This window comes from Sceloporus occidentalis, unplaced genomic scaffold (genome assembly GCF_023333645.1).
Source record: "Sceloporus occidentalis isolate IW3139 unplaced genomic scaffold, rSceOcc1.0.p SCAF_1, whole genome shotgun sequence".
Classification (NCBI taxonomy): domain Eukaryota; kingdom Metazoa; phylum Chordata; class Lepidosauria; order Squamata; family Phrynosomatidae; genus Sceloporus; species Sceloporus occidentalis.
In genome coordinates, this window is record NW_028316981.1 from 142,513,061 (window position 1) to 142,585,149 (window position 72,089).

The window sequence follows — 72,089 nt, forward strand, 5'->3', positions numbered from 1 at the left end:
TGGGCCATGACCCCCCCCCCCCTTGTGGCTGGAAGTCCCGCCCGGCGGCCCCCCTGATGGGTTAGGAGGCGAGGAAAGGGTGAGACTTCTGGCCGCCTACAAGCCCCAGCAGCCTTTGTGGCCGGATGTCCCGCCCCTTCCCGGCCTCCCAACCAATCAGGGAGGCTGCGGCCGGAAGAAGGGGTGGGACTTCCTGGCACAAAAGCCGCTGGAATCTCCGCCTCCTCCTCCTCCTCTTCCTCACCCCTCCTTCTCCTCCTCCAGTACTGGCCAGGCCTCCTCTGGCCTGCCACCACTGCCATTGCATGGGGCTTCTGCCTCTGCTGAAATAACAGTGGTGGCGGCGGCCCCGCACGGTGGCAGCATTTGCGTGGAGGAGAAGGAGAGAGGCAGTGGTAGTGCTGGTGGCAGCAGCAGCAGCCTTGTGTGATGGTGATGGTGGCCATGAGGAGGAGGAGGCATCCCCAGTCCTGTGCTATGGCAGCGGAGATGGCAGCCGCTGTGTGGAGGAGGAGGAGGAGGGGAGGAGGAGGAGGAGGAGGAGGAGGCGGAAGTTCCAGCCCCACATGATGGCAGCAGTGGTGGCGGCTGTGTGGAGGAGGAGGAGAAGAGGAGTCAGTCTCAGCCCTGCGTGACGGGAGTGATGGCGGTGGTGACTGCCACCACGTGAAAGAAGAAGAGGAGGAGGCGGCGGCGGCAGGCCAGAGGAGGCCTGGTCGCTTGGAGGAGGAGGAGGAGAAGGAGGAGGAGGGGGGAGTGCCAACCTGGTGACCCCCGAGAATCGGTTGATCGACCTCCAAAGGGTCCGCCACCCCCAGGTTGGGGACTCTTGATCTAAAGGATGAAGCAATAGAAAACAATGTCAAAATACGTACAAAATTCCAGCAAGCATGTTTGTGGTCATACTAAAGGCTGTATGGATGAGTGAACAGAGTGAGGTCAGTGCTTCCAGGACAGATTACACTCTTGCCTATCACCAGCGGATGGTTCCTTTTTAGAATAATGAGTTAAAGAACAATACTTACATTGACCCGTGGATAAGTCGGCTCAGGTTTTTTGGGTTAATTTTTTGACTAAAATTTCTAGACTTATACATGAGTATATACAGTAAGTCATCCAAATGTGTGCCTCCCAACACACCTGTGTGTGCATGTGCCTTCATATCAATTGTTGATTTATGGTGAGCCCACAAATTTCATAGGGTTTTTGACAGTCTGCCATCCAGATACAAACCAGGGCTGACCCTGCTTAGGTTCTAGGATCTAACAGGCTCTGGTGCCTTTAGGGTATTTAAGCCTCCCAGCATATGTACATACCCCAATCAAAATGATGAACCTTCACTAATAACCTTCATGAAATGACTATATTTTATATTTAGAACATGGTTGCTAGCATCTCATTTAAACTTCCCTTCCTGTAATTTGATTCTCCCTGTGTGCAAAAAAAGTTGCTTTTAACAAGGGAGGGAGGAAGAGAAGGATATAAATGATCACAGGATCCATTATCAACTTGTTACAACAGAAGGCTGTATATATATAGGCACTACCAGCAGATGTACTGACCTCTTTCTTAGATGCTATAGTGGGCCCTTGGTATCTGATGGGGTTTGGTTCCAGGGCCACCTGTGGATACCAAAATCTGTGGATACTCAAGTCCCATTAAATACAATGGCATAGTAAAATGGACTTCCCTGTGGCTACTATTCCTCAAAGCTTGGAAATGTTCTTGTTTTGGACAATAGCTTCCAGAATCCCCTCTCCCCAGCCAGTGTAACTAGTTTGGCTTAGAGAGAATTTGTTTTTGATGCCCAAAAAAGTGTTCAGGCATGGACTAATTTGGGCTGTGGCCACTACCTGTAAGAATGGGATAGTTACCTTACCCCCAGTTTGAAAAGCTCAATTTGTCTTCTCCATCCACAGGCACAAGTTAAAAGAAAGACCTTCCCTTGATGGCATTTACTCCTAAGTAAAACTTCAGTGGAGGCTGATGGTCTCCATGTCAGCTTTAGCTTTTTAGACTTCAAAGGAGCTATTCAGTGCATTGAGCCTATTTGGGACATGGGATTCAGCATTTTGGATAGCTCTTTTGCAGATTGGTTGAAAGCCTGGAGTGGATTCACCACTCCTATTGACACAGAAGGTGTTACCTGCCATTGATAGGAATGTCTAAAGCAAGGTTGCCTAGGTTGCAGACAAGCAATAGACCGAAGAGATCTCTAACTCCAATCCTTTTAGCAGCTATTGTGCATTCATCACTCTAAGAGCTCAAGGTCACACAAGGAGATGTCAGTGCAGCAGAGGAGTGAAGCTTTCTTTTCACAAAGAGCCATCTCCTGCAATGCCTCCTCCTGAAGCATCTCTGAGCCAGTTGCTTCATTCTGAGAAGCAGACAGAACCTCCTCCAAAAGAATCTGCTACAGATGGTAGCATCCAGCTTTTGGGGCCAATCCTGCTGCTGGTGGTCCCTGTTAAGGCTGAGCTGGTGCAGTCCCACCTGTCTCAGTAGGCAGAGCAGCCGGGAGAGGGTGCAGAATATTAAGAGGATTGCTCTGTGCCTTGATGCATGAGCTTCTCTAGGTGACTGGAAAGCAAAAGCAGGAATGGAAACAAGGGGCTTGACACCAGCGCTAGAGATCCGGCTCCTTGATTAGTTTTAAAATCCAACCTGCTGGGGCCATAAAGCAGGGGAAAAGGAGGAGGGAAAACCCATGGCAGCAACTGAAAGAGGATTTTTCTAATTGCCAGAGAAAGGAGGGGAAATGTGCTAAAAATCTCATTAGGAAATGAATAATTAACAATCAGACAGAAAATTGCTTTGATGAGGCAGGGTGGGGTGGGGTGGAGGGTGCTGTCAATACTGTCATCACAATTCCCCCATGTCAAGTATAGCCAGCTTGCCTACCATCTTGGTATTTGCCACAGAAAAGGTCCCTGTGACCCACAGCTTTTGTTACTTTCTTTTCTGGCATACAATCCTCATAATTTTCTCTTCTGTTACCCAGCCAGTCCCTGTACCAAAAGCTGTGCTTATCTTCAGAGCACTGTCTGCCAGTATTGTTGGCTAGATCAGATACCACTCCTTTAGGCCATGCTAGACTATCAACATTATATTATACTGAACAGTATGAATGTGGCACTCTGAATGGGAATGAATGTGACCTGATTTCATAAAATCATAGAATCATAGAGTTGGAAGAGACCACAAGAGCCATCCAGTCCAACTCCTTGCCATGTAGGAACTGACAATCAAAGAATCCCTGACAGATGGCTACCCAGCCTCTGTTTAAAGACCTCCAAAGAAGGAGACTCAACCAGACTCTGAGGGAATGTGTTCCACTGTCGAACAGCTCTTACTGTCAGGAAGTTCCTCCTAATGTTTAGGTGGAATCTCGTTTTCTGTAGCTTGTATCCATTGTTCCTGGTCCTCTGGAGTAGCAGAAAACAAGCTTGCTCCATTCTCAGTATGACATCTCTTCGTGAAAACAATTGAAGATGTAATCAACTGTAAATTATATGGGTTGGAAGTCTAAGAGCTTTTTTGTTTTTACAAAATGTATGTTTAACACTGGTGGCAGGTGGTTGGGGTGGTGGTGTCTTGGATCAGTTTTTTTCTTTTCTCCCTTTTCTTTTCTTTTTTCTGTTTTAATATATGGATATAGTTTCACTAATATTGTTAGTTAACAGTTTGTTTATTCATTAATAAAAACATTTAAAACAAATATGATATCTCTTCAAATATTTAAACAATGCTATCATATCACCTCTTAACCTTCTCTTCTCCAGGTGAAACATACTCAGCTCTCTAAGTTAATTCTCATATGGCATGGTTTCCAGGTAGCAAAATGGTTTCACCATTTTGGTTGCCCTCCTCTGGACATGCTCCAGCTTGCATCCTTTTTTATTGTGGTGCCCAGAACTGGACAAAGTATTCCAGGTGAGGCCTGACCAAAGCAGAGTAGAGTGGCACTGTTACTTCTCTTGATCTAGACACTATATTTCTGTTGATGCAGCCTAGAATGGCATTGGCCTTTTTAGCTGCCATATCACATTGTTTACTCATGTTTAACTTGTTGTCTACTAGGATGCCTAGATCCCTTTCACACATAGTCTCATTAAGCTAAGTGCTCCCATACTATATCTATGCATTTCATTTTCCCACCCTAACTGCAGTACCTTACATTTCTCATTTCTTGTTTTGACCCTTTCCTTTGGGGTATTAGCTGCTCCTCCTAATTTGGTGGCATCTGTAAATTTGATAAGCATGCCCCCTATTCTTTCATCAAAGCTGTTGATAGAGATGTTGAAAAGCATATAATGTTGACAGAACCCTGTAGCACCCCACTGATCACTCCTTTCCAGGATGAATAGGAGCCATTGCTGAGCACCCTTTGGGTTCAGCTGGTCAACCAATTACAAATCCATTTAATAGTTGCTTTGTCCAGCTCACATTTTACTAGCTTGTTTACTAGCTTGGGGGAAGGTTCTCAGATGTCTGTACTTCCCTTCTTCTTTTTCTTTTTCCCTTGTCTTGTCTCAGGGAGCAGGGGAGAGAGCCCTCAACAACATTCCTCTCTGCCAGAGCCAGTTCTTGTTATCTGAGGCAAAGAACAATATGGCACCTTCTCCGTTCTGTGTAGGAGGCCAACTGCACTGACAACTGAACTGCATGGGCAAGGGGACTAGGCATACCCTCCAACTGTCCTGATTTAGCAGTGAGTGTTCCAATTAATCTCTTTCCACTCTTTCACCTGCTTTTAAAATATCACAGTTTCTCTCTCCTCCTCCCACTCTCCCCATTTTTCCTCATCTTACTTCAATTGCTGCAAACTGAGTTCACAGTGCAAAAATAGTATGCATTGATTTAGCTCTGTGAGTAGAGGAAAAGGTGAAGTGAGTTGGGGAGGAGATGATGGGGCAGAATTCTCCTTTCCCAGTAGGTTCAGGCAAGAGCAAACTGCTGCAGCCCCTCCTAGCTTGTGTGTTCTTCCTCATTAATTACTGTTACCACATTTCACATGTGTCCTAGTTTTAAACTGTGAAATGTTGGATTGTGAGATAAGGTCTTGTCACCTTCAGGTCTGATGGTTTCTTTTTATCTGTATTGCTAAAATGTTTTAAATTGTTTTAAAACATTTGAACTGTTTTACATTTGAAGGTGATTTTGACTATAACCTCCCCTGCTGATACTGATCCACTGAAACAGCTCTGAGTTAAAAGTATTAAAATAAAATAAAATGTTTAGGCCATTCTGTTTTCTAAGAAGAACCTAGTTGAGGTTCTGTATCAACCTATGGGAGCCTAAAGCTGTTAGGAGTAACTCTGTTCCATCTCCCTCTCCCTCTCCGTGTGTGTGCTATCTACTTTCCTGTCACCTGGGCACCCCCTCCCTAGCCAGGTGAGAGCCGAGGTGGCCAGGAGATTAATTGAGCTGGCTGCACAAAGATGATGCCCTCCTAGACCTCCAGGGGACTCCCAGGAAAATGCTTTCTTCTCTAAACACATGGATGCAGCTGCTGGCTGGCTGGCTGCTCCCTGCCTTCTCAAGCTGCTAAATGGCCAAGGAGGTGGTGTTCAGGTGACATGGTATGCCTTTGCAGACAAAAGTGCTGTTTTCCTTTCTGCAGGGATCATAAAAGAACCTATGCTGGTATAATTTGACAATATGCTTGCATATATTACTGACAGGATTCAGTCCTGAGTTAATAAACAATCCACAACTTAAGTGGAGTAAAGTGTAACTACCAATAGACTGTAAGTAAAAAGGTGAAAGTGCTTAATGGCAGCAATTGTCAGAGTGCTATTTTGCCATGGAACTAGTGGAACAAGAGATTTTTGAAATGTCCCCTACCAATAGCAAGCAAGCAAGTATATTTCTTATCGCTTACCACACACACTGAACCACAATTCTCTCAAAATGCTTCTTGCCTTTAAATAACAAGGAGGTAAAAAGAGAATAACTTTTCCTATGTGTGCATCAAGTTCCTGGTAGTGCTGGGAATGAGTTTGGGACAGGCAAAGACCAAAAAGGACAGCATGACTTCTGATCACTTTTCAAACATGAAAACGTAAGTGCTCTATAAGCATAGGCAACCTGGTACCATTCAGATGTTTGGGACTTCAGTACACTGATCATTGGCTTTACTAGCTGAATGTATGGAAACTGGTCCCAAATTCTGGTGGTGCAGATTGGGATTTGGAAATGGGGAATGTGGATCTGGATTCTTACTACATTTGTAATCTGTCACATATATTTGAAGTCTGTGTTTGTGTCACTGGGAAGGCCTCTCTATGTGATTCCTAGCAGAACAAACCTATTACAAAAGGCTTACAGGATGCTGAAGTTGAGGTTTCTGTCAAGCAAACAAGATTCTACTGTTGCTGTAATCACAGTTTACTTTAGCTGAACATACTGTTTGCTAGAAAGCAATTGTTCTAGATTTTTTTCTTTCTTTCATGCAGAGGACATTGTGAAGAAGCTAAAACCCATTCTTGGGTCATGCACTGATCTAAAGTGTATTTGGAGAAAGATAACATGAAATGGATTTAGTCACATAAAATTATTATTTCAGCTAGTTAAAAAACGGAGGGCTTTTCCATTACATCCTTGATGTTATATATAAAAATGTTGGTCAGCAAAAAACATCACTTCACCTTCTTGCTCAAGAAGACCATCCTTCCCATTTACTTAGTAGCCTTTGGTGACACCTGGAATTGTTTTCTGCACTTAACACACAGTCTAATCTAATTTAGTCTGTATCACTTACCCTGCAACCAATCTTAAGACAATTACAAATTGCAAACTGTGGGGCTTTTTCATCATGATCAGAAACATCTTTCTCTCTTGCTGAATTTTTTTTCTTTTGGTGCTTTAACAACCAGCCTGAAGATGTTCCAGTTGGGTCAACTTGTGATCTGAGGGGTGCATGTGTGTGAGTGCCTCACCCTGAAATGCTGAGTGCATTTTCCCCCATGCTCAAAATATGAGCTGCTGGTGTTCAGTGTCTTCTGACATTTACATTCAAGAATGTGCTACACACAGGATGAATTGTGTGGCAACAATAAAATGCTGCATTTTTCTTTATCTGAGGGGAGAGACCCCCTCATTTATATATCAGTAGTAGACCAGAAGGGGGAAACACCTCTCATTCAGGTCCACGCTAAGGTCCTCAGAAGCTCCCTGTGGAAGTTTCTGGGGAAGGCTTTTGGTCAGAGCACAGCATAGTAACACACAGAAATGGTTAACCACCAGCCACCTTGTTCCCAACATGGCAAGAACAGTTATCCTCCCTGGGAAAGTGTGTACTTGGAGCTTCTTTGAATCAGTTAATGGATTCAAAAGTGGCCATTTTGTTGTCCACTGCATGTCTCTGCCCTCAGCTATTTTTGCAGCTCCCACATTATTGCTGCCTTTGCCAGTGGTACTAAATTTGTGATATCAGTGACAAAAAAAGGGAGAGCTTGTTGGAGTGCTTGTGTGACCAGCAGTCTACATCTCCAGTTCGCCTGGATCAAACCCCAAAGAGGCACACTGAGCTTATGTTGGCTGGAGAAAACCTTCTCCCACACCGAGACGCAGCAAACAAAACGAGACGCTGAGCTCTCGGCCAGAGGCACTTTAATCTTCGTTCCGCTGTTTACAAATCAGCACTCACATAGACAGAATCTCATGCCTATACAACGTACGACACCCCCACTGGACACTGGAACTCTTCCCTTATATATATTTGCCATCTCCAGGCATTTAGTCCAGCCTCTTCCCATGTGGCATGACTTTGCACTTTCTGCCACTTGATGACCTCATGTCCTGCCATGATTGCATCATTCCCCATTGCCTCATCTGGGTCTAGATGTTTGGTCATCATGGCTTTCTATCACCCATAGTAACCCTGGGCCCAAACAGACAGGCCAAAATAAAGCTGCTTCAGGTCACTTTGGAGTTATGCTGTTTAAATGCTGCATGAATCCTAAGAGGCTGGAAACCACACCAAAGCCACGCTCCAGTCCCAAGGACTAGAGCTCAGCTTTGGTGCAGCTTCTGGCCTCTTAAAATGTGTGTGTTGTTTAAACAGCATACCTCCAAAGTGACCCGAAGCAGCTTTATTTTGGCTTGTCTGTTCAGGCCCCCTGTTACCTTTGTCTCACATCTGTACATTTTCCAGGATACCTGAATCCTGACAGAGTTATATTGCCCTTAGATTTGCAACTGTGCTGGTGAATGGTGGTGCCACCACAGTAACATACCCTTTCTGGAAAAAAAAGGCATGGCTGCTTTGAAACAGGGCAAAATGCACCTTGTTTTGAAGCTGGGTGATTAGTGCTTGTGGAAGCCTTGTGGAAATGTGGAATTCCCTTCTGCTTATATGCAATAGTTGTTAAGGATTTTTCACCCCTTTTCGGTAATGAATTTTGGCAATTGGGCAGCAGACTGTATACATCCCTCAGTGGACTGTGGGTGGTGATGGCAGCAGTGCTATAAGTCACATCTTCCCAGAGGTCCCCACTTCTTGAGTTGACTCCTGCAAGGTCATATGAGAACTGGCCACAGTTGTTTTGGCAACTCTTGGGAGCCTTCAGCCACCATGTCCACTCCATGTTAGCTGCTCATGGAACTGTACTCTGAAAACAAAACAAAAACAAAACAACCGTTTACCAAGCTCTGCCTCATACCTGTAATTTAAATATGTTATCTGAAAGCTGACCCATGTACTGTATTCCAGATGAGGTTACATTCTGGTGGCAGAAATATGGGGACTTGTTTAGTGTCATCTTTTGAAATGAAATCCTTTGAACAAAGAAAGCAAAGCTTTACTTGAATCACCCCAAGTCTCTGTCAGGATGCCTGAGAGTCAGTACATATGTCCTCCTTTCTGAAGGAAATCCCTTGGCGGAAGAAGAGCTCATTGCCTTAGAACTTTGACCATGAGTCTTGGTTAATAATTATCTAAGGGGACACACCACTCAGACCTCTGACCATTAGGTAATACCACCCAATTTAGCTTCTATTGACTTTTCGCTTAGCATGCTTTCTAAAAATCAATCCCTAGCTTTACTAATAAAGGGACAGCTGGGTTTTCCTTTACTTCTGTTCTTTGCCTTACAAGAGACCCTTTGTGTTGCAAACTGTGTTAAAGACAGACATGCCTTACTGCTAATTTTCCTATTTTCAAAGGGCACTCTATAGTTTCTTCCTCACAGCATGCTTCTGTGTTACCTGAGGAGCTTCACATGCCAAGCACAAACCAAATCAAGTCTGCCAGGACCACCCCCCTTTCCTGTTAAGAATGAAACTATCTACAAGAAAACAAAGGCAGTCTCAACATCATCATGCCCAAGAGCATCTATTGTCTTCCGGTAAAACAACACCAGCATTAATAGGTAACACAGCTGACTGAATTTGGCTGTAATAGACTGAATATTTGAATTTCATTCAGACAGAATTGTTCCCCCAGATGAAAATGGAAAGGGCCAAATTAGACATACCATTAGAAATACGTCATTGCATTTAGTAAGTCTAGTTTTAAAAATGTAAATAGCAGTCAACGTAGGGAAGAAGCTGAGCATTATTGATACCTACGGAGGAAGAGAGTTTATGAAAATTGCAGCAGGCTTGAAGCCAAAATTTAGCTGTAAAGTCAAAGGCTTTCATGGCCGGCATCCATAGTTTTTTGTGGGTTTTTTGGGCTATGTGGCCATGTTCTAGCAGAGTTTCTTCCTGACGTTTCGCCAGCATCTGTGGCTGGCATCTTCAGAGAATGCTTGCCTGGAAAAAGTTGGGTGTATATATACTGTGTGAGCCTGGGAATGCAGGAGTGATTTGCATGTGTATTGTTCTGTGTTGGTGGCTGGCCTCAGCCTGGGAGGCTAATGCAAAAGAGGATTAATGTCTGCTAATTGGTGATCATTATCTGCTGGGAAAGCCCCTGACTGAGTGGTTTCCCATTTGCATTTGCTGAGCCACATAGCCTGAAAAACCCACAAAACCCCCCACAGTTTAGCCTCCACCTGCCAGCTGCAGACTTGAAGAAAAAGCATGGCCACTGGACTTACTTGGTGAGCTGCGTTGCCTCCGGGAGGCCACACCACCCTTCGTGCCCCAGCATTCTTTGCAGGCCTTTCCATTGGTGGCTGTGGGGCTGTGGGAGGGACTTCTGCTCTGGAGGGGCCCCTCTAGGAGGCGAGAGGACCTCTCTGTGGTCGCTCCTTCCGGTCCTCCAGGCAGCTGATTCGTCGGCTGTCTGAAGGGGGCGGGGCTGCCTTCTTCCGGCCCCTCCTCTGATGTGGGCCTATTTAAGGCCACGTGGCCCGGCACTCAGGGCCATTTTAGCTTGGCTCTTGCCCCCTGGAGTTGGTGCTTTGCTTGTCACAATTTTGGGGCAGCAGCATAGGTAATGGATCTGGTAGGCATGGTTTCCATGGCTGTGGAGCACTGGATTGGGAGTCCTTTGGGACCCGGGTACGCTGAGGGCATACGTTGTGGCCATTGCAGGGGCCACAGTGTCACAGTGTCACCCGGTGACTAGGGGCTTCTGGGGAAACATGCGATTGAACAGTTGCATGTTCCTGAGCCCCTAGGTCATCCCGAGGCCTGGCCGTGTCCAGGCAGTTTCGGTCATCGATCAACCAGGGGGTTGTTCAATATTCCAGATCCTGACTTCATGCTTTGGGCCAACCCTACATTGTTTGCTGTTGGTTAAATAAAATTGTGGCCTTTCCTCCATCACTGGCTATTGTTTTATTATGGCAGAGCCCCTCCAAGGCAATATCTCTTCTAGAGGTCTTGTTTCCTTGAAAGGAGGAATTTCCCACAGTAGTACCAATGGAGAATTTCTTTCGAGTACAAAGAACACCTTGGAGGACATATTTTCCTCAGGATTGCTTCTGGGTCAGAAAAAGCCTCCCCCACGTTTGTTGTAATGCCAAGAATGGTCACTTCCCTCCCCAGCCAATGCTATTTGCATTTTTAGAACACCAGACATAAAATGCAGACCCATTATGTTAGATACATAGTATGCATTGTGAGCCTTAATTTATTTCCTACTTCCACGTAAATGTGCATTGCCAAGGGATTTTAATTTTTTTTTGCCACACTGACTTCGACTTATGGCGACCCTATGAATGAGAGACCTCCAAGTCACCCTGTTATCATTAACCTACTCAGATCTTGCAAACTGAGGGCCATGGCTTCCTTGATTGAATCCATACACCTGTAATGCAGTCTTCTTCTTTTCCCACTTCATTCACTTTTGTAAGCATTAGTGTATTTTCTAGTGAGTCCTGTCTTCTCATGATATGGGCAAAGTACAACATTTTTTCTAGTGACAGTTCAGTCTTAATTTGCTCTCGAACCCATTTATTTATTTATCTTTTTTTTGATATTTCATGGTATCTGCAGAACTCTGCTTTTTCTAAAAGCTATTTCTATATCTCCTCGTGAATCTCCTCCCCATTACAAATGGCCTAAGAGATACAAGCCAAGATCCTATAGACTTTAGCATAGTGTTAATATATGTCAGCATAGTTAGCTGTGCAATTGAATGTGAAATAGGCACCAGAGTCTTAAATTCACCCTCCGTACAGGCAAAAATGAGAGAGGGCTGTGGCTGTGTGCTTGTTGAAAGATTGGCCGCACTGACTACACTTAAGCAACATTTGAAAAAGCACAAGAATAGTGAAGGGTAAGGGATGGTGGGACTTCCAAAACATCTGGAAGGCCAAATGTTCCTCACTCTTGTATTATAAAATCCTCTGTGCTGAACTTTTTGTTATTATTTTCTGGCAAACTGCTGTCAATTTATGGTGGCCCCATGAATGATAGACCTCCGAGAACCCTGGTTATCAACTGCTCTGCAAATATCTTGCAGACTCATGGTCCTGGTTTTGTTGATTGAGTATATCCACCTCAAGTTGTCTTTTTATCTATCACAGGGACTCTGTAACAGCAATCATAAAAAAAGTCTGGGGGCAGATGAGGACTGACTTTATTTTGAAGGCTTTTTTTTAAATTTTGAAGGCCATAAAACCCAGATTTTTCAGAGTCTTAGCTTCCTTTTTTAAGATAAGATAAAATAGAATAAAAGAAAGTTTTTTAGAGGGTAGTCCTTCTTGGCTGCAAAAGCTGGTTGTAAAGTATTTGGGCAATCATGCCTGGCTAAATATCCAACAGTGACTTCAACAAGAGTTTAGGGGTATGCACAACTACAAACATTGGATTGGACCTTGATTTGGTGATTTGGAAAACAGCATGATTTGCCTTGAATGATTTGAAGGCTGCCTGATTCACTTTAATCTGTATCATAGGGGCTTGACAGACCGCCCCGAAAGGATGGACTGGAGCCGCCCATTTTTACTCCTGGTGGAGGCTGCACCAACCAAACACTGCAGCCTCTGTCAGGGCTAAAAAGAACCAACTGAAAGCATGTTCTTTTTAGTCTGTGTGGCAGGTGCCAGGAGTGTGCCAATGGCGCACTCCTGCGCAGCAATGATGCACGTGTGGTGCCATTACATTTAGATACTGTGCCACTCTTGCATCATCATGGTGGCCCCCATATGGATGGGGTCATGCCATGATGAAATCACCGCCAAGCGGTAGGGCTCATGAGCATGCGGTCGCTCCGCCATCCTGAGCCCTAAAATCAGGCCCAGACCACCGCTTTCCAGCAGTCTGTATTAGACCTTTATTCAGAAATCTGAAGTATCATGCTTCCCATTGTCTACAGCTGGAAAATCAATGAATGGCTAGAACATTTTCCACCTTGTTTGGCAGGCTGGGATAAAGCTTTGCTGATATGTCAGCTGCTTTTGACAGAATTAAGTTTGCCAAATCTTAATAGATGCAAAGATTTTTGACTAGGGTGCATTTATGTCCCCTTCCCCCAAGCAACAACTCTTTCATTTCTTAAAACATATGGATGTAAGTTACAGACACAGTTATCCTTGATCAGGCATGGATGAAGTATGCCCAGTTTCATATCAAACAGTGCAGGGAATTTTGTGCAATGGCCCAAAACCCCCACAAAAACTAAAAAAGCAACCTATACAGTTTGGATGCCCCTATGATACAGATTAAAGTGAATCTGGCAGCCTTCAAATCATTCAAGACAAATCATGCTGTTTTCCAAATCACCAAATCAGGGTCCAATCCAATGTTTATAGTTGTGCCCCCTTTTTGTAAAGGTACAATCCCCCCTATATTTTTAGGGGCAAAGGTAATAGAAACGTACACTGTAGTGGTGGTTTTAGCTCAGAAGTCTATAATATTTCAGAAGAATAAGTGCCAAGGCTAAGAATTTACAATGAATGAAAAACAGTGTAAGGCAAAAAAGTATAATATGGCATAGGATGATGGATGTGTAGCAGAAAGGCTTCAACATCCAGTGGTTTCCAAGCAACCACCTGATGCTAGAACATTCAAGGTCCCACAGAATCCATCAAAATTCTTTTAATGTTTCCATTCCCAGGAGAGATAGATAACAAAAGAGCACCAAACAATGAAACAATCCCCGCATAGATTACAACTAAATTAAGATTATGTGCATGTGTGTTGTGCACCTTCAGCTCATTTCTGATTTATGATGACCCTAAGGCGACCCTATCATGGGATTTTCTTGTCAAGATTTAACCAAATGAAGTTTGCCATTGTCTTCCTCTGAGGCTGAGAGTATGTGAAAGTCTTTGGTTTCACATCACCCAGTGGGTTTCCATGTCTGAGACAGGATTGATCTCCCAGTGTCCTTGTCCAACACTCAAACCATTACAGCACACTAGCCAGCACCCTTAACTAGTGATTCTTAAACAATGAAGGGGGAAAATGTTTGCTGGATGGCAAAATATAGAAGTAGAGTTGGGAATCAAATCCCTGGTCTCCAAAGTTATAATCCAACACTCAAACCACTGTGTGATATTGGCTCAATCTCTGCCTCAATCTCCAGACTTCTAAGAATGGAAGAGGGTTTGAATCTAGACTGGGTCTGAGTCTTGCTTAGATTCAAATACCTGAATCTATATGAATCAACCCAGTGCAGTACTCGATGTTGGATTCAGCTGAAACTGTGATGCAAAACCCTACAGGAATGTGAGTATGTGTGTGTGTATATGTGTGTGTATTTGTGTGTTTTTGTGTTCATGTGAGTAGACTAAATGCTGCCCGCTGTGGGAATATATATCTCTCTATATATAATGTAAATAGATGGCAGAATGAACATTTTCTTGACATGGGTTTGATTCCCTTGTAGCACAGAATCCAGACAAAAGCCCCTCAGCCCCTCCTGAAATACTCTTTCTTGTAATAGCTGGTTTGACCGCTGTATTTAATGGCTGGAGAAGATGATAGCATCGTCTTATCAGAATGCAGCAGCATCAAGGTCATTTAAAAAACCTTGGATGACCAAGAAACAGAGATGGGAGGGGCAGAGAGAGATCAAGCTCTTGGGATGTTTTCTTCTTCTTCCCAGCCTTTCAAAACTCTGAATCAATATCAAAGACCAGCCAGCCAGACAAAATATGCTCCTGACTTAATTTGTCAGTGAGATTTTGCTCTACGAAATAATGCCACCTCCCTGCCCTCCCCACCATTGTTCTTTTTTCCTTCTTCCTTCCTTCCTTCCTTCTCAGGCGCTTGGTCCTTCTGCTGCCAGTGCCAGCCACTGCAAGTTAAAGAGTCACCCTCAGCTGCTTGGAAACCAGCCATATGTTTAACATGGTTTATTGTCAAGCTGTGGAAGCCAGAAGGGCTGTTTACAAAAGGGTACTCAGTCATATCTGTGTTTACATATACAAGGACAGACATACTTTTATTATGCATAATTATACTCTCCTTAATGTAGTTGCATAGATTATTTTTTTCTTTCGAGGGAAGAAGAGATGCATGGCACACAAGAGGGGAAAGGAGACCACTCTTTAGTTAGGCATTAATATTAGCTTTTAAAAACTATTATGTGTATTGGGTGTATTTTTGTGTGTATAATGTGTGTGTGTCTGTGAATGACTCACACACCCATAAATATTTTTCTTCCTATTACTATGAGAGCCTGCATTAGCAAAGCAGCCGCTTGGCTGAGGAAATCTAGAGTCATTATAATCACCATTAAATCAGAATATATGAATGCTTAGGGCTCCATTATAGCAAAACCTCGACATCTACTGATAGATGAGAGTGGTAACCTAGTATCTGTGTGTCAATTGGATAATTACTACCACAAAATGCTTAACTGTAGTATACCCTCCAACTGTCCTCATTTGGCAAAGAGAGTCCTGATCAGTCCTCTGTTGTCCCACTTTTTCAGCTGCTTTTAAAATGTTCCTGGTTCTCTCCTCCTCATACTTCCCTGCTTTGTCCCCAGCTTATTTCAATGATGCAAACTGAGTTCAAAGTGCAACACTAGTTTGCGCTCAGTTAACTCAGCAGGGAAGGGGGGATAAGAGAGGAGAGGAAGGGTGGAATCTTGCCTTTCTCAGGAGGCTCAGGCAAAAATAAACTGTTGCATCTTCTCCTAGCGTGCATGTTTTCCTCATTCATAACCTTTGCTATTTTGACAACACTCTGATGTTGCTTGACCACTCTGTGTCCCAGCTTTTATCTATGAGATGTTGGAGGCTCTGCTATAACACTCTGGACGGCTTTCAGTGCTGGGCCTGCACCCAACCTGACTGGGCCACTAATCAGGAATCAGAGTTATGGCTGAAGCTTGGTCTGAGATGAAGCACCTTCCTCCTTTTCTATTTACCCCTTTTGCTAGTGCTTTTCTAGGCCTTGCAGTCACTAAGGAGGACCCCTCATTTCCTGCCTGCTGGGTCAGGATGCTTTTTTGTTTCTCTTTTCTATGCTTGGGGTTTCATGGCAGAACCCAGTCACATAAAGTGCCTTTTTGCTGCACAGTGTTCAAGGACTCCTTTACCTTTTTGGTATCTATGTCAATACTCCTGTTCTCTCAGAGCACCAACAGACACCAGCTATTCACCATCAAAGACATGCCTAGAGGCAGGCGTAAAACTCTTTTTCCCTGTACTCTTCATTCCGTATCAGCAATCAGCAACAATTCACACTTAATCTGAACCACATGCCATAGAAGCTATCAATATAATTTTACATCTCTGTCCCAAACTGGTGGCTTTTGAAATGGTAGCACCAATACAGTGGCTACTGCTTCCTGTAATGTGACCTTTACTTGAATGGCAGCAAGTTTTAATAAAGTAAAAGAAAGTAGGAGAAGAAATTCAGTGACAGCAGCTTCCATACAACAGCTGCCCCAACCACAGCTTGAGACAGTAGTTCAGGAAGATACCTGCCCTGTAGCATATTGAGAATAATGGTTAATCCAACCCTACCCTTCATTCACCTCTAGTTTGATTTGTGAAGGCACTATATACAAGACTATTTTTTCCATCTAACTCAGTAGCAGGAGATTATCACATAGGAATTTCACACTGGGATAGATGTGGATTGTAACTGTCTGGAAAGGATCTTACTGCATGGCTGAGAGCCTGGGCAGTAGGCAGGCCATATCCAACCCGGACATCTCCACCAGCTTTTAATAAATGGGATTCTCCTGTTCTTGAAAAGCTACCAGAGAAGCCCAGGTTGCATACAGGCCGTCTACTGCCTGGCTCCTAGCCATGCAATAAGATTGTTCCAGGTGTGGCTTTCCTGTGTGATAAACTCCTCTGTACTTGGAAAAGTTACATTTTTGGATGGCAGCTCCCACAATCCTCCTGCCAGCATGGTCAATGGCTAGGTTGATGGTAGGATTCTGGAAACTATAGTAAAAAAGCCTCCAAACTATTCCCAAGTTATACTATTGCCCTCTCCCTGTCTGGCAGTGGCTCTCCAGCATCTTGGGGAGAGATTTTATGTCAAATCCAGGTCCAGGTTATAAACTGGGCAATTGCTCCAGGCTCCTCATTGGCTAGGGGCCCAGAGCTGAAGTGAAAAAGTGTCATTTGCTTCCTCTTCCTCCCAAATTTCCCAATCCCTAGTACTTGACCTATAACTTTACATGGCAATTCTGAGCTCTGGGTAGTGGTAATGAAAGGGAAGCTATCAATGTCACTGCCTGGGAGGCTCCTTTCCCTTTCTTGCTGCTTGCTGCTCATAATTTTCTCACTGGAGGATTTGGCCTTGAATGCCTTGCCATGTCCCAGCTCTTCCCTCCTCCCAGTATTTACTTTGTAGTCACTTCTCCTCTCAGTCCTCCCTTCCTCCAGTACCACCTTCCTCCCTTCCTGACCTCCATTTGTCTTCTTGTCCTTCCTCTGATGCCCAACAACCTTCTTCTCACACCTTTCATCCCCTCTAGTCCCCCTGCTTTGCTCAAAGGTCTCTCCTGCTTCTAACCTCCCTTCCATTCTTCTTGCTTCTCCCTCTTTAACCTCACCCTGTTCTTTTTCTATATGTTTTTTGTAAAGATGCAAACCAACAGGTATTGGCATTATTCTTATGGACCAACTAGACTGCTTTTGTTTTCTTATGAATTCACTTATCCAGCTATGTCTTTGAATTAGACCAGACTGAGCTTATCCAGGCTAAGCTCAGTCTGATCTAATTCAAAGACATAGCCGTGTTAGTCTGGAAAATCAGTATGAAAAGGGATCTTGCAGCACCTTTGAGACTAAGGCCCTGTGCACACCAGCCTTAAAGGCTGAGTTGGGGGTGGAGTCAGAGCATAGCGTCTACACGATGTACACCCCAGCTCTGCCCCAAAGCAGTGTGATGCTGCGCACTGCACTGCACAGTGTCACAATGCTCCTCTGGTGCTACGTCTGGATGATGCAATGCTGAAGGAGTGCTGTAAAGCCGCAGTGCTGTAACTATGGCACCCTTTCCAGGACATAAAAGGGAGCCCCTTTTTGTGGCTCCTTTTCATGCCCTGGAAAGGCCAGAATGGGGCTGCAGTGTGCGGTTGCCGTGGCCCTGATCTGGCTGTCAAAGGGGCAGCTGGAGGCTACACCTTCAGGGCTGTGTGCACAGCCCCTAACTGAAGGAAAGAAGCTGGTAGCATGAGCTTTCATAGACTCAAGCCTACTTTCTCATCTAGGTTGCCACAGTTCAATGTTGAAAGCACCCTCCTCAGCATTATAGCACTCCACACACAGCCCAAGCTGCTCAGAGCTATTTGTGATCTTGACAGACTTCATTTTATAAATCTCCAGTCTGGAGAAGCTTTCACAAGACCATTTTCTTTTCACACACCTAACAATAACAGAGAAAATTAAGAACAGAATAAAATAAATAAATAAATTTACATCTCTGGTTATACTGAAATCGAAACCACATTGAGCAACGTTTACTATCTAATGTGGTGGTTGCAATTGGTTGTGGTAATGGTGACAGCAGTGAATCTAGGAACTTGAGGGAAGCAGGAGTGTGACAGTGGATACAGAATTTCACATTCATGATCTGGTTGAATAAGGCTGTTTCCTTAGATCAGCTTTCCCCAATCTGACACTTTCAAAATGTAGTGTTCTACAGCTTCCAGTACCACTGACCATGTAGGTGCTGCATGACAGGTGCTGCAGACCAATATATCTGGAAGGCACAAAGCTGGAAAAGCCTGGCAAAGGTATTTAACACTGAGAGACTTGGTGAAGGAAGCCAAAAGCCAAAGAATGATAATTCAAGTGTCAATAACTCGCCCCCTGCAGTTCTGTACTTCACCTTGCTAAAGTACAGACATGCAACTACTTGGGATGAAAGTGACATGATGCTATTGGCATTGTGAAGACAACAGCTTAACTCAGCCCCAACAAGTCCACATAACCCACAGCCAGATGAATGAGCTGGGTGGCAACAGAAAGAGGGGTTCTTCAGGTAGAGGGCCCCAGAAGTGCTGTGTCAGGAAGTCAGGAAGTCAAGTGAAAGCCTGAACAATATTCTTCAAAGGCACAACAGGGTTGAACCCAGTTTCATTCTCTGTAGGGCAGAGAAGTGTAGAGCTAGAAAGGAGAAGAGCAGCCCATCAGGACTGAGAACAGTTTACTCATGAACACTTCTGCACAGAAGTATGTAGGTACACACATTTGCACCCCCCCCCTTTCTTAGCACTGGCCAGTGATGGAGTGAGTGTCCCCTTGGCTATCCACTATGGGACTGTATCTACTGAGGCCTGTTCATCTGCCAATGCCTTGGACTATGTTCCATCAGGTCCTTCAGACACATACTGCAACACATATATATGTGCCTGAACAACATTTCAAGAAGGAGCATCTTTGCTTCTGGAGAAATAGGGGCTGCAGTTTCCCATGGATTGATTCAGAAAAATAAGTATCATTTCTGGTAGGCAAGGACAATTAGAGAACATGTTCTTGAGTGATCTGCTATACCAAAGGAGATGAGTTGCAAAAGTATGCTGTCCTGCTGTAAAAAGGTGAGCATCCATCTATAGATCCACAGATCTCCACTCTTCTTCTGACAGCTTTCTGGAAAGGCAGAAGATGCCCCTGGGAAACAATAATATCTGCATGAAGTTTGTTCTTCTTCTTAAGCAGCAAACCCTTCTTCTCTTCTGTGGAAATGTGTTCATCCTCAAAACTTAAGCTGAGGTGGGAAATTGACAGAGTTAATAGAAAGACATGAAAAGACAGGTTGGGATTGAACTTCCCTTTTTCAATGAACAAAGTGCATTAGAAATTGATTTTCTCCCCCCTGTTTGCTATGGTTTCTTTTCTCCCTCTGGTGCTGAGAAGAAAGGCTTTGCATCAAGATGAGCTCCTCCAAAGAGAGAGTGCAATTTGCTGAATGCATTTATTATTATTACAAGCATCTGAAAACTGTTCGCAATCACACTGTATTTTATTTTCTGATTTTTGAAAAAAAAGAAGAAAGGAAAAGGGGAAAAGGTAGAAGGACAGGAAAAGAAAACTGTCCTATGCAGGGTGGTTGAGGAGAACTAATCAATTCTCATAGCTAATGTCAACCGATGACCCATAATTCATCATCTGGAATCTCATATGGCTTCTGAGACCCAGAGGAAGAAATGGAGTAGGTTGCTAGGAATGATAGGCTCACTACATAACTGGTTTGAGACCATCTTGTCAGTCTCTCTGACTTTTTTATTTTTATTTTGAGGAAGACAGTGAAAGGAACTGCTTCCAGGTTGGAAAACAGTCAGATCAAACTAGGAGGAACAAAAATCTTGGCTCCCTGTAGATAGTTGGAAAGTGAGAATGAATGATGATGATGATGGATCTTTGGGGATGGGGAAGAAGGGAAAGGAAGGGAGAAATGAAAACAGTTCAATCCTATTTCCCCATGGATCCATGTTGAATTTCATGTGCATTGCTCAGACCAAAATCCAGCCTCTTATAGGATAAAAAGAGCACAAAACACTGTTCAAAGTTTCCCCCCAGGCACTGGAAGCTGTTTGAAGAGCTCAAATTTTATTTTGAAATTAGAGCTGGATTCTGATCTCAATGACTGCACTGAGAATCCGGAGATGATTTATGGAAACCAGCAGAGTTAATTAACCTGTTCCTCTTCATCATCCTTCCAACATAATTCAGAGCTTAGAAAAGGTACAGTTTGGGGGGCGGGGTACAGTTCCCAGAATCTTCCACATCCATCAGGGTTTGTGGCTATGTAGGCAGGATAATTCTGGGATCTGTAACCCAAAAAGAACCTCTCTGTGCCCTGGAATAAATGGAGAGCACAGTCAGTCTTAACTGAGTCTTCCTTAACTGAGGCAGCTGTTTATTTTGCAGCTGCCAGCCGAATTGGTACTGAGAATTTAATCTCAAGGGATGCTCTGGCAGATTTTAATTCTTCTGAGTACCAGCAGTTAGGGATGGTCAAATCTGTCTAAATCTGGTCTGTGTCACCTTCACATGTATTCAATCACAAATCCATTCTGTCCAACATCAGTCTGTTATTTTTTGAAAAACAAATCATGAAAATTTGCATTTATATTTGTTTGCAATTTTCTCCAAGATATGCAATTTTGCATATCACATTCCCTAATGTATGGTTTTTTTCTATTCAGTTATTGAGCTGAAAGATGTGTTACATTTGAGAAGTGCTGGATCCAATGGATACATGTTCTGATCTTCATGTTACATCAAAGAATTGGGCCAAAATTGGGCCAGCCTCCCTCTAGCATGCTTTATTACACAAGCCTGCAAGGGAAAAACGTTTTTCAATATTGTAGCTGTTTTAAAATGTATTTTTGTGTCCTGAATTTGAAAAACACAAAAAATTGTCATACCACACACAGTACTTTCACAAATTCAATATTTTTTATCAATTCATTTTTTACTCATCTCTGATTAAGTGCAGACATTGATGTTCCAGTGCAATTTCTTTTAATGCTTTTGAACTGATTTATGTGTTTGAACAGCAAATTAAAGTTTTTGAAAGGCTAACCCCTTTCTTACTCTTTGCAGGATCATTTCATTCAGTCACATATTACAACACAGAAACCTCAAAACAAATTGTGAAAAAACTGCATGTGATGGGACAAATCTAAGGCCACTTTTAGATTTAGAACATCAAAATTCCTATAAAACGAGCATACATTTCTTTAAAAAAGTTTCAGTGACCTCAATTTCATGAGCCTGTGTTATCTCACACATATTTTGGTCCCAGTTGCCAGATTTCATATATGATCCCAAGACGACAGCTTGGCAATAATTGTTTGTTTGCCAGATATCAACTCCCATAATCCCTTGTATTCTGTGCAAAAAAAAAGTGTGTGTGTGAGTGTGTGTGTGTGTGTGCGCGTGCAAAAAACGGACATCTTTTTTGTGCAAATGAATAGCTCCAAAAGCCTTTTCAGAGTTTGAAGAATTTGCAGCTGCATTTCTCTCACTTTTGATAGGGTTTCCTGTGTGCCATGGCCAGAAAATAAGAAAGGTAGAATATTTTTTTCTGTTCCTAGTTACAGAGACCTGAAGACTCAAGACGCACTCACCTTTTGTGATGGTCTGTGTAGCTATGGTTTTAAGGAGACAAGCCAGGACCAAGAATCTGATGTTCCAGTGCAATTTCTTTTACTGCTTTTGAACTGGGTGGAGGGGGAGAGGAACCAGAAGCTTAGGCATGTGAATATCATTAAGACCCCCTATCTTTTTCTCCATAATCTGAGTATTTGGGATGTTAGCCTGGGCTTCTGTATGGAAGAGGCTTCTGTAGAGTTTGGAGAGACAATTAAAAAAAATGAATACTGTAAAATGCGATGCTGAATCTGTTGGTAGCTGAACAGTGTTGGGGTGGTGCACTGGATCCTGAATATCATTCTACCACTACTTAGTTATGAATGGCTTCTGCATGTCATTATATTAATTCTTTTTCAGAATCATTTTTCAAGTTCTGATTGATGATCAGCCATCTTTTCCAGTAGCAACCTTCTTCTCTGGCTAGTGAGAGGAGTTTTTTTTTTTCCTACTGGTGCTGGGAAGATGCCATTGCCTATGGTGCATTGCAATAACTTAAGTGTGGCCTTTAATTAATATATGCCTTTTAAATTCTGCACTCCTGCTTTGACAGTTTTGGGGAGGGGAGGGAGATTCTATTCTCTTCTGCAATTTACTCATCTACTCTTCTTGCCTTTCACGGGGTAGAATTGGGAGCCTTGCTTGTAACAGGATGCAGAAGAGGAGACTGGGCCAGTGGGCCAAAAGTGTCTGTCGGAATGCTGTCACCCTTGGAATCAGAGCTGCTCATACAACCATTGCAGATGGATGGCTTTAGAATGGCTTTTGCACAAAGGCTGAGCAGACTAAGTAGAGGTGGCAGCATTCGCTCCAGGGACCAGGAAAGCTTCCAAGACTCACCGATCGTTTGTTATTATTAGCAACATGGGCAATATATACCTGCCATAGGTGAGCTCAATTTATCAGTTTATTTCTTTTTCAGACAATATTGGCCAAAGGCTAGTGCACAAATGGTATTTCTCACTTCCAAAAGACTTTTGGTAAGGGTAAATTCTACAAAAATATTACAAAAATGGAAGTGGGGAGGAGAAGAAAAGAAAACAATCTTGATAAATACCCTGGAAGCCTTATCCCTATGGGCTACTTCTGTGGCATTAATTTGTATGGGAGTACTTAACTAGAAAGATGTACTAATTGCCCCTTTCTGCAGGGGTGCTGGTGCCCTTGGCTTTTAATGTAAGTAACTAAAACGGGCGGTCTCGCACTGCTGCTGGTTGCTGCGTCCGGGAACCGCAGCAGCCAAACCACGCGGTTCCCGGGCGCAGCAACAAAGAAGAGCTAAAATGAGGCTTCTTCCTGGGCCCCGGAAGAGGTGCCACAAGGCGCGCATTCACGGCGCCACTTCCAGTGCGCAACGTCCAGACGCTATGCGTCCGATATGTCAACATAGCAGGGGCCGTCTATATAGGGCACCGCCATTTTGTACGCACTCCACACGTACTATATGCCCGTCTGTAACGGGCCATAGTTAATTATAAGTCAATGTGGTGTAGATGTTTAAGTCTTGGACTAGGACTCTGGAGACCAGAGTTTGAATTCCTGCTCAACATGCAAACCCATTGGGTGACCTTGGGCAAATCACACTCTCTCAACCTCAGAGGAAGACAAAGGCAACCCTCTTTGAATAAACTGTGTCAAGAATAATCATAATGTGCTCACCTTAGGGTCTCCATAAGTCAGAAACAGCTTGACACATCATAACAACAATAAAGACAACAACAAAAACAACAGCAACATCAACAAACATAGTTAACTGCTCAAGCACTTAGGGGCTTTTATACCATGTACCTTCCCAACTATGCAGATTAATTAAATTTATTTTCTGGCAGTTTCCCTCCCCATAAGCCACAGCTTTTAGATGCAGTTTGCTTTCCTTTAATTTAATTTAATTTCAGCATTGGAGACCTTAAGGCTTTCAACATTTGGTTTTTCAGACTCAGATTTCAAGGTCCAGCCCCTGGATCCACATTGAAAATAGTGTCAGAGAAGCAGACATACATCTAGGCCCTGGGTAACTCCATGCATTGGATCAGCCCAGGAGTATTTTCAGCACCATAACTTTGCTCCCTGTCGTTTCATATGGCCTCTACTGATGAGAATATGGAATGCTTGATAAGTTTGTACTAGTACAGGTTACTTCTACTTTTTGTGAGATGAGATAGAGCAGCCAAAATGCAGAATAAAATGCCCGCATTAAGTTCTCACGCAAGTGGCATGACATCCCTTCCTCACTGTCCATCCTATTTATGGTACGTTTATCATAACTGGTTCAATTAATTCTCTTCTTGAGCAATCCAGTATTTAGAGATTTATCAAGTCTGGCTTTTTTAAAATATATTCTTCCAACAGTCTCAACAATCTTGTCATTTAAAGAATGTTTGGTGTTTGGCAAACTTTCATGTGTTTCCAAATGCCGAAGTGTTGAAACACATTGCTGGTTACCTCTTACAAGCCAGTGAGATAAAGCAGGATTCCCCCCCCCCCCCCGCCCCAAAGCAAGCTGTCATTCACCATTAGGCATATATAAGACATGTGCTCGTCTGCCTACACATGAACATTCTAACGTATCATTAGAATTAATGTTGTTGTTAACTGCTATCAAGTCAACTCCAACTTGTGGCGACCCTATGAATGAGAGACCTCCAAGCCAACCTGTCATCAACACTCTCATTCAGGTCTTGCACACTCCGTCTATCCATCTGGGAAGCTGGTCTTCCTCTTTTTTTTTACTTCCTTCCACTATATTACCTTTTAAATTTAAGCAAAAGGGCCAACAGGTTTCACTGTCCTGTTTCGGTCAGCCTCATAGGAGAAATGGGCTGTAACAATGGTACTCAGGGGCAGGACAGCACAATGGCAGGTAGGGCAGACTGAGACAAGGAGGTTAGAGCAAGGAAGTATAGCACAGATTTCCCTGTGAATGATTTGTTGCTGGTTGTTACCTGGTTATTGTTGGGATAAGTCCTGTTTAATTGCGATGTGTGTGAAAATCTTCAATGCGATCACACAATTTTCATGGGATAATGTTCATTTAAACCACCGATTTTCCCCATGTGATAAAGTCCTATCTATCATATCATTTATCATCTGTCTGTCTATCATAGCTGTTAGGAGTATGTTTTCCCACTGTTCCCAGCCAGTTGTGAGGAAGGCATCAGTACATAAAGAGGTTAGCCCTTTCAGAAATCACACATCCGATCTTCAGAACAAAAGAGCCTTATCCTTGGATAACCTTGCTATCTGGAGAATTTTCCTGTTCTTTTTAAAGTCTGGCAAGCTAGCCACAATATGGATAACTACAATGGGGCAAGGAAGGAAAAAAGGAAGGAAGGAAGGAAGGAAGGAAGGAAGGAAGGAAGGAAGGAATCTCTCTCAAGTCAGCACAGCTCTATCAGTCGATGCCATCTGAGGATTTGGACTGCAGTGACCAGTAATTGCTTGGCGCAATCAGTTATATGCCTTTCACAGGCAATGATGCTCTGTCTTTAGTCTCCCATGGATAGTAGGCTTGCTGCTTTCTTCTCTGCAATTTTCTTTGTTCTGCCCGCTTATGTTCAGAGGTCATCTTTCTTGGCTGCATGCTGGGGACTGGCAAAGTGAAAACTTGAAAGGGCCGATTGCATCTTGAAGATTAAGGGAAGGAAACATGGAGAGGAGGGGGTGTTACCTACTGACCATCTCACTTCCTCTCAATGTTTCTGCATCTTCCACACAGTTAAATTGCCCAAGAATATAAAAAAGCCAGTGCCGTGGCATTTAATATGCTCCATTCTTTATGCTAGATGCTGCCAACAGGAATCAATAGATCAACATCCCTTTAAGCATGAAAGTGAGGCAGGCAGGGGGAAAAGGGAATCAACAAAGCTGAAGCCTCACCAGATAATGGACAAGCCATTTTTTACAGAAAGGGAGGAGAGAAGACAAAAACTGCATTTTATAAAATGCTCAGTTTTTGCCAGCAGATTACAGCTACTGAAAAGAAAGTAGGACAGCAGCAGTTGTCTATTAAATGCTACCTATTAAGGACTTTCCTTTTGGAGTGTTTTGTGAACTTACAGGTCTGTCCACTATTAGATAGGTTTATTAGAGCTGGTACACATAGGGAGGTAATTTTAAATCTCTCCACATGGTGGCTGTCTGTATGCAACAACTCACCACATGAACTGGGTGATTTTCTCCACAACATTGCAAACATGTTTAAAATGGTGTATATGTGTATGGCTGAAAGGGAAAAAAAAAGGTCACTACACATTGGGGGGTGGGGGGCAGATGCAAATCAAAGAAGTCTCAGTATGAATGTACCCATTTTTGCTGCAGGCCTAGGATTAATTGGATTATCAAGATTTGGCTTTGAAATTATAGACATCATTCAGGTTTTGTTGTTGTTAGTTGCCCTCGAATTGACTCTGACTCATAGCAGCCCTGTGGATGAGATTACCTCCAAGTTCCCACTCAGCCTCTCTGCTCAGGTTCTGCAATCTGATATGTAGTCTTCCTCTGTTTCTACTGCCTTCCACCTTTCCTAGCATTATTGTCTTTTCTAATGATTCACTTTCCCCATGAAGTGGCCAAACATGACAGCTTTAGTTTAGTCATCTTGGCTTCCAGAGAGAGTTCCAGTCTGATCTGTTCAAGGACCTATTTGTTTTTCTTCTTGGTCATCCATGATATCCTCAGTCATCCATGGTATCCTCAGCACTCTTTTCCAGCACCACATGTCAAATGAATTGATTTTCTTCCTATATGTTTTTCTTCCACTGTCTAGCTCTCACATTTGTACATGGTGATGGGGAATACAATGGCATGGACTATCCTCCCACTTTAATATCTTGTCCAGTTCCTTTATAGCAGCTCTTCCCAAACCTAGTCTTCTTCTGATTTCCTGATGTCAGTTTCTGTTTTGATCAATATCTGAACCAAGGTACGGGAAATTTTTGACTATTTCAATATTTTTGTTGTCTAGGGTGAAATCTTGTAGCTCCTCTGTGGTCATTATTTTTGTTTTTAAAAATGTTCAGCATTAATCTCATCATGGCACTTTCCTCTTTGACCTTCTTAAGTGATTGTCCCAGGTCTTTGTTTGTTTCTGCCAGAAATATTATGTTATCAGCATATCTTAGGTTGTTGATGTTCCTTCCTCCTATCTTCACTCCTGCTTCATCCAGGCAGACTGAGCTAAACATAACTGAATCAGTTAGCAGGCACATAAGCACATAGGGTGGACTTAGTGACTTGTAGGGGTTGGGGCCCAGCATTGCCTTCCCAACCCACCAAGGTGGTACATGCCCTTCTGAAGAACTGCTTCAGTTCCTTGAAGTAAGCATTTTTACTATAAAGCAAGGTGAGTTGGAAACATACCATATACACGTGACTATAAGTCGACTTCATCTATAAGTCGAGGTCAGGTTTTGGGGCCGAAATTATGGATTTTTATATGACCCGTGGATAAGTCGAGGGAAAAACATAGGGGCATGTAACAAAGGATCTTAATAACAAAGCAAAGGGAAGCAATGCCAAAGAACTTACAGAATTCCAGAAGACATAACTTTGTGTTCACTTTAAAGGCTGGATGGATGAGAGAATAGAGCAAGGTCAGTACTTCCAAGACAAATTACACTCTTTCCATTCACCACAGGATGGTTCCCTTTTAAAAAGATAAGAGTTAAATTACAGAACCTACATTGACATATGGGTAAGTCGACTCAAATTTTTTGGGTCAATTTTTTGACCTAAATTTCTAGATTTATACATGAGTATATACAGTACACCTTTTGGGGGGTGGGGTGGGGGGTGGGGAGGAGATCATTTGTGCTTATGGGAGGCTTCCAGAAGTATTACAATAGTTCTGTTCAAAAGAAGGTACACACTCCCCACACATCTTGCTATATAAAAATAAAACTCATGATAAGGGGTTGTCCAAAGGTCCCTGCACACTGGTGGATCTTTGGAGGCCAGGAAAAACCATGTTGCTCATCCTTGTTATAGGTGAAATAATCCATTTTACCTAGTAAACACAACACATTCCCATATAGCAATAGCAAAAGCAGTTTCATTTATATACCACTTCATACCACTCTAAGCAGTCTCTACGCAGTTTACAACTGTAAGCTAATTACCCCCATCAAGTTGGGTATTCATTTTAGCAACCTCAGAAGGATTCAAGCCTGAACTGAGCCTGAGCCCTGGCTGGTACTGAACTGGCAACCTTTTGGTTTGGGAGTGAGTGGCTACAGTACAGGCACTTAACCATTGAGCCGCTATTAACTTCTTTACTGTCAGTAGAAAACAAATATCAACCTCCCACTGTCCATTCTTCTGTGACTAGCAGGAAATAGCCAGGGAAAAACACACTGAGCACCAGGGACATAGCCAGGATTTTGGGAAGGGGGGGGGGGCAGACTAAGTGCCACCATTATAATGGGGCTTGGGTGAAGCGGCGCAGTGGCACACACCATTCATTGTATCTAACGGAAGGGGGCCGCCGGACCCCACAGAACCCCCTCCCCCTTGGCTACCTCCCTGTGGGCACTTGAAAGATGCCCTCTGGGGTGCATGAGAGACATGGACCTCCACAGGTGGAGTATTATGCTCCACAAGCATGATACAGTGGGACCTAGCAGAGGATTCTGCTCATGGTCTTCTTTGAAAGAAATCTAGTAAAACTGAAGCCTATGTCCCGATAAGTCTGATGTTGACAGGGAAGGAAAAACTGTCCATGTAGTGGCCATTGATGTTGGGAACTATGCATTTACATCACATCTAGCCTGGCTTTGCTCTGCCATTCACATTATATACTTCTATGTCTGTATAGATGCTGTATATCAAGTCTGAATTTGTCTAACAGTTCATACTCATTGAGGAGTTCAATCACATCAGGTGCTGAACCTAGAAGAAGAAAAAGCTATTCTTTGAATTTGTTCAACCAGGGAAATATCACTGGCCAGTCCGGGAAATTGATCAATTTCACACTTCTGCTTCACAGCTCTAGCTTCCACCATGCACATCTGTTCAGCAAATCTATCCTGATAAATATCTCTGGTGCTCTCTAATAAGACACAGCAGGAGGGAACACAAGGTGCAAGGTGGCTCTGTGCTCAGACAAAAACCTATGATAATAACACAGCACGTCTCTTTAGCGAAGACACAAGGGCACCTGGCTGCACACCTCTATGTCAAAACAAAAGGCCATGGACATCAGGCTCTACCAGAGGATTCACTCATACAAATTCTATAAGTAGAGTCCCTTTTTCATGTTTAAGTCACAACAGCATGCTGAAAACAAGATGTCCTCTTTAAGGCATGATTGTGAGATCCAAACTCCCCAGTACATTTTATGTTGTGCTTTCTACCATGCTGAAACAGAAATCTGTATTATGTTTTATGCCTGGGAAGGTGGACTGGCATTTTGTCCTGTGTGTGCGTTTGTTAATTTGTTGGCCCAAAAAGAAACGATGACAGCTTTCCAGAGATTTTACTTTTGAAAGATTCAGGCAGTGGATAGAGCTTAAATATGTTGAACTCTACTACCTATTAGTGGTGTTACTGGGGTTGGTGTCACCCAGTGTGGCAGGGCGGCAGTGGCAGGATGGAGGAGGCCGTCTGACTGTGTGTGTGCCTTCTGTTCAGGTTCTGTCTTGGCAAACAGCCATGCCAGACCCTAAACAGAAGGCATCTTTCCCCAGCAGTGGCCTCTGCTGTGGGGTTGTGCTGAGGCCTCCTGATGGCCTCCTGTTCAGGGTCTTGTGCATCTGCTGCATGAGAAAGGGAGGTGATACCCTTTCTCACTCACCTAGCAGCTGCACTAGTCCCACTGGGTCTACTGCCCCACAAGGTGTACGCCCCCTTTTGGGAGTGTCATCCAGTGCGATCCGCACCCTCCATACCTCCAAGTGATGTCTCTGCTGCCCATCTATGTGTGCTAATAAGTTTTTTTAAACATGCATGCCCAGCATCTTGCTACTAACCTCAATAGCCTCTTTTGCATCTTATTGAACTTTGATATCAAACTCCATCCTGAAAGGGATACCTTGTCACATAGGCCTGGATGAAAGTGCCCCATGTGATTTTGCCAGGAAGAGCACATAGGCAGAAAGGTGTTTTTCATAAAAGTGAACTCTTTTTCATGCAAAAACACTGTTTCTAGATAACCTCATGTCTTTTTAAAAGGCTGTTTTTGTGCAAAAAACTGTCTTGTACATATACACTTACAAAATGTGACTACCTGGATATACTGGTGTGTGTGTGTGTGTGTGAAAAACCAGTTTTTCACACAGAAGCTTTTTGTTTGTTTTAAATTGGGATGTGCAAATACCAGAAGAGAGCTGTATAGAAATATTCTTTTGCTCCTGAATCTGGGGGAAACAGTGGAAACTGTTCCTTTTTGCATGTGAAGATGAGATAGTTGATTTTTCCCATCCTTAGTGGAGAAGGCTCACAAGAGGCATGAGAAGCCTTTCCTTTTTTTTTTTTTATTAAATTTTAATGCAAACAATACAAGTATATACAGTCCGACAAACATACACAAACATGGCATCCACCCCTACCCTTCCCCTCCCAAGTCATTTATTCTACGTATTCCTCACCCCCCTTTCCCTCCCCCGACCCCCTATACCTACTAACGAGAATAAAAAAAAAGAAAGAAAAGAAAAGAAAAAGGAACTCAATTTACCCTCTTATCATCTACTATTGCCTAATTACCTCTACATCTAAACTATCATCTATCATACAACTCTAACTCATTCTCACACATCCTGAGACTTCTATCCTCTTTGCTTGAATTATAATGTTCTTGTATCTCTTATATATGTTCTATTTGATCTATTCTATACTAAGAGTTTTCCTAAGTACATTCTCCATTTTTAAATACTTCACTTTCTCTATCTTATTACAATTACTTCATTGTGTATACTACGCTTCTTCAGCAGATAATCAACATACAAATTATTAACAAATCAGTACAATCTATCATCAAATTTATCAATATCACTATTTTACAGTATTATTTCTTTACATTGTTTCCTCATATATTCAAACACCAATTGCCATTCATCATTAATTTTCTTCTCAACATCCACCATGGCTGTATCCCTTATTACCTGTGTTAATTTGTCCATTTCTATAATTTCCATCAATTTTATTATCCATTCTTCTTTTTTTGGAATAACCTTTGATTTCCATTTCTGTGCCAATAAGATTCTTGCTATCGCCATCATATAAAATAATTGTTTTCCAAATTTTATTTCTATTTCATTATCGAAAAATCCTAATAAAAAGCTCTCTGGTTTTAGTTCTAATTTGATGTGTAATATTTCCCCTATTAAATCTCTGATTTGTTTCCAAAAATTATTTATTTTTATTTTTATTTATTTATAAATAAATAAATGAGAAGCCTTTCCTGTTGTGATGCTCCACTGGGCATGTTTTTGTGCCACCAGGAGGATGGGGTTCTATGGCTCCTGAAGCACTTTAGCAAGCAGAGAAAACAACTAACCTCCCAGTCTCCATTTGGAACTGACATTCCCAAACATGCTGTATTACCAGTGAAGTAGAAACCAGAAAGATCTCTCCTGTCTCTAGCAAGCATATCCCATCTCTGGTTATCTCCCTACCCTCAGTCCTTCTAAAAAAGGAATATGTTACTTTGGAAAGTAGTAGAGATCCAATATTTCTGAACACCCATATTATTTCTGTGTACCTTTACATATTTGTAGTACAATAAACTCTTTCCATGGGTGTTGAAGGATATTATTATAAAGCAGCTGAGGAAGAAAAAGGGTTCTGTCTAGGTGGACAGGTGCCATTGGAAGTTTTATCCAAATCTGTACTAAACTGTCCTATTTAGAGAATAGTATCTAGGAAATCATTAGCTGATTTTTAAAAAGTCTGTTTTGGACTTTTGGCAGGGGAAGATGATGCTTAGACATTAGTGAGAGCTATTTAGCTTTCAGGGCAACTTCAGTAGCAATCTTAAAGACAATCTTAAAGAGAATTTTTACAAAATGATGAATCACTGGTATATGATACCAGAGAAATTGTCTATAAGCTCAGAAATGGAAGAAGGATTTATTTTTTATGAAAGAAGAGGGGCTATCTAAGATGAAGGAATTAGTGGAGATTGATAAATTGTCCATTTTGAGTAAAGAAAATTCATTAGTAAGATTTTGGAAGCTGGGAATTGTTAACAAACTTTTTGAAAAAGAATGAGGATGATGTGATTTTTATTGGTTTTATCAATTGTTATGACTTAAATATATCGATGAAATGTAACTAATAAGCATGAAGAAGAGGGGTGGAATTTCAAAAGAAATGCACATGCAGAAAAAATAACTGGAAGTTATCTTTTCCTCTCCTGTTTTGTTAATTGTAGATTTTGTTGTCTGTAACGTGTAGTTATGTGTCTAGTTTGTTGTTGTTAATTATATTATTCAATTTTTATTCTTTGTAGTTTTTGTTCAGTTAAAGTATATTTGTTTAAAAAGTTTGTTTCTGTTCCATTTCCTTGAAGACACGTTTCTTCTGAGTGACATGTTTGCCTTCAAAATCTCCACATTTATAGTGACATTTATAGCTCTTCCTGCTACATTTTAAGAAAGAAATAGTCAAGAAGACATCTCTGCAGAAGAAATGGAGTGATTTAATGTATGCACATTTTTTGTCATCATGTTATTTGATGTATTGCTTTGATATATGTTTAGACCTGTTTTGCTGTGGAATTAATTTGGACTTCTGTTTGTTCTTGCTTCAGCTTCAGCAATATATTTAGGGAAGAGGAGGAGGTTGGTGTGTCAGGTATTACTCTGGAGACAGGAGTAGTGATAGTAGGGTATCACTATGGGAGTTTTTTTTAAAAAACCCTCCTCTGTGGGATGTTTTTAAACAGGCAGATGCCTCAGCATTTGATTCCCTGCTTTGACTGGGATTAATCTAGATGATCTTTGCAGTTCCTTCCAACTCTAGAATACTATGATTTTATCAAATCCTCATATCCTCCAAAGCCAACAGCAAGTGTTATTAATGCCATAACAATTGTTTCCATATTTGTCAGAGAAGATATTGTTGGGGAAAACTAACAAGGACATTCTGTGACTTTTGGACATCAGCCTAGCAGCTTGAGTCATGTTGCTGATGAAATAATTACTTATACCATTTCCCCATAAGACTGCCACATTTCACCAGCCTCCTCAGGTCAGAACAACAGAATGAGCAAGTAGGATAAACATGAAATACAAAACTGAGGGAAGAATGGGTGAAGAGAACAAAGAAAATGGGTGAAAGCCATGGTGTTCAAGACTGTTGTATGAGTAGATGTTTTACATCTAGGGTGAAAGGTTGTCTTCCTGAAGAACACTAGAGAAGAGCTGAAATTTTTGTATTGCTTTGATATTTGACAACCCTTCTAGGGGTTGGTGTGGCATACTGCCATGTTGTTGTTCCTTGGTGATCAAAGGTCATATTTATTTGTTTAGAAAAGTTAAGGTGCTCTAAAACTTAAGCTTTTTCCAATTCAGATAGCAAGCTCAGGCTTGTGTGAAGAGACCAAAACAGTAGTTTGATTCCTCACTGACAGTGAAGCTTTTAATATGTTGCATTTGGGATGAATGTTCAGGTTGAAGTTCCAGAGGTTATGGTTATGAGAAGGACCAGGCTGCGTGGTAGAACCAACATCAGTTCTCCTAAGGGTTTTGGAGACTGATGTTGAAGCACTGTGCTTTCTGTCTCAAAGGTTAATTCTCTTCCACAAGGCTAGGATTTGGGTGGCATATGTTCATTAAAGTGAGTAGCAGTTGTCCTGACTTTAATGGAAATAAGAGTAAGGAGCCATCTTGGTCTACTGATGATCTTCTTGACTAGAACATCATATAGGGAGTATATAGCATTGGTCTTAAAGTGGTATGCCAATATGCTTCTACTTTGAAATGTGGTGATATTCAAAGCCCTAAATGGTCTGGGACATTGATATTTGAAGAAGTCCCACTCATCTTATGTGCCTGCCCTAGGTTTGAGGTACGTTCTAAGACAAGAAAGATAGGGAGGAGTTTTTTTCAGAACAAAATGGGCCTCTCTTACATGATTAACCTGTGTTCTCAGAATCACTGAGCTTGTAAGGAAGACAGGGGAGAGGACTTTAACATACCAGATCAAGCTTACTGAATTCCTAGGAGAAAAGAGCCTCGTTGTATTCTTAATACTTTGCTTATTTATAAATTATTGTTTGCTTTTACATTGTTTCCAGCTTATGGTGACTTGGCCTAAGGCAACCCTATCATGTGGTTTTCTTGGTAAGATTTAATCAGAGGAGGTTTGCCTTTGCCTTCTTCTGAGGCTGAGAGAGTGTGGCTTGCCCAAGGTCACTCAGCAGGTTTCCATGCCTGAGTGGGGATTTGAATCCTGGTATCCAAGAGTCCTTGTCTAACACTCAAACTGCTACATCACACTCCCCCCCCCCCCCCCCCGCTTACTTGGCTGACATACTAAGAATGAACAACTTTTCAATAAAGATGTTATATATATAGAGAGAGTTATGGGGATAGTATGAACTCATGTACTGAAAGAAATGTAAGTCAATAAACATTGTAGTTTTGGGTGCTCCTTATTGGCAGGAAAAAAGCAGTATAACCCCAGAGTGCGTGGATGGAGTGTGCTTTTATTTTAAAACCCTTGGAGCTATGGATGCTCCAGAAATCTCTGGTCAGGAGTAGAAGGGGATGCCCAGCTGCTCTTTGAAGATTTAAGCTTGGTGAAAGTTGCAGGGATGCAAGGTTGTGGAGCCAATGGTGGGAGTGGAGGTCATGAATGGGAAGCAGAGACCATTATCAATCCAGTGTATTTTGCTGAGAACTGGGCCAAGTGCCTGAGGTGTAAAGTCACTGAAACAGACACTAGTTCCTAAGTGATCTTCAGCAAACACTCTTATTAAATTCTGGAGGGACAAGAGACAGAAGAGAGAGGAAGATTAAGAGAGCTTGCTTTTAATTGCATTTCATTAGTGTGCTTGAGTTGCAAAGACTCTTCAGAGTCTGGCTCTCTTTTCCTCTGGAGAATGCTGCTTTGAGCCAGGTTGTGGGATTTCCCTTCTGAAACCCAAAAGATAAATGGGAATTCTTAACTATATGCATATGATTCTGGCCTTGGGGAGCTAGTAAGCTGTGAGGAAAGAGGCTTTCTGAAGTACCCCAAGGACTATGCCTACCAAGGGTTTTTTCCTCTGGTGACATTTAAAAGCATAAATACAGCTGGGCAGGAGAAGCATCACATTCAACCCAGTGGAGCAGAAAACACAGAGAGCCTTAGCACAACCTATTTGGCCACAATGTCATTCTTAGACTCCAGTGCAGGAGTGGAACAGCTCTACCTACTTGTCTTCCTCACTTCCCTTGTGGCCATGAATCCAGTGGACCTTGGGCTAGCAGAATCACTCCTCCAGTCCCTAGAACGTTTAAATTTGTGTGTGCGATAAGGTCCAGAGTGTCAGGGTTAAGGCACTAGTGGGGATTATGACCTCATTTGCCATTGCCCTTAGGCTTTCTTTTTTCTCTCCAAGTTTAGCTGCAGCCTTCAGAGTTGGGTGGAGAAATGGATTTTTCCAGCAATAATATATTTCTGTGCTCTATTCTTTTTGCAGTGCCAAATTGTTTTTGGGGTGGCTTGACCCTGAATGAATCATCAATAATATGCACTTCAGCATATTAGGGAACAAGAGGATTTCCTGGACTCAATAGAACTAACCATCTTGGATGAGTACCACGCAGAGGAAGATGCTAGGATAGAAGAGGTCACTTGCCAAACAGAGGAGGCAGACAGCTGGAGGAATGTCACAAAGAGAAGTAAGCCAAGAAGGAATTGTTCGGGGAGCTTGCAGCTAGAGAATCGATTTGAAGCTCTTTCCCTTATCAAGGAGGATGAAGAAGAGCAGCATGGACAGACTTCTGGGATAGAGCAGGGGAGCCTGAGAGTCCCACCCGAGGGAACAGTTGCTGCTAAGCCTCGGAGGAGGCGTGTGGTCGTAGTGGGGGACTCCTTGCTGAGGGGTACAGAAGCAGTGATTTGTAGGCCTGACAAGATGTCTCGAGAGGTGTGTTGTCTTCCAGGTGCAAAGATCCGTGATGTGACAGAGAGGCTGACAAGACTGGTGAAGCCTACTGACCAATACCCCTTCCTTTTGGTCCACGTGGGAACTAATGATACTGCAAGACACAGCATTCAGAACATCAAAAGGGATTACGAGGCGCTTGGTAGGAAGCTGAAAGGAATGGATGTACAGGTTGTCATCTCGTCTCTTCTGCCAGTTGAAGGGCATGGTCCAGGAAGGGAGAGGAAAATAGCAGATGTGAACAACTGGCTTCGCAGATGGTGCCGCCGAGAAGGATTTGGATTCTTCGATCATGGGCTGCGGTTCCATGAGGAGGGACTTCTTGCAACAGACGGGTTGCATCTCACGCCAGTTGGAAGAAATGTTTTTGCCAACAGTCTCAAGAACTTGATCAGGAGAGCTTTAAACTGAGTTCCGAGGGGAAGGGAGACAATATTAAGGAAGGCGAAAGGGATGGCGAAAATAGTCAAACTGACATAGAGGAAACAAGGCAAACAGTGCAAGGACCCAGCAGTGGGAGGCAAAAAAACTTGCACAGGCAGCAAGTAAAAGGGAACCATGGTCTGCGATGTCTCTACACTAATGCACAGAGCATGGGAAATAAGCAAGATGAACTCGAACTCCTAGTACAACAAAGCAAATATGATATAATAGGCATCACTGAAACCTGGTGGGATGAGTCTCATGATTGGAATGTGGAAATAGAGGGGTATAACCTTATTAAGAGAAATAGGCCAAACAGGAAAAGAGGAGGAATAGCACTATATGTCAGAGATATTTACACCAGTGAAGAGATCCTGGACATCAATCATGGAAGCCAGGTGGAGAGCATCTGGATAAGAATCAAAGGGGAGGGAAACAACAAGGGTGTTACGGTGGGAGTCTACTACAGACCCCCAAGTCAGACTGAGGAATTGGATGATATCTTTCTAAAACAGATGACCACACAGTCAGAAAAGAGAGATGTAGTAGTGATGGGCGACTTCAACTATCCTGATATTTGCTGGAAGTCAAACTCAGCAAAATCCTCAAGGTCTAGCAAATTCCTCACTTGCCTGGAAGACAATTTCATGGCCCAAAAGGTGGAAGAGGCAACAAGGGGGTCAGCTATTTTAGATCTGATCCTAACCAACAAGGATGACTTGGTTAATGAGGTGCAAGTGGTGGGATCCTTAGGTGGAAGCGACCATGTTCTCCTGGAGTTTGTTATACAATGGAGAGGAGAAGCCAGGCAGAGTCAGACACGCATCCTAGACTTTAGGAGAGCGGATTTCAGTAAACTTAGAGAAGTATTGAGGGCGATTCCATGGTCAGAAATACTAAAAGATAAAGGAGTTCAGGACGGATGGGACTTTCTCAAAAGGGAGATACTGAAGGCACAATTTCAAACAGTTCCAGTGAGAAAGAAAAACGGGAGGTGTCTCAAGAAACCAGGATGGATGACTAAGGAACTTTCAACCGAGCTAAGTTTGAAACGGAACATGTATAAGAAATAGAAAAAGGGGGAAATCACGAAAAAGGAATTCAAAGAAATAGCAGGCATGTGTAGGGGTAAAGTCAGAAAAGCTAAAGCGCAGAATGAACTCAGGCTTGCTAGAGAGGTTAAGAACAATAAAAAGGGCTTTTTTGGATATGTCTGCAGCAAGAGGAAGAAGAAGGAAACGGTAGGGCCACTGCATGTAGAAGATGGCAGAATGCTAACAGGAGATAGAGAAAAGGCAGAATTACTCAACACCTTCTTTGCCTCAGTCTTCTCAGAAAAGGCAAAGGGTGCTCAACCTAAGGATAATGGAGCAGAGGACAGAATAGGGGAATTTCAGCACAGAATAAGTAAAGAGATAGTAGAGGAACACCTTGTTAATCTAAATGAATTTAAGTCTCCGGGACCAGATGAACTCCATCCAAGGGTATTAAAAGAACTGGCAAAAGTAATATCGGAGCCATTGGCAATCATATTTGAAAACTCCTGGAGAACAGGAGAGATCCCAGCAGACTGGAGGAGGGCAAACGTTGTCCCCATCTTCAAAAAGGGGAAAAAAGAGGATCCCAACAATTATCGTCCAGTTAGTCTGACATCAGTTCTAGGAAAGATTCTGGAGCAGATCATTAAACAGAGAGTTTGTGAACATCTAGAAGGCAATGCCATAATCACAAAAAGTCAACATGGGTTTCAGAGAAACAAGTCATGCCAGACAAATCTAATCTCTTTCTTTGACAGAATTACCAGCTTGGTAGATGAAGGGAATGCTGTGGATATAGTATATCTTGATTTCAGTAAGGCCTTTGACAAGGTTTCCCATGACATTCTTGCAAACAAGCTTGTAAAATGTGGGCTAGACAAAGGAACTGTTAAATGGATCTGTAATTGGTTGACCGGCCGAACCCAAAGGGTGCTCAACAATGGCTCCTTTTCATCCTGGAGAGAAGTGACCAGTGGGGTCCCACAGGGCTCTGTCCTGGGCCCAGTGCTATTCAACATCTTTATCAATGACCTGGATGACAGAATTGGGAGCATACTTATCAAATTTGCAGATGACACCAAATTAGGGGGAATAGCTAATACCCCAGAGGACAGGATCAAGATTCAAAATGACCTGAATAGACTAGAAAGCTGGGCCAAAGCTAACAAAATGAAATTCAACACAGAGAAATGTAAGGTATTGCACTTAGGGCGGAAAAATAAAATGCACAGATATAGGATGGGTGACACCTGGCTGAATGAAACTACGTGTGAAAGGGATCTAGGAGTCCAAGTAGACCACAAGTTGAACATGAGTGAACAGTGTGATGCGGCAGCTAAAAAGGCCAATGCTATTTTAGGCTGCATCAATAGAAGTATAGTGTCTAGATCAAGAGAAGTAATAGTGCCACTGTATTCTGCTTTGGTCAGGCCCCACCTAGAATATTGTGTTCAGTTCTGGGCGCCACAATTCAAAAAGGACATTGAGAAACTGGAGCGTGTCCAAAGGAGGGCGACAAAAATGGTGAAGGGTCTGGAGACCATGCCCTATGAGGAACGACTTAGGGAGCTGGGGATGTTTAGCCTGGAGAAAAAAAGGTTAAGAGGTGATATGATAGCCCTGTATAAATATTTGAAAGGATGTCATATTGAGGAGGGAGCAAGCTTGTTTTCTGCTGCTCCAGAGAACAGGACCCGGAACAATGGATGCAAGCTACAGGAAAAGAGATTCCACCTGAACATTAGGAGGAACTTCCTGACAGTAAGGGCTGTTCGGCAGTGGAATGCACTTCCTCGGAAGGTGATAGAGTCTCCTTCCTTGGAGGTCTTTAAACAGAGGCTGGATGGCCATCTGTCAGGGATGCTTTGATTTGGATTTCCTGCATGGCAGGGGGTTGGACTGGATGGCCCTAGTGGTCTCTTCCAACTCTAAGATTCTATGATTCTATGATTCTATGATTAAGGTCCCTTCAATTTACAAAAGACCTGCTTCTGGTGGAATTAAACCCTGTTAGAACAGGAGTCTTTTTTATGCTACACAATTATAGTGCTGTGATTCTGATTTAAGTGTCATTAGAATCCTGGGGTGTGTAGTCTGGTGAGGCACTAGAGCTCTCTGGGTGGATATTCTAAAAACCTAATGAAACTACAAATCCCAGGTTTCCATAGCACTTAAAGGGGAATCCTACTGCTATGACTGTCTAGTGTGGAAGGGCCCCACATTTGTTGATTTGGACAGATGTAATTGTTTGTATTTTTGGACTTTCCATAAGGATGTGCTCGTGGGGACTGCTATGGAAAGTACTTGCATTTCAAGTACACACATCACTGCTTGTGGCCAAGAGAAACTGCTCTTGCATGCTAATGATGAACGAGTCCACCCATGTCTTTCATATAAGGGCCTTCTGGAGAACTGTACTCCAGCTCCTTGTCTGTAAAAATCCTAAGATGGTTAAGTCTGCACAACTGTTAGATGCATACAAAGGAGTATATGCACATGCAAGTATAGCTGGCTGCATGCCATAGCTCTGTGGCTGCACTTGGTACATCCAAGGATGTTCGTAATAAGCCCATTGGGGCATGAAATGAATATAGTGAATGTGAGTTGTGCATAAAAGGCCTTTATCTCCTCAGTGTGTGCTTCAGTGGTCTCAGTACAACAGTGTTTGCATGTGTGGGGCTGTTCCCCCCTTCAGAGCAAGTGGAGCGCATATGGCTACCTACTCGCTTTTCTTCCTTGCCCCCTAGCAGAGCCAGGCCTTTCCCCACTAAGGCAAAGCAGGAACCATTCTTCTTCAGCCTAGAGTCCTTTCGGTAATGCTCGCTGTTGCCCTACCTGCGGCACAGCTAGGAAATTGAACAGCTTTATCTTCGTTAGCACCTGATAGGCTAAAGTAGGATCGAAACGCTTTATGCTGTGTTTTCGCTCCTGATTGCTACACTGAGCGGCACAATATCACACTTCATTGTCCTTCAGGCTCTGCTCAGAATGAGCTGGGGAGTGGGAGCACCACCCTGCTCCCTTCATTGGTTCAGTATTGCATTTACCTTTGACTAATAGCCCAGGTTGGGCTTGAATGGATTGCCATCTCCTGGGCTATTTATCTTCAGAGACATCCGCCTTTATATGTATTGGCTGTGTAAACAAAAGCCTGTCTTAACAACTGGCTTTCATAAAAGGAGACAGATGTCTCCAGAACCTCAGGAGCTGCTGGGATCACAAATCTGAGAGAGTTCAGTGCTGGTTCATGAGACTCAAAGATCTCTGGTAATCATGGAACACAGGAAAGAGTAGCAGCGCACCCTCCCTTACCCCAGTTCCCCATATTCTATGTAATGTCACAGATGAAACTGGAATGTGAGTGGCCAAGCAAGATCAGAGAGTGCTCAAGAAGGCAACAGTTATTAATGAGGAAGAACACACAAGCTAGGAGAAGGTGTAGCAGTTTGCTTTTGCCTCAGCTTACTGGGAAGGGCAAGACTCCAATCCTCTTCTCCTGCCTTCTCCTACACCAGCTGAGTTAATTGTGTACAAACTGCATCTGAAATCAGCTTGCAACAATTAAAGTAAGCAGAGGACAAAGGAGGAAAGTGGGAAGAGGATGAGGGTATTTTAAAAGCAGCTGAAAAAGTGGGATGACAAATAATTGAGACTGTCCCTGTCAAATCAGGACAGTTGGAGAGGTGGTTTTTTTTTTTTTTTTTTTTTGCCTAGATGCAGGGGAAGCTTACCATGTAGGTCTCAGATTAGGGGGTCTTAGAGTTGCTGCTTCCTGAAAGACATCTAGTGTGCAGACTCATGGTGTATCGGTTAGAACTAGCATTTCTGCAGAGGGAGAGGGAAAGGGAGAAGACAAGGGGGCATAAGGAAAAGTAAAATCAATATATTTATTATTGACTGGACCTGAGTGCAGCAAGAACTAAAACAAAAGCATAGGAGGAGCAGGTAATACCCCAAAGAAGAGGATCAAAATTCAAAATGACCTGAATAGATTAGAAAGCTGGGCCAAAACTAACAAAATGAGCTTCAGTGGGGAGAATGTAAGGTACAGTGCAATGCGGCAGCTAAAAAGGCCAATGCGATTATAGGCTACATCAATAGAAGTACAGTGCACCCTTGCTATCTGTGGTAGATCCGTTCCGGATCCTGTTGATAATAAAAAATGTGAGACCTTAAGTCCTGTTCTTCTCAAAGGGTGCACGCTCCTATTTAGTTCGCTGTGAGCACACGCGCCCATCCAGAAACCGAGGGTTTGCCATCCGCGGAAGCTCAAATTATGGATGGGAACCCAGTGCTTGGCACAGGTGCACTGTATAATGACTAGATCAAGGAAAGTAATAATGCCACTCTATTCTGCTTTGGTCAGGCCTACCTGGAATACTGTGTTCAGTTCTTGGCATCACAATTCAAAAAGGACGTTGAGACACTGGGGTATGTCCAAAGGAGGGTGACCAAAATGATGAAGGGTCTGGAAACGATGATCTATGAGGAGAGACTTAGTGAGCAAGCTGTGTTTAGCCTGGAGAAGAGACGGTTAAAAGCTCTGGATATAGTAGCTTAGTTCTCTTGTGTCTAAAAAGTCAGTTGCATTGTTTACAAAACTTGGAGCAAAGTAAAATATATCACTTTACTCTTTGAACTTTATCACTCCAGGCTGCTAAGACATCATGATCACATTAGCATAGAAAACATTAACATATAGTTCTGGGGACACTCATTTTAGCACAACTTGCCAAAAGTGCCATGGTGTTGCTATAGTCCTGGGCTCTGTCTTCTGGACACCGTATTCGAGGTAGGCCTGACCAAAGCAGAATAGAGTGGCACTATTACTTCCCTTGATCTAGATAAGAGGGGATATGGTAGCCCAGTTTAAGTATTTGAAGGGGTATCATATTGAGGATGGAGAATGCTTGTTTTCCGCTGCTTCAGAGAATAGAACCTGGAACAATGGATACAACCTACAGGAAAAGTGATTCCAGCTAAACATTAGGAGGGATTTCCTGACAGCAAGAGCTGTTTCACAGTGGAACGCACTCCCCTGGAGAGTGTTGGAGTCTCCTTCTTTGGAGGTTTTTTTTTAACAGAGGCTGCATGGCCATCTGTTGGGGATGCTTTGATTGTGATTTCCTGCATGGCAGGGGGTTGAACTGGTTGGCCCTTGTGGTCTCTTCCAACTCTATGATTCTATAATTCCTTTCCCTGTCCCCCTTCACTATTCCTGAGCAGGCTGTTTTTCCTTACTTTTTAAAAAAAATCTTTTTTCTTTTTACTTGTGGTAATCAATGGCTATGATGGCGCATGGGGGGGGGGGAGAAGAGTGAAAAGCATCATGGGAAGGGCATAGGACAGGAAGGCAAAGTTATGAAGGCTGGTGTGAAGAAGACAGAGCCCAGGACTATAGCAGTACCATGGCAGTTTTGATAAGTTGTGTGAAAATTACTGTCACCAGACCTGTATGTTAGCATTTCCTAGGCTAATATGATCATGATGTCTTTGCAGCCTGGTGTGATAAAGTTCAAAGAGTAAAGTGATGCATTTTACTTTGCTCCAAGTCTTCTAAACAATGCAACTGACGTTTTAGAGACAAAAGAACTAAGCTATTATATCCAGAGCTTTTAAAATTAGTTATGGTTATAGACCCAAAGCTCCCCAAAAGTAATTGCTGTTCCAGTTACATTTTAACAGATAAACTCTTTACTCTCCTGTTATGCAAAAGTAATTAATTTTAGTTACTTAAATGTGCACATATATTTACATCCAGCAGCATGATGCACATTGAGCCAACACTTGACCCATGTGATACATGCCTCCCATCACTGAGGTCACATAACTATAAGTTACTAGAAAAATTACAGTTTTATCACAATGGGAGAGGCACTCTCCCTTGTAAAGTTAGAATTATAATGTAATTTAATTATACTTGTATTAGTGGGGGAAAGAACAAATAACAAGTAATCTGTTATTTGTCACTAGGTCCTTGCAAGCTCTGATAACACCAAAGTATGGGCTTAAACTCCTGATAGTTTAAACTGCCACATGAGCTTTATATAAATGTAAATGAGTAACAGAAACATCAATTTCAAGAAGAGAAAAGGCTTTACCAAAATAAAATTTGCTACACTGTCCCCTTACACTTGCCATGGTTTCCAGATCCCAGGGTCTGGCTTGACTTCTCCAGGACTCAGGGTAAAAGGCAGAATCTCAGGGTGAGAGTCAAGTTGTTGAAACATTCTTTGCGTTCTGATTTTACACAGACCAATAGTGATTACTCGCAATGCTCAATGAGACCCCCTCCTTCCTGTGTAATAGTGTGCATAGGACTGCAGCCTTACATGTGACCGATATAAACACCATAGGCCAAACCTAAATTCATGTTTGTATTTAATGCATAGCTTTTCCGAAAGCAAATAGCATCAGCTATGTGTATCTGTGGGTGCATGCGATGATTGTCAGGATCACAGCAAGCGGGGAGAAAGGAATCTGAACCACCTGTCTTCTATTGTGGGTCTCAGAAAAATCTCTCTTCTAAATGTGCTCTTTGCATTGAAAGAAAATCCTCTTGAGATTTTGGACTTCAGTGTGTCCTCAATTGTAGTAACAAGGGCATTGATAACTAGGTTATATGAGAGCAGCCTTGGGGGTCTCTTTATCAAATTCTTACTTTTGATTGATATGCGATCTTGAGCAAGTTGGCTCCTTCTGTGACATTATCTTTTCCTCAGGCTAAATGTACACAAATCTCCATTTTCCCTTATAGGAATTTGGTCTCCTCTGAAGCAATCCATTTAATCTATAATCTTCTGAAACTCTGATGAAACTCAGATGTGGTCTGGACAAAGCAGAATAGAATACCATTACTTCTTATAATCTAACACAACAAAGTGTTGATACAATTTACAGGCCTTTTAGTCTATTTAGCTATGGAATCACAATATTGACATGCATTTATATAGCTTATAAGGAGTATACTGAACTTTCTGCTTTGACTGATCTAATGCTTCCACCACTTCTACTTGTGAGTAGATTTAATCACAGTTTCTAGACTCTGCTTTGCCTGCAGAAGGTTCCATGTTCGTGCCTGAATCATTTATAGCAAAGGCCCACAGATCTGTAAGACTAAGGGGCTCTACAGAGCAGCCCTAAGGGATGGCCTGCAGCCGCCCCTTTTCATGCTGGATTGGGGCCATGGCAACTGCATGCCGTGGCCCCAATTTGACCTTTCAGGGGTGCAAAAAGGAGCTGCAAAAAGAGGCTCCTTTTTGTGCCCTCAAAAGGGCAGCATAGCCACAGCAGTGTGGCACGGTGGTGCTCCTTTGGCACTGCATTGTATGGACATAGTGTTGGAGGAGCACCATGATACCGCGCACCGTGTGGAGCAGTGTGCGGCATCATGGCAGCCTGGGGCAGAGTCAGGGCATGTGTCATCTGGATGTGATGCCCTGACTCTGCCCCCAGGCTGGCCTAAATGGCTGGTCTGATGAGGGCCTAACTCTCCTTCCTCTTACTCTACTATGTAAGCATGGAGAAAACGACTGGCAAAATGCTGAGAAAAAAGGGAAAGTAATAAAAGGATGGTGGAAGCTTCAATGTCCTTCTCCTTTGTTTTACAAAGCCAAAAGTGCTTCAGTAACAAAATTAGTAGCCAGTCCCTATCATCACTTCATTCCTATTTACATGCGTACCAATGAACACAGCTCACACAATGAAAAGGGACAAAGACTGCTATGCTTAGCAGTTTGGAGAGAAAAGGTCAAGAATGAATATGGGCATGCCGAATGAACAACAAGCACTGCACTTCACCCCATAAATATTCTTATCACCCTTCTGTGAGCATTTTCCTAGGCGAGTTTATTATACACCTTAACCCCCTGCATGTGGCTAGATTAGTTTATATTTCTCAATCTATTTACTGAACTTTCCTCTGACGAGTGTTAAATCCAAAGTACACCCTTTCTCTATTTTTAATTTATTGCATTTATAACATTTATTACCTTTTTTCTGTTATAATAATAAATAACACAAACATATAATAATACACAATAAATAAAACAAAATAAATAAATACGGTCTATCAATAAAACAGTAAAATAGGGGACAGCTCATAGAGTGTTAAATAGCTGCAGCAACATAGATTCTTACCAAAAATTTAGGTAAATAAACAGACCTTCAACTGATCCTGAAAGCAGGTCAATAGGTGTCCTCTATACTGGAAAGAGAGAAACCCAGAGTTACAGTACCTGCAGTGGAAAGTCTGAGACCATGTCCTCATGGGCCAAATACCATGTCTTCCCCCATCCTCAAGGCAGCTAGTTGAGATGATGCAGGACCCGATCCTCAGGTTGGTGCAAACTGTCTAGATGATATCCAATCAGTTCAACACCAAACTCCTCTTATACTGTTTTTTTAAAAAAAGTTATCCTTTGTTCCAGATTTTCTGGAACCCTCTGGAGCCATGATGGGGGCTCTTTTCAATGCATCCTGCTGTGCTGCCCACCACGAGTCACACTATTCAGGTGGCCAGCCATGTGATTGTGGCTGGGCCCTTTAATTTCAGCCACAGAGAGAGATACACATGTGGAAAGCCATCCACCATCGCTCTGGAGTGCCAGGTAATAGGAGGATGTCCTGGCAGTTTTGCTGCCAGAATACTCTGGGATGCTCCTGGAGTATTCTGACACATGCAGACATTACCTGAGTTGCTGTATATCAAATTCTGGCAAATGATTCACCCTCAAGAGAGCATTCCCACTAGATTGTAAGGGAGAAGGTGGTCCATAAAGCATCTCAGTCCTGAGCTGTGTTAGGCTTAACACAAGGACTTTGAATTTGATGAGAGCAGTCAAAAAGCTGTCAAGAAAGAAAAGAAAAGAGTAGAATGGTTCCCATATAAACAATTAGAAGAAAGATGGAAAATGGATTTGAAGCAGGAAGGAACAGAAAATTCTAAAAACGAATTGGATAAAATAATTTTTTGGGGAAAAAAAAGAAAATCTCAAAATACTATGGGGAATTATTAAGACGGGACCTGGAGCAAGAATATATAAAAGAAAATATGGTAAAATGGAGCCAATTTTTTCAACATCAGATAAATTTAGAAGACTGGGAAAAATCATGGAGGGAAACCAATAAATTTACTCTGGCACAGAACTTAAAGGAAAATTACTACAAAATGTTTTATATGTGGTATTTAACGCCATCCAAGTTGTCAAAAATTTATAGAATCATAGAATCGTAGAGTTGGAAGAGACCACTAGGGCCATCCAGTCCAACCCCCTGCCATGCAGGAAATCCAAATCAAAGCATCCCTGACAGATGGCCATCCAGCCTCTGTTTAAAGACCTCCAAGGAAGGAGACTCTATCACCTTCCGAGGAAGTGCATTCCACTGTCGAACAGCCCTTACTGTCAGGAAGTTCCTCCTAATGTTCAGGTGGAATCTCTTTTCCTGTAGCTTGCATCCATTGTTCCGGGTCCTGTTCTCTGGAGCAGCAGAAAACAAGCTTGCTCCCTCCTCAATATGACATCCTTTCAAATATTTATACAGGGCTATCATATCACCTCTTAACCTTCTCTTCTCCAGGCTAAACATCCCCAGCTCCCTAAGTCGTTCCTCATAGGGCATGGTTTCCAGACCCTTCACCATTTTTGTCGCCCTCCTTTGGACACGCTCCAGTTTCTCAATGTCCTTTCTGAATTGTGGTGCCCAGAACTGGACACAATATTCTAGGTGGGGCCTGACCAAAGCAGAATACAGTACAGTGGCACTATTACTTCTCTTGATCTAGACACTATACTTCTATTGATGCAGCCTAAAATAGCATTGGCCTTTTTAGCTGCTGCATCACACTGTTCACTCATGTTCAACTTGTGGTCTACTTGGACTCCTAGATCCCTTTCACACATAGTTTCATTCAGCCAGGTGTCACCCATCCTATATCTGTGCATTTTATTTTTCCGCCCTAAGTGCAATACCTTACATTTCTCTGTGTTGAATTTCATTTTGTTAGCTTTGGCCCAGCTTTCTAGTCTATTCAGGTCATTTTGAATCTTGATCCTGTCCTCTGGGGTATTAGCTATTCCCCCTAATTTGGTGTCATCTGCAAATTTGATAAGTATGCTCCCAATTCTGTCATCCAAGTCATTGATAAAGATGTTGAATAGCACTGGGCCCAGGACTGAGCCCTGTGGGACCCCACTGGTCACTTCTCTCCAGGATGAAAAAGAGCCATTGTTGAGCACCCTTTGGGTTCGGCCGGTCAACCAATTACAGATCCATTTAACAGTTCCTTTGTCTAGCCCACATTTTACAAGCTTGTTTGCAAGAATGTCATGGGAAACCTTGTCAAAGGCCTTACTGAAATCAAGATATACTATATCCGCAGCATTCCCTTCATCTACCAAGCTGGTAATTTTATCAAAGAAAGAGATTAGATTTGTCTGACATGACTTGTTTCTCTGAAACCCATGTTGACTTTTTGTGATTATGGCATTGCCTTCTAGATGTTCACAGACTCTCTGTTTAATGATCTGCTCCAGGATCTTTCCTAGAACTGATGTCAGACTAACTGGACGATAATTGTTGGGATCCTCTTTTTTCCCCTTTTTGAAGATGGGGACAACTTTTGCCCTTCGCCAGTCTGCTGGGATCTCTCCTGTTCTCCAGGAGTTTTCAAATATGATTGCCAATGGCTCCGATATTACTTTTGCCAGTACTTTTAGTACCCTTGGATGTAGTTCATCTGGTCCTGGAGACTTAAATTCATTTAGATTAACAAGGTGTTCCTCTACTATCTCTTTACTTATTCTGTGCTGAAATTCCCCTATTCTGTCCTCTGCTCCATTATCCTCAGGTTGAGCACCCTTTGCCTTTTCTGAGAAGACTGAGGCAAAGAAGGTGTTGAGTAATTCTGCCTTTTCTCTATCTCCTGTTAGCATTCTGCCATCTACATGCAGTGGCCCTACCGTTTCCTTCTTCTTCCTCTTGCTGCAGACATATCCAAAAAAGCCCTTTTTATTGTTCTTAACCTCTCTAGCAAGCCTGAGTTCATTCTGCGCTTTAGCTTTTCTGACTTTACCCCTACACATGCCTGCTATTTCTTTGAATTCCTTTTTTGTGATTTCCCCCTTTTTCCATTTCTTATACATGTTCCATTTCAAACTTAGCTCGGTTGAAAGTTCCTTAGTCATCCATCCTGGTTTCTTGAGACACCTCCCATTTTTCTTTCTCACTGGAACTGTTTGAAATTGTGCCTTCAGTATCTCCCTTTTGAGAAAGTCCCATCCGTCCTGAACTCCTTTATCTTTTAGTATTTCTGACCATGGAATCGCCCTCAATACTTCTCTAAGTTTACTGAAATCTGCTCTCCTAAAGTCTAGGATGCGTGTCTGACTCTGCCTGGCTTCTCCTTTCCACTGTATTACAAACTCCAGGAGAACATGGTCACTTCCACCTAAGGATCCCACCACTTGCACCCCATTAACCAAGTCATCATTGTTGGTTAGGATCAGATCTAAAATAGCTGAGCCCCTTATTGCCTCTTCCACCTTTTGGACCATGAAATTGTCTTCCAGGCAAGTGAGGAATTTGCTAGACCTTGAGGATTTTGCTGAGTTTGACTTCCAGCAAATATTAGGATAGTTGAAGTTGCCCATCACTACTACATCTCTCTTATATTCTTATTTATAAGAATGTAAATAAGATGTGTTGGAAGTGTAAAAAAACAGAAGGAGATTATTACCACATGTGGTGGACCTGTAAAAAGGCAAAGCAATTTTGGAATAAGATACATGTAACAATAACAGAGATCTTAGGTAAAACATTAAAAAAATCCAGAATTATATTTGATAAATATGACACACAGATTGGAAACAGATCTGAAAAAGAAATACTCGAAAATAATATTATATATGATTACAACAGCTAGGTTGCTCTATGCACAAAAGTGGAAATCAACCCAAACCACGACAATAGAGGAATGGGTTAATTACTGGATATGAGAGAGGCTGACAAGTTGTCGAAAAAGTTAAAGGAAAAGGAAGAGGACAATGAAGATGGAGAAGAAGGCTGGAATTTAGTAATGGAATACTGGAAAAGGAGTATAGAAAAAGCAGAGTGAAAAAGCTAATGACAGAGAAAGAGAATATATATATATATATATATATATGAAAAAAAAAGAGAAGTATAGGTTGGAAAAGAAAAAAAGAAGAGGTATATATATAGAGAAGAAAATGTAAAGTGTAAAAAGGGTATGAGTAGAGTTAACTAGGGGTTAGTGAATGTAGAGAAATGTGTTATATGTATGTGTAGGTGGAGGTGTAAATGTATGTACATATATATGTAATTTGTATTGACGAGGTATATGTAAAATTTAATAAAAATCAATTAAAAAAAAAAGCTGTCAAGACGGATCTCTTCTGGCAGCCTTTCCTGAATAAAAATGTCTGGCCACAGAATGATCGCCCCTCATATCATGTATTAGCCCACTGCTCTGTCCTCATTATATTTTTATTGTATTATTAATAGATATTTTAATCTCCAATTTTAATTGTATCATGTTTAATCCTGTTTTAAGGGGGGGGGGGAAATTTGGGATATATAATGTTGAATGTGGCTATTTTAATGTGTTGTGAACCGCTTTGATTGTCTTGTCACAGAAAAGCGGGATAAAAATAAAAGTTTTAATTTTTTTTTATTATTTCAGTACCAGTATAATACATTCCTGTGGGATTCACCACTTGGCAGCCTAGTCACAGTGTTTTATGAGTGCAGCTTCCAAACCTATCTCAGGTGTAATTGCAACACACTGTAAAAGCACACTGCCATTGTCCAGTCACTGCCAAGGTTGTGTGTGGATCACTGTGTCCATGCTCACTGTGATCAGGAATGGCTTGAGCCACAGCTGGAGCAGGGAAAATGTGCTCCAAGCTGTTTGAGTCTGCATTGATTTTCATAAATTTAGGAACACCCTCAGTTTCTTCACCTGCTCTTTCAGAGGATGTGCAGCCTGTCCCAAACAGGCAATTTACTGAATTCCCAGAGAAGGGAACTGACCTTCCACATTGCCTGTATCTTGTTTGGATGTAGTCTCAGTTTATTGGCCCTGATGCAGCTCCCTACAATCCTCCAGACACTGTTTGAGGACCTTCACAGTCTTTTTTCACTCAGATGATACAGAAGCTGGTTTCATCAGAGTACTTATATTTTATTTTAGATTTCCTGATGACCACCTCCAATGTCTTTATATAGATGTAGTATAACACTGGGGACAAGGTAGAACATTCCAGGAACCCACAGTTAAATTGCCTTAGAACCAAAATATGACTACATAGTGTTGCTCTCTGGACACAGCCCTGTACATAGGAGCATAACCATTACATCTCCATAACTCTGACTCCTGATCCATAGACACCACCCAGGATTTTCACTTACTGGCTTAAAAATCAGTTTTTCAGCTCTCCAGAAATGAGAGCAAAGAAGTTTGCACCCAACTAACTCAGTGGGGGACAAGAGAGAGTGGAATCTTGCTCTTTTCAGGAAGCTCAGACAAAAGCAAACTGTTGTAGTCTTTCTTAGCCTATATGTTAATAACTTTTGTCATCTTGACTACATTCTCATGTCACTTGGCCACATGTCTTTTGGTTTGGGTGGGTATGTGATACTACTTTAACAGTCCATTCTACAGAATCTTGGGATTTGCATTTTGGTGAGGTACTCAGGATTCTCTGCTACACAGTGCTAGTCCATTTCCCTTAGAGCTCTCTGGCAGAGAGCTTTAAATACTGCACCACACTAGCTAGCTCAGGATTCTGTAGGATGAAACCATGGGAATTGATGGTAACAAATTGTTCTAACAATGTGGATGCACCCCAGCTGAAGCACTGGACAGATACATCAAAAATGGTATCGGGCATATATATGTATGTTTTAACCACAAAGCACTTTGCAGATATGCCACACCAGGTGCCTATGGGCTCCAAAATTCGATTTATTGGTATTAAAAGATACTACAGGCAGCACATGAAACAGCTTTGCTGAACAACTCTGTAAGGATTCTGTCACAGCTCTGAAAACAACTCTTTTTTCTGTCCTCATCACCGTGCTATAGGCAGGATCATGCACTCTAGCCTGTGCTTGACCTTCATGGACAGATTTCGCCTCCTGTGGTGTTCCCAATGTCCAATTTGCCTCATTGCCAGTAGTTCTTCTGAAAAGCAGAAGTTCACCCTGGCTCCACAATGATAGAGAAGGTGCTCAGAAGCCATCATCATGGTGGCCTATGTCACCCGACCATTTCACAGTAAGAATAGGGTTTCAGAAGGATCATCAGCCACATCAGCTGGGAAATATCATGGAGTTTTGCCAACAGCCCTGACTCTTAGAATATCTTATTACTATGAAATCCATAAGTATCTGGGGTGGGCTAACTTCATGGGCCTCTGCCTCCCAGTAAGTGTTTTGTTCATGGGATTGAGGGTTACATACTTTTCAAAACTGATGTCTTCTTAGGTATTAGCTTAGAACAGGGGTAGGCAACCTTTTTGAGTCGGGGGCCAGGTTGCTGTCCCTCAGACAACTGGGGGGCCGAAGCCGGGGGGTGGACCTTCCACCCTCTGGGGCGGAGCCGCATACCAGGGGTGGAGCTTCCACCCTCCAGGGGCGGAGCCACATGCCAGGGGTGGAGCTTCCACCGAAGCATCATCATCATCATCATCATCATCATCATCACCACTATCATTGTTACAGCAGACCTTTGTTACAGCACTTTGGAAAGTCACACTGTCTCACCTTCATAAATAATAAAAATAATGAAATGAAATAAAAAGCAATAATAAAAATAATGAAATAAAAAAACAAAAGTAAGTGTTATATATTTTTAAAAATTAATGGAAAAAACCCAAGGCAGACCTGAAATGACTCACCTTTCCACCTCCTCCCCCTCTTTCTCCTCCTCTTTCTCCTCCTCCTCCTCTTTCTCATTGAGAGGGGATTTTGCACAAAGAACACCCAGGGCAAGTAGTAATAATAATAAATAATACTAATAATAAAGTTACAAGCAAGGAAATTACTAAAATGCAATTGAAAACAAACTGCAGCAAGCATGCACACAGTTTCAACCCAGAAAAGCCACAAGTTGGTGAGAGAGCATTTTGCAGAAAGAACACCCATCTAACCCCCTCCCCAATGAACCAACCTCTGGCCTTGCTGTGGCTGCAGCTGCTGCTCTGGCTCCCTGGCTCCCTTTCTCCCTCGCTCTGTACTCCTTCCTTCTGCCTCTCCTCCTTTCCCTGCTCTTAGGGAGGAGGAGGAGGAGGAGGGTGGAGGGTGAGATGGAGCCTGTTGCAGGCCCACTGCAGCCCCTGGAGCCCTGTTGGAGTGCTCCAGGGGCTGCACTGGGCCTCCTAGATGGGCGCCGCCATTTTGTTTTTCAAAATGGCGATGAAGTCTCGTGTGACCTTTGCCATCCTGAGGTCACGGGAGACTTCGGCCGCAATTTTGAAAAACAAAATGGCGGCCGGAGCGGCAGAAAAATGGGGACAATTGGCGGCAATCGGCAGAGGACTGCGCAGGGGCTGCTGGGAAGGCCTTGGCGGGCCAGATCCGGCCCACGGGCCATAGGTTGCCTACCCCTGGCTTAGAAGAACAGGGGGTCATAATCATGGTCAACCCAGAACAAACACCCAAGGATTCTCAGCTTTTTGCTGTTTCTATCTGCAGCCTGAAATATCAAACAAAAATGGTCAGATGTGTTGCAGCTTTGCAAGGGAGAATTATGATAATTTCTCCTCTTTATGCATAATTTTCAGATTAAGTTACATTGACGCTTCAGTAGCAAGAGGCAGGGTGCAGCAAATGTCATTTACACTTGATTATTATTTTTAAACCCTCATCAAAATAAGCCTGCCTAATTAGGGCAATTACTCTACAGTGTGATACAGGGAGAAAAAGATTCTAATTTGAAAATCAGATGCTCCATAAATAAGAAACCTTTTCCATTTGGGATTGCAGTTACTTAATGTAGAGCCTTAGGTTTCAAGGACGAGCCACAGGAACATTGTTAAAGGTTTCCTCTGTAACAACCTCATGATACTTTAGGATTCTTTAATAGCTCAAAGCAACAAGAGAGCCAGGACCTGTGATGGAAGAAATCCACTCCATGTTCTCTTGATAGTTCATTCTAGTGTACTAGAATCTGGAGAAATTCTATTCAAGTTTTATAGAGATCAGGAATGGGAACTGTTAAGCCCTCTGGATGTTGTTGGACTGCAACCTACAGAGGAAACCTTTTCACCTAAAAGATGGAAAAATCCATCTTTTCAATAGTATTGGACTGCAACTCCCAGCATCTCTCAATATTGACTATGCTGTCTAGAACTGCTGGAAGTTACAATTCAACAACATCTGGAGAGATACACAATTCTCAGCTCTGATTTAGGACTTAAATTTTCTCTCTACACACAAACTACATGTAGAGAGATCTTGTAGTACCTTTGAGACTAACTAAAGAAAGAGGTTGGCATGGCAGCATGAGCTTTTGTAGACTTAAGTTCATGAAAGCTCATGCTGTCAACGTCATTTTTTAATTAGTCTCAAAGCTGGTACAAGATCTCTCTACATACTGATTCTAGAGACTAATATGGCTATATCTTTGAATTCTAACACAAACTACATGTCAGGTAGCTGTTAAGGGTTTGATGGAGCTCAATTTAAGTATATCAGAATAGGGATGCTTAGGGAATTCATGTGTTCCAGATTTTGGAGTAAAATGACGTGGATCTCCTCCTCTTGGACCAATGTGCTGATGTGTGTATAGGAAAATAGTTAATAATGACATTCATATTTCTCTGACACACTAGTATAGTGCTACCTGTAAATACTGAGTGCAATAGCATTTTGGGGTGGTTAGCGTGTCATTCCTGTATAATGAAAATATTAGCAAGCTTCACAGGCCCCACCTTGGCTCCCTGGGCCCTGGACTGATGTACCAGCTGAACTTCACTCCTATAGGCCCTATCTGCAACTATTTTCTCTACCTTCTCTTTCCTCTATTACACCAAGTCTTTGATTATGAATTAGTAATTTCTAACAACACTATCACACAGGGAAAATCAGGGGATTCAAAATGCATTTTTCCAGGAAAACCATGAGATTGTGGCAAAGATTTTCAGATGACATTGTGATCAGAGAAGACTTATTCCAGGAAGAAGTAGGATTTCTCCATGAATGGTTTGTTGCTGGAGCATTCCCGATTCTTCACGGGATAAGTCCTCTGTGTGAAAATCTTTGCCATAATCATGTGACTTTCTGGGGGGAAATGCCTTTTTAATCCCCTGATTTTCCCTTGTGTGATAGTCTCAGTAAAGATAATTTTATACATTTTACAAAGAAGATTAAATTATTTTCTCAGTTAGATGTGTGTGTCTGTGTGTATTTGGGACTGGTTATTATTCAGTGTCTGAATGGCAAATTTGATTACTTTTCTTGATAAAGCCAGTAATATATTTCATATTTCCCAATAGAAAATGGGGTCAGAACCCCCAATTCACTGTCCTGGAACTGCCGCATTATGTCTCAATGTCCCTCACACACATCATGCCTTTGATCATAGTTTTCAATTGAAACAGTAACAGCTGCACATTAACCTCTTCAAACAGATGTTACTTGTAAAATGTACACAGAAACAATAAAACATAAAATATCTTTTAACCTGTAAATATTTTAACATTTTAAAATGTAAAAGCTTTTCTTGGACCATTTTGTTTAGAATGTTGTAAAAGTAATGTTGTGAAAATGTGAATTTCTGGTCATTCTTTTAAAAGAATGTGAATGGGGACATAAATGGAGTAGAATGGACTTGGGACAGATGACTACATATGGAAAAGACACACACTGGAAATAAGCTTATCTGCCCACCCCCTTTGGGGATTAAAACTGCCATAATAAAGCCATAATACGCTTAGATGACTTCTCAGTATTTTCTTGGGTCCTTGAAGAATCTTAAAGGGCTTGCCTATCTTTAATGATTGTAGAGAAGTGTACATTTCAACAGATGAAGCTTTTTGTGCACTGGCTAAAACAATTCTAGTGTCTTGTTGGAATTCCTCCACAGCCATTTGCCAGCATCCTGTTAGTGACTTACTTACACACATGCAAATCCTTTCTTGAATGGAGTGCAGAGGGCCATTCTCTTGCCCTCGTGTTCTGTACAAAAATCTTCCACTTCCGGCATCTATCAAGCCTTGGAGGGCTGCTCTTCCTTTGCCTTAACAGACAAAAGGTAAGGGAGTGGGGAGGCAATTCAGACCATTTAAGATCTGGCTGATCTTAGCTCCAGAGAAAAGGAAAAGGTTGGTGCACCTTGTTTGAGAATGAATCCCCATTTCCACCATCAAGCTGAGACCAGCTGCTTCTCCATCATTTGAATCACTTTCCTCTGATAAGCAAAAGCAGCAGGGGGTTGACAGATGCCAGTTAGTGGGAGGACATGGAACTGCATATGCATGACTATGTCCATGTAGGAACTTGGCTACTAAAACTACAGGACTCCAGACCTCTTTTTGATGGGTTGCATTCCAGACAGTGTCATCACTAGGAGTGTGTGGACTGCACCAGGTGACACCCTAAGAGCAATGACAGTGGTTCTGAAACATCTGCCTTTGGGTAGAAACAGGTTGTAGCATTTGTTTGAATTTTATTGTTTGAATGTTAAGATATATTAATATGTATTTTGTTTAATTATTTTTCATGAAATGTACTCCATAGGCAGGTTAATTTTATGTTATCTGTTTTAATTGATTGTATGTACAGCACTATGTAAATTTACAGTGCTTTATAAATAAAGCTTAATAATAATAATAATAATAATAATAATACAGTAATAGCAAGTGTCCCATTAAAATGCTGAAGAAATTATGTGAGTGGGGTAAGGCTCAGTGGGAGGAGAAAAGAGTGGCCCCAGGGTTGTTGTTTTTTTAAAATACAATTTCAAATTTCAAAAAAATAACTAAAGCTTTCTATTTTAATTGTTTCCCTTTAAAAACATCACATTTTATCAAATTTTCACTTTGAAACTATGTATATGTAAATGGATTTAGGCTGTGTGTATGATATTGTAATTTAAAAGTATTATTTTAATTGTGCTAGTTGTTTATGTCACAACTATTACCATTACATTCAGTGATATATGGGAATTACAATTTATGGGTAACAGTAGTAAAAAAAACCATTATTAAGGATTCTGTATGGTGTGGTCTAGGAGAACGTCAAATGGAGGTGACACCATGAGTTACCGTGCCGGGTGGCACTAACCTTAGGGACACTACTGATTTCAGATGCAGCTTTATGAATATAAGGAGGACCACCTTGGCAAATAAAACAAAGATAGTGTGTCCTCTACAGTCACCTTAGAGGTATTAATCCAGACTAATGTTTGTAGAAAAGTTTCTGAAGTCTGTAGAGGACCTTTGCTTTCTAGCCTACACTGCTGCTTCTTGGTCCTTCTGCCTCTGAGGTCTCCCCCTTTCTCTCTGGCTGTGTTGTTGTTACTGCTGTTATGTGTCTTCAATTTGAGTCTGATTCTGATGGTTCTATCACACAGTTTTCTTGCCAAGATTTGTTCAGAGGGGCTTTACTTTGCTTTCCTCCAAGGCTGAGAGAGAGATTGACTTGCCCAAGGTCACCCAGTGGGTTTCCATGGCTGAGTGGGGATTTGAACACTTGTCTTCTGGAGTCTTAGTCCAACACTCAGACCATTACACCATGAGGATTCTCTGTTATGGTGCTTAACTCTCTCATGTTTCAAAACTGATGGTCCAAGACAAGGTATTAAGTTGGAAGACTGTGAGAGGCTATTGTTTCAGAACTAAACCCAGACTCGGTAATCCAGATAATTCTATCCAAGATGCCCAACATACCTTAGCAAATAACCAAAAGAAGGAAGCCAGTTCTGCTTCTTCTAAATTTGTTGAACGCTCTTTTTGAGGGCCATTTGCAAAATGTCCCTGTGCTGCAGTGGTGGAGCATGTGCTGTGTATGCAGAAAGTTCCATGTTCAATTCCTAACATTTCCAAGTAGGGTTGCAAAAACCTCCCTCTCCTCCCACCCACTTTCCTTGAGCATTGTGTCTTTAGATTGTAAGTCTGAGGATAAGGAACTATTTTTTCTTATTTTTTTTTTGTGGCAAAGTGCAATGTACAGTGATGGTGCTCAGTAAATAAATTTCCTATCTGAAACTCCACAGAGCTTCTACAACTCAGTTTCAAGCTATATGACTCAGACATGATATATGCCAACTTCCTATCTTACAGGGACTTGATCTCTGCTTGAACTGCAAATGTAGTTAATTCATCTGCTGGACTGATCTGAAAATAAGATGGTCAGGCTCCTCAAACTTGGAAGCATCTCCTCAAGCACAATAATAAAGCATCACCCTGAAGAATGAATTTGTGGCATAACTTGGTTAGTTGCTGCTCCTCTGCCTCCTTGGAGTTAGAATGATGTGGTGGAAGCAAAGAGGAAGGAATAGGGTGTCCTTGACTTTGTCACAAAAGCTGATAGGTCTCCTTTTGATTGAAGGAGTTAAAAACACAATGTACAGTCAGCTTTCAGGCTTCCTCCATACTACCTTCCCTGACTCCTGCTGGGATTCAGTCTGCCATTCTTGCCGAAGCTGGTGCTTCCTGTCAATGCCTGTCTGTCTGCCTCTACCAACCAGCTGCTTCAGCATGAGGATGGAATATTAATTGAGTGTACGGAGAGACTGGAATTTCATACAGGGAGATGAGCTCCTCACGTATCTATCTGTTGATCTATCTATCTCTCCCAATAGACTCATCCTATGCCTCTTGGGAAGTAAGCTTTAGTCAAGTCATTTGGTCAAGTGAGCATTCCTAGGACTAGAACTTGGTCTTCTTGCATTTCTTCACAGCATATCAGTTAAGAGATTAACATTCTTTCCCTTTTCTTTACTCATGGCTGTAATTTGATTTACTCATAGGGTGTAGAACCTCCAACAGGACCAATCTTATAATGAGCCAGGGTGGGGCAACTGCCTCACTTTACAGATATTGGAGGGTGGCATTAATAGTGGTATCAGTAGTCCAGTCATTCCTCTCTGTACCCTGTAAACTATTCTGAGGCCCTCAATTTCTTATCCAGTCACAGGTGCTGAAATTAGATTCAGTTGACAGTCTGGTTGGCATTTATCATGCACAATGAGGTATGGTGGTGTTGGAGAATACATCACATCCTTTGGCTTGGGGTGCAGAAGGTTCTGAATTGGCTCTGGGGCAAAGCTGACATTATTCTCTTTAGTGCCCCATTAAGATGTGTTACTCCGGAAATGGCAATCTAAGAAGAAATGAGTTGGCATTAATAGTGAGGTGTGATGTTGCAAAGGTAGTCTTCAACGATAATGCAAAGTCTGTTCAAATACTAGCAATAAGACTGCATAGAAAATATCTCAGTATAGTCACAACCCAAGCTTCTGCTCCAATTACAGAGGCAGAAGAAGAAACTGACAGATTCTATACTGCTGTCCATGAAAAAAACTGATCACCCACCAAAAAAACAAAAACAAAAACAAAACATGTTGATCACCACAGGTGACTGACATTCAAAAGCAGGAAACAGAGTATAACCAAATGGTGTTGGACTATAATCAAGAAATGAAGCCCAAGAGCAATTCATATAATTTTGTTAAGCCAACAATTTCCTTTGCAAACACATTCTTTACACCACCCAACAGATGACTGTATGAGATGACTGTATACTGTACCTTGTATATATGTGTATCACCAGATGACCAATGTAGAAATCAAATAGACTATATAACTCTACTCTGACACTAGACTATATTTTGCAGGAAACAAAAACCTTTATCTATAAACTATAAGCCAGAGCCACCTAATCCTTGTCAGCAGTACCCATGCTGGACCACTCCTCATCAGCAATGCTTCACAAGAACAATTCTCCAAAATCATATAAAGAAACAGAAACAGACCTATGATTAAAGTCATCTTTAAAGTCTTCTTCATTTCCACTGATTGTTCCATTGTCTGTCTGTGGCTTCTGTATTGTCTGTATTGCTGTTGCAACTGTGATAAAATGTAATTGTAATTTTGTTTTTGGAGCAAGGAAGTTAACTGCAAATAATTGCAAGTAACTTGCTACCTGCTACTAGTCACTGCAAGTGACTCAACATCTTTCAAAAGAAACATTCCAAACTGCTCTAAAATTGGATTGTTAGCAGCTGCATTTAAAGGACCTAAGGTAGCAAATCTTGTAAAAATCCTAGAAACCTCTCTACATTGTTGTGTATCCAGATAATACTGAAACACCCTTTGGACATCCCATGTCTGTGAGGGAAAATAATATAGGCAAAATGAATAATTACTTGCACCAGCACAAGACAACCAAAGTATGAGACACAGGAGCAGAAAAGGCAGACTGTCCATTTTTCAATATGATTATATTATTGTCCTCTGGAACATCCCATGGTCACTTGAGTTACACAGATTAATTTAGAATCATAGAATCATAGAATCGTAGAGTTGGAAGAGACCACAAGGGCCATCCAGTCCAATCCCCTGCCATGCAGGAAATCACAATCAAAGCATCCCCGACAGATGGTCATCCAGTCTCTGTTTGAAGACCTCCAAAGAAGGAGACTCCACTATACTCTGAGGGAGTGTGTTCCACTGTTGAACAGCCCTTACTGTCAGGAAGCTCCTCCTAATGTTGAGGTGGAATCTTTTCCCCTGTAGCTTGCATCCATTGCTCTGGGTCCTAGTCTCTGGAGCAGCAGAAAACAAGCTTGTTCTCTCCTCAATATCACATCCCTTAAAATATTTAAACAGGGCTATCATATCACCTCTTAACCATCTCGTCTCCAGGCTAAACATCCCCAGCTCCCTATGTTGTTCCTTGTAGAAAAAGCATGCTCCTTTCTTTTTAAGCCTTCTGCTTGTTCATTTTAACAGAATCTTGCTCAGTTTATCAGAAGCTTTCCAGTAACCCTGTCCCCTCCATATATTTCACAATAAGGCTTCTTTAAAATGCATTGACAAACAAATGACAAAAGACGACTTCTCTCTATGGTGGAGAAAATAGCACTATCATCAAGGGCAAACATGTTTTGGTGGGCATCTATTCTGTCTTTCTGTCTGTTTATCTATGTACAGATGAAAGAAGAAACTTTGAAGTAATTTCTTGGCCCAAATCCTTCTCAGTATCAGAAGGTGTTTTGCTGAGAATCCATAAATTTGATTGCTGCCTCCCTAGGATCTATTAATTGATATATTAAAAGTTATTGCCGGTCCACTGGCTGCTGTTGAGCAGTTGTTTGCCCATATGAAGCCAATATTTCAAAATGACCTTCTCTGGCTATATCAAAACTGGTAGATAAGCTCAGTCAGGAGGTTGTAATTAATTTTGTTCCACAGGAGTGAATTTCTCACAATTGGGTGTTCATCCACCATTTGCTTTGATTGCACAGGACTAGAGAGGTCCAGTGAGTGTCTTCCCACCTGCTGGGTTTGCCTGTTGCTGTCACAGTTCTGAAGAGACTCCATGTCTCTCATGTAACCGGGGGATTTGGCAGAGATGCAGGTTGGCTTGTCTTGCCTTTTGTACAAGAGGACTAGTGGAGTGGAAAACTACTGAGCGAGCTGCAGATCAGATCACAGCACAGCCGTCCTTACGCCTGGATAAACTAACATGTCAATATACGCGGCATGAGGCTGCCTCTCTTGGCCTTCCTTTCTGACAGGAAAGCAGATGCAGCTAATGAAGTCATGGGAGATAACAGACAGAAGGTAATAGATCTGCTGTACTTGATACCAGTTAGGGCTCATCTTGACAACAGTTGTAGGGTCTACAGTTCTGAGAAGGAAACAGACAATCTGGAAATAATCTGAATGAAAGCAGAGCAACTGAACAGGAATTTTCTCAAGCAGCTACTACTAGGAAGGATGGAAAGATTTTTGAGAAGATGAAGAGGGTAGGGGTAAAACGAAGCAATATAACAATGCGATGTATTTTATTTTTCTTGCCATTCAAGAGAAAATGAGAACAAAAAATGGTTTTAGTAATATCCAGCAATGGAGAACCCGAGACAGCTAAATATTTGAATATATTTATATTTCCTCCCCCCCCCCCCCCCCACACACACTCATATTTCTTTATCAGTGGTATCTTCTGCCCCATGAATACAACTTTATTTGTTTTAGGCACTTCTTGTTTTACACAAAATACAGGAAAAGTCTCTGCCTTTAGCAACTTCCAATTTAAAATTTCACATAGGATAAACAACAAAAGGAAAGCTGAAATTTGTCATGCCCCATGAATATTACAGGCATAGTTAACAAATATTCCTGGCATAGTTAATGGTGAAACTCCTTTTTATAAAGGATTTTTTCACTACCTCACCCATTTTTCTCTTCATTCTCTGTCTAGCTGGAACATTTTGGAGGGTTGGAGAAGCAAAATTGTTGTGCTGAGTTAACAGTAATATGTGTGCAGATTTATTTATTTATTTACTTACTTACTATCTTGCCTTTCTGTCAGCATAGTCAATGCAATAAACAAAGCCAGAGTTGGGAAAGAGGAGCTTATCCTACTGTAGCCTGGGTGCCAGCCTACAATAGGCAAGGTAAACAGCAGCTGCCTGCAGAATGCCTTATTAAGTGTGTGAAAACAGTAAAAGAGAAAGAAAAAGAGAGGCCACAAAAGAGAAGCCTGTCTAACCAGTTACCACCAGCCTGTTAATTAATACACACGCACACGCACACTCACACACACACACATCTCCACCAAAACAAAAATGATAAGAAAGATAGAGGCTGGTGAAAAAAAATAATTACTGGATGTATTTTAAAGAAAATTTCAAGTGGTCCCTAAAGATAAAGGTAAAAGGTTTCCCCTTGACATGAATGTCTAGTCATAACCAGCTGTAGGGGTGGTGCTCATCTCCATTACTAAGCCAAAGAGCCAGAGTTGTCCAAGCACTGCTCTGGTGTTCATGTGGCTAGCATGACTGCACCGAATGCTGTTACTTTCCCACTTAAGTGGTACCTATTTATCTACATGCACTTTTACATGATTCTGAACTGCTAGCTTGGCAGAAGCTGGGACTAGTGATGGGAGCTCACCCCATCATGTGGCACTTGAGCCTCAAACTGCCAGCCTTTTGACCTTATAATCCTCAGAACTGTGCCTTAACCACTAAGCCACTGTGTTCCTGTAGTGGTCCCTAGAAAGGTCTTATTCAAGGCTTACTTGTATTGGTTGCTTTATTTCACATGTACATATTATTAGTTTAGAATAAAATGTTTGCTGAACCATGTTCAGCTGCTCTTCCTTTTTTGTGGTGTGGGAACTTATCCCCATCTTCATCCCTATCCCTATCCCTATCTTTTCATTTTATATTTTGCCTCTGGTACCAACTTTTCTGCAAAAGTAATGCTCCAGGTCATATTTACTTTGCTAACTAAGATAGCCCTATAACAACAGTATATAATCTCACAAACTGTGTTTCCTCACATCTTCCATGTGGCTATGTTTTTCCTTGCTCTTTCAGGCCCAAATCCAAATGGAGAGGATGGATCAACTGTGACCAGCACAGGTGTCCCACTTTGTCTTGTTTCTGTCTTGCCCCAAAAAACATCTGGCCTTACTGAGTTGCTGGATGAATCTCCTGTGTGCTTACCTATGCCTGTGTGTTCCAAATCCATAATGAGAAGCTTGAACTCTTATGTCATTCAGCCCTATTGTAATACCATATCACACCTACCTTTGTTTTACTCTAGCATACAGCTACTGATGGATACCTGAAGAGGATCCTCTCTTGCTGTTAAATTCAGGGAGGTGCAATTTGAATGGTTAATGGGCACAGTGCACTCTGGAGCCCATGGAGTCTGCATAGGGTAGCATACCAGAGTGAAAACTGGAGTGTGCTCCTGTACCTTTAATGACAGTGTAGGAAAGGGAATTCCAGTAAAACCTAGCTAGGTTACTGGTGAATGTTTTTCTTCTACACAGTCATTAAAAATATAGGCATCCTCTCCAGTTTTCACTCTGGTAGCCCCAGACCTGTACTTTCCACTTTAAAAAGTGATAAAAGTGATGTGGCCATGTATCTTTAAGAGCACCATTTTGTTTTAAAACAAAGGACATCTCTCCACACACCTTGGTTACAAGGAGATTAGTGCTTCTGGAAAATGAAACCTCTGGGAATCTGAATTTATTTGTGAATAATGTGCATTTAGAGTGCATAGTTGATGTTGTGTGCTTTCACATCATTTCCAATGTATGGTGACCCTATGGTGACCCTATCACAGGTTTTATGAGGCTGAGAATATGTGACTTGTCCAAGGTCACCAAGTGGGTTTCTATGGGTGAGCGGGGATTCAAACCCTGATCTTCAGAATTGTAGTCCAACACTGAAGCCACAACACCATGCTATCTCCTTTAGAGTGCATGCCTTGTTTTAAATTAGGCTTTTAAAGACACAGTGTTGTTTTTCGTGGTGGAAATAGGAGATGAGGACCCAGGAAAGGGCTTAGAGTAGGGTTGCCATAAGGCAGGACCTCCAAACCGGGACAAATCAACTGTCATCTCGGCCTCAGAGGGAGAGATCAGGCAGACCCAGCAACATCTTGGACTGCCTGATGGAAGAGGCCCCTCCCTCCTCAACTGTTATCTCGGCCTCCGATCAGGCAGACCCAGCAACATCTTGGACTGCCTGATGGAAGAGGCCCCTCCCTCCTCAACTGTCATCTCGGCCTCAGAGGGAGTCATCAGGCAGACCAGCAACATCTTGGACTGCCTGAAGGAAGAGGCCCCTCCCTCCTCAACTGTCATCTCGGCCTCAGAGGGAGTCATCAGGCAGACCAGCAACATCTTGGACTGCCTGATGGAAGAGGCCCCTCCCTCCTCAACTGTCATCTCGGCCTCAGAGGGAGAGATCAGGCAGACCCAGCAACATCTTGGACTGCCTGATGGAAGAGGCCCCTCCCTCCTCAACTGTCATCTCGGCCTCAGAGGGAGAGATCAGGCAGACCAGCAACATCTTGGACTGCCTGATGGAAGAGGCCCCTCCCTCCTCAACTGTCACCTCGGCCTCAGAGGGAGCCATCAGGCAGACCCAGCAACATCAGGGACTGCCTGAAGGAAGAGGCCCCTCCCTCCTCAACTGTCATCTCGGCCTCAGAGGGAGAGATCAGGCAGACCAGCAACATCTTGGACTGCCTGAAGGAAGAGGCCCCTCCCTCCTCAACTGTCATCTCGGCCTCAGAGGGAGCCATCAGGCAGACCCAGCAACATCTTGGACTGCCTGAAGGAAGAGGCCCCTCCCTCCTCAACTGTCATCTCGGCCTCAGAGGGAGCCATCAGGCAGACCAGCAACATCTTGGACTGCCTGAAGGAAGAGGCCCCTCCCTCCTCAACTGTCATCTCGGCCTCAGAGGGAGAGATCAGGCAGACCCAGCAACATCTTGGACTGCCTGATGGAAGAGGCCCCTCCCTCCTCAACTGTCATCTCGGCCTCAGAGGGAGCCATCAGGCAGACCCAGCAACATCTTGGACTGCCTGATGGAAGAGGCCCCTCCCTCCTCAACTGTCATCTCGGCTTCAGAGGGAGAGATCAGGCAGACCAGCAACATCTTGGACTGCCTGAAGGAAGAGGCCCCTCCCTCCTCAACTGTCATCTCGGCCTCAGAGGGAGCCATCAGGCAGACCCAGCAACATCTTGGACTGCCTGAAGGAAGAGGCCCCTCCCTCCTCAACTGTCATCTCGGCCTCAGAGGGAGCCATCAGGCAGACCCAGCAACATCTTGGACTGCCTGAAGGAAGAGGCCCCTCCCTCCTCAACTGTCATCTCGGCCTCAGAGGGAGCCATCAGGCAGACCCAGCAACATCGGGGACTGCCTGAAGGAAGAGGCCCCTCCCTCCTCAACTGTCATCTCGGCCTCAGAGGGAGCCATCAGGCAGACCCAGCAACATCAGGGACTGCCTGAAGGAAGAGGCCCCTCCCTCCTCAACTGCCATCTCGGCCTCAGAGGGAGCCATCAGGCAGACCCAGCAACATCGGGGACTGCCTGAAGGAAGAGGCCCCTCCCTCCTCAACTGTCATCTCGGCCTCAGAGGGAGAGATCAGGCAGATCAGCAACATCTTGGACTGCCTGAAGGAAGAGGCCCCTCCCTCCTCAACTGCCATCTCAGCCTCAGAGGGAGCCATCAGGCAGACCCAGCAACATCAGGGACTGCCTGAAGGAAGAGGCCCCTCCCTCCTCAACTGTCATCTCGGCCTCAGAGGGAGCGATCAGGCAGACCCAGCAACATCTTGGACTGCCTGAAGGACGAGACTTCTCCCTCCTTTAACTGTACAGTATTTTGTATTGTATTACGATTTTACTGTACACCGCTATGATCATCGCGGAATAGCGGTCTATAAATAAATAAAATAAAATAAAAATAATAAAATAAATGTAGGACAAATGTAGGGCCACATTTTCAAATGTAGGACACGTTTTTATAAAAAATGGAGGACACATGAAAAAATTGATAATTTTTTTAAAATGTTAATATAAATGCATGTTTCTTAGGCATGCTCAAAATGGAGGACATTTTGGCATTATTCCTAGACAGAAGGCTGAAATGTACTTCTCTTTCTGGCCAAACACCCCCCACTGCCCAATTCTACATTTCCCACTCCCAAGCAGGCATAGCATTTGCAAGATCACAGGCAGCCCCTTGTGCCATTGCAAACTACCTTTCCATTTGCAAGATCACAGGCAGCCCCTTGTGCCATTGCAAACTACCTTTCCATTTGCAAGATCACAGGCAGCCCCTTGTGCCATTGCAAACTACATTTCCATTTGCAAGATCACAGGCAGCCCCTTGTGCCATTGCAAACTACATTTCCATTTGCAAGATCACAGGCAGCCCCTTGTGCCATTGCAAACTACATAGAATCATAGAGTTGGAAGAGACCACAAGGGCCATCCAGTCCAACCCCCTGCCATGCAGGAATCCAGATCAAAGCATCCCACTCCCAAGCCTTCTTAGCAATTCCCCCTTCCTCCTTTTCTTTGCCCCCTCCAACCCCCCCAAACCCCTCGCCCCCTCTTTTTCCCAGGTATGTCTCAACTTAGGAGGGATTTATGGGACAGATCCAAAGCCTTTTTTCTTTTCTAATGGGGACAAAGCCTTGAGAAACCCTGGACCCCTGAGAAGAAGAGGAGGGGGGCTTAGAGAGAGGAAGAAAGAGAAAAAGAAGATGAGGAGGGGGGAAGAAAGGAAGAAAAAGGAGAGGAGGAAGAGGAGGAGAAGAAAAAAAACGGAGTAACAAGAAGAAGAGAAGGAGGGGAAAGAGAAAGAGAAAGAGGGGAAGGACTAAAAGAAGCTTGCCTGAGTGCAAAGCCCTCCCTGCTTCGACGTTGGAGCATGCCAAATAAGGAGGCAGAGGGCTGGCCAATAGAGGCAGGGCAGAGCAGCAGACCCCGCCCCTGCTAGTTTCAGTCGTCCTGCTGCTTGCTCCAAACATGCTGCACTGCACAGCACTCTATAGAAGGCAGGCAGCAGCCCTGGGAGCTCAGAGTCGGGCAGCCACCCGGGGGCGGGGGCGGGGCGGGACGGGACCGGGCACGCCCCCCAGGGGGCGGGAAAGTCCCACCCACCACCATGAAATGGCAACCCTAGCTTAGAGGGACACCCCAGTAGGGGTCCATGTAACCCACAAACTGTTTGTTGTCCTTCCCTGCTTAAACCCACCCTGCTAACAATGGATGTGAACAACAAGTCATTAAATCATCTTCAGCTTTCTGAGGAGAAAATGTGGGTTTTTTGCCTTCTTATCTGTGAGTTATTGCTGTGTGCCCTCAAGTAATTTTTGACTTTTAACTTTATCATGGGTTTTCCTTGGCAAGATTTGTTCAGAGATAGTTTGCCATTGCCTCCCTCTGAGGCTGAAAGAGTGTGACTTGCCTAAGGTTGCCCAGTGGGTTTCCATAGCTGGGCAGGAATTCACACCCTAGTCCCCAAAGCCCTATTTGAACACTCAAACCACTACACCACATTGGCTCTACTTTCTGTGGAAAGCCACTGGCAACTTCTCTGCCTCAGTTATTCTTCTTGAAACAGTGAACAGAAGTAGTAATGGCAATAGGCAGCATACAGCCTATATCCCTGGTAAACACATAGCACAGACAAGCCCTTAGGAAGCTAAGATCAGTTCCAGCATCACCGCAATTTGCCTTTTGTTAAAACAACCACAAACGTCAGTGTATTGGAACAGGCAGCACTGATCGCAATGCTGCCTGTAGCCTTTGATATCTGCAGATGATGCGTTACTTCAGACAGGCCAGCTGCTGAAGCCATGTTACTTAGCCTCTCCATGGGATGGATATACAGTTGCTGTAAAATATGTACAAGGACTGAGTGTAAATAGCCCAGGGAACAGAACTGGCAGAGGCTGGTAGGGATAGGTTGGACACAACTTTCTGTAAGCACAATTAAGGAGCTGTACAAACGATCGGACCCTGTGATTAACGCAGCTTCCCAATTCACATGAATATTAAACGCCAACAGGCCCAGGCTCCCCACACAATGAATTCTGTATGAATCTTAAGATAAATCATTTGGATAAGTTAGCAGCAGCTGTACTCCCTTGCTGCCAGCTGCCTCAAAAAATCATTTCAAGTCAGGAGAGAGAGAGTAAGAGAGAGAGAGGAAAGAAACCCGGTAATTAGGATTCTGTGCTCGGAGGACTGGGGATCAAGGCTGATAAATGCAAGGTGCATGGAGGTGTTTGGAAAATCAGAAATAAAGGAGGGTGTTAGTCAAATCTGTGGCACATATTTTTATGCTCGCTTACCTTATGCTTCTTGTATTTATTTGGAGAGCAAGGATTTTGTGTAGGCCTAGCAGCAGCACTTGGCAAGGTGGGGCAAATGCCAAGGTGTATTGTGTCTGAGATTGCTGCTGATTCAGTTTTTAACGATCTGGTGCTGTGAAAAGAGAGAAAAGGAAGAGTAGGATCCAGTGAGAAGCATTCTGGGAAGATTAAGATGTCAGTGGTTGATGCATCCTGCTCACTGAGTGCTAGGATTGCGCGACTGAACATTGGAGAGGTCTCCTCTCCTTTTAATGGTTGTGTAGAAGCAGGAATTTCAGCAAGTGTTGTTTGTCAGGCAAGAAGCAACATTTGCTGGATTTTCTTTTTCTATACAACCATTAGAAGTACAGGAGCCCTCTCCTGTGGTCACTGGCAACCCTACCTGGTGCTTTCCTTCCTTATGTTCTTGGTGTGCCACCACCCAGCTAGTAGTTAATCGTCCACCACAGGGAGGGTCCTGGGGAGGCACTTTAGAGGGCTCTTTGCTCAGAGGCCACTTGCATCTGCCCAAATATTGTAGCTTTCTATCCCTTGTGGCTGCATCAGCCTGTGGTCACAGAGATGGGATATGATTGTTGAAAGAACAGAGTGCCATTGTTTTGAACCTGCATAGGTACATCAGTGTATCGACAGACCATCATCTGCCAGGGCCTAACAGGATTATTATTATAGGACCTGAGGCTAAGAAAGAATGGCTACTGTTAGGCCAATGAATGACTTCCTACAGAACACAAGTGATAAAGATTCCTCCTTCATATGCATCTGAACTATGCATTCATAAAGTACCACTGTCTCTTAGCATCCTTAGGTCTTCTTACATCTGCAAAATGGAATACTAATACAGGCCCATCTATGTGGTTGTTGTAAATATTATTGCGATAATGACATAAATCATATTGGTTAGTCCCAACTGGAGGAGACCACTGAATCAGTTGTTGAAAGGCAAGCAAACACTTATGTAAATCCAACTGACTCAATGGATCTACTGTAGTTGAGACTATGAGTAGGATTCAGACTATGGACGTTATCACATGAGGGAAATTGGAAGGTCAATGCAGTGTGATCCCGGATGCAATCATGGGGTTCACGTTTTTGCGCGAGAGGTTATCACACGTAATCAAAGCCAATGCGAAGTTAATTCGAAACCAATCCAGGGTCACCAGAGAGAAATGGTCACAATCTGATTTTGCCCTCACTGCACATGTGCAGGGATGCTAATTTGAATTCTAGTCCATGAAGGATACATACTCATATGATAATTTCTTTTGCATTTGCACTACTTTGGCTTTGGGATGGGCACTGTGTTCTTCTGTGGTATGATAACCATCCACATACTTGCCTTCGTTTCCTAATTGGCCCTACTTTCTTTTCTTTTGAAATGGAGAGACATTCCTCCCATATGATAATGTCCTATGAGAATTTAGGGAAAGCCTATATAAGAGGCGGAGATCCTTTGGCCCTTCAGAGGTTTTGAGCTACTATCATCTATCTATCTATCTATCTATCTATCTATCTATCTATCTATCTATCTATCTATCTAATCACTGACCATGCTGGATAGGGTTGATGGGGCTTATAGGGCAAAACACCTGGAGAGCCAAAGATTCTCCACCATAGCTTATATAATTATTAAATAATTATAGAACTATTGTTCAGGTGGCATATCCTGTCCAAGAATTCTTACCAAATTAATATTTCCTCCCACCACACAGGGTAAATATTAATATTTCAACTGCATATGCATGTACCCTCTTTGTTAGCATTTATTTCATGTACAGTTCAGGACAGGCCACTGACTAATGCATAAAAGAATCAAGCAGTCAAAGTAGCACGATTCAGCTGTCACCACTTTTTTTTTTTAAAAAAAATAAGCCAAAGCTGAAGCAATGCCAATATAGAAAAGGTTTAAGGGTGTCTGCATCATTCATGCAACAAGCATAAGCCAAATCAGTGCATCTGTCTATGGCAGGGGTCGGCAACTATGTGGGGATCTAGGGCCAATTTTACTCTGCCCCCCTCCTTTGGGTCCCAGTAAGCCCAAATACTTCTGTTTCCGTATGTAGTCCCTCTCAAAATGGCAACAGGAAATATATGATTCCTTATTCTATGATACGTTGTTCTGACTGTCCAGAGAGGTCTGATGCCCTTCTGGTATTCTTCATATTGAAGGGAAAAAAATGAAATGCAGGTCCAGGATGAGCGTGACACATCCATGATTTGTTCCACGGTGACTTTTGCATAAAAGATCAGACTTCTGTCTTCCTCAATGACACAGCTGTGGTGCTTCTTTAAATATAATGAATAAAAGCTGAGCATTCATCATTCCATCTCCATGATTATGTTCTGAGCCAAAGTGCCTCCAGAAGTTCTCTCCAGATACTGCTTTTTGATCAAATAGGCTACACCACATTTCCCCAAGTCCTGTGGCATCACTCCCTGTTGCATACTGAGTAAATAGTGGAGATATCTTCCATGGGACTTATGTGATCTCCATATTAGCAAGGAGAAACCACCTATCTGCTACAGGGCAGTTAAAATGAACAAGGGAAAAGAAAATATATAGAGATGAATGATGTAACAAGTTAGCAAGAATAATCCATCTATAGATCAAAAAGTGCTTTTTTGGGGTGGGGGAGTCATTTTATTCCTGCTGTTGTTAAACATCTAGAATTTTGAAATCCTTGCTGATCTTCTGCCAATCACCCATTACAAATAGATTCAGAGATTTAGTTTCTCCCTACTTTGGCCAATGACTACCCCAAATATTTCACTCTTGGATCCCTCCCCAAAGATTTCTGCATTAGTTGCCAGAGATTGCTACTGAAATAGGGTGAAGAGGCAACTATAGTATCATCTTTTCTCCTTCCCGCCTGTTTTTCACCTTCTTTTTTGGTTGGCTAGTACAAATAGTCCCAACTACAGCAGACCCATTGAATAAATTGTATTTACTGATGGTGAATAGGAATATGTTGTAGGGTGCATCTACACTACAACTATGCAGTTTGACAGCACTTTAAGTGCTGTAGCTCCATTCTTTGGAGTCCTGAGAATTGTAGTTTTATAAGGTATTTAGCCTTCTCTGCTAAAGAGTGCTGGTACCTCACAAAACTGCACAAAACTTGGCAAGAGTGCTGGTACTTCACAAAACTGCAAATCCCAGGATTCTGTAGGATGGCGGCTTGACAGTTAAAGTGCTGTCAAACTATGTTATTTCTACAATGGAGATGCACCCTTACTTGCAACTAACCAACAGGATTCAGGCCAAGGTGTTTGGCACAGCAGGTACTGGGATGAGTGAATTATAAGACTAGGAGGAGTAGGGGAAGAAATGGGAGATGTTTTGGTGCCTTCACACTATTCTGGTTCAGCACAAGGGAATGAAACTTATCATTTTGTGTGCATCCAAATCATTTCCAATTTATGTTGACCATAAGACAAGCCTATCACAGGGTTTTCTTGGCAAGTTTTTTTTTTCCAGAGAGGGCTTGTCTTTGCCTTCCTTTGAGGCTGAGAAAGTGTGATTTGTCCAAGGTCACCCAGTGGTTTTCCATGGCTGAGCCCTGGTCTCCAGTGCCAGTCACTCAAACCACTAAACCACACTGGCTTTCCCAAAGCTTATCACTACTTTACTCAATAGCCATTTCTCCTGCATCAGGCTTACATGCTCTGTCACTTAAGTTTTTCTAATTGATTTGTCTGTCTTCCCATCCATCCATCCATCCATCCATCCATCC

At 42.7% G+C, this 72,089-nt stretch overlaps 1 long non-coding RNA gene across 1 annotated transcript; it reads right to left on the reverse strand.

The window, feature by feature from the left end:
- Positions 1-20,671: 20,671 nt before the first annotated feature.
- Positions 20,672-44,291, reverse strand: LOC149322346 (uncharacterized). The gene is made up of 6 exons (XR_016279858.1): positions 44,128-44,291; positions 41,839-41,948; positions 41,198-41,291; positions 27,444-27,561; positions 21,896-22,110; positions 20,672-21,101 (listed from the first exon to the last, which is right to left on the reverse strand). It is a non-coding gene; the product is annotated as an uncharacterized LOC149322346 (long non-coding RNA).
- Between the last annotated feature and the right edge of the window lie 27,798 nt (positions 44,292-72,089).